The 70,962-nt window shown below is 39.9% G+C and overlaps 6 protein-coding genes across 10 annotated transcripts; 2 read left to right on the top strand and 4 right to left on the bottom strand.

Moving 5' to 3' along the window:
- Positions 1–13,712: 13,712 nt before the first annotated feature.
- On the bottom strand, positions 13,713–30,375 carry LOC109411747 (ATPase family gene 2 protein homolog A). The gene is made up of 2 exons (XM_029864344.2): positions 29,878–30,375; positions 13,713–15,744 (listed from the first exon to the last, which is right to left on the bottom strand). The coding sequence occupies exons 1-2, from the start codon at positions 30,269–30,271 to the stop codon at positions 13,799–13,801; spliced, it is 2,340 nt and encodes a 779-aa protein (XP_029720204.2). The 5' UTR covers positions 30,272–30,375; the 3' UTR covers positions 13,713–13,798.
- A 6,303-nt stretch (positions 30,376–36,678) lies between these two features.
- LOC109420444 (zinc finger protein 184) lies at positions 36,679–43,431 on the bottom strand. Its single transcript, XM_029864345.2, has 3 exons — positions 43,173–43,431; positions 38,338–38,456; positions 36,679–38,201 (listed from the first exon to the last, which is right to left on the bottom strand). Exons 1-3 carry the CDS (start codon positions 43,302–43,304, stop codon positions 36,722–36,724), a joined length of 1,731 nt encoding a protein of 576 aa, XP_029720205.2. The 5' UTR covers positions 43,305–43,431; the 3' UTR covers positions 36,679–36,721.
- A 646-nt stretch (positions 43,432–44,077) lies between these two features.
- On the top strand, positions 44,078–44,964 carry LOC109420448 (intraflagellar transport protein 43 homolog). The gene is made up of 4 exons (XM_019694793.3): positions 44,078–44,314; positions 44,383–44,415; positions 44,516–44,653; positions 44,717–44,964. The coding sequence occupies exons 1-4, from the start codon at positions 44,217–44,219 to the stop codon at positions 44,937–44,939; spliced, it is 492 nt and encodes a 163-aa protein (XP_019550338.1). The 5' UTR covers positions 44,078–44,216; the 3' UTR covers positions 44,940–44,964.
- LOC109420449 (endoplasmic reticulum lectin 1) lies at positions 44,952–51,177 on the bottom strand. 2 transcript variants are annotated; one of them, XM_019694795.3, is made up of 5 exons: positions 50,902–51,177; positions 50,143–50,829; positions 45,766–45,816; positions 45,479–45,676; positions 44,952–45,406 (listed from the first exon to the last, which is right to left on the bottom strand). In XM_019694795.3, exons 1-5 carry the CDS (start codon positions 51,055–51,057, stop codon positions 44,981–44,983), a joined length of 1,518 nt encoding a protein of 505 aa, XP_019550340.3. In that variant the 5' UTR covers positions 51,058–51,177; the 3' UTR covers positions 44,952–44,980. The 2 variants fall into 2 exon arrangements, with proteins under 2 accessions (XP_019550340.3, XP_029720207.2); XM_029864347.2 differs by lacking the exon at positions 45,766–45,816.
- A 596-nt stretch (positions 51,178–51,773) lies between these two features.
- Positions 51,774–53,278, top strand: LOC109411740 (beta-1,4-galactosyltransferase 7). The gene is made up of 3 exons (XM_019685343.3): positions 51,774–52,098; positions 52,159–52,741; positions 52,804–53,278. The coding sequence occupies exons 1-3, from the start codon at positions 52,002–52,004 to the stop codon at positions 53,063–53,065; spliced, it is 942 nt and encodes a 313-aa protein (XP_019540888.3). The 5' UTR covers positions 51,774–52,001; the 3' UTR covers positions 53,066–53,278.
- Positions 53,279–63,447: 10,169 nt separating this feature from the next.
- On the bottom strand, positions 63,448–67,374 carry LOC109411739 (nicotinamide/nicotinic acid mononucleotide adenylyltransferase 1). 4 transcript variants are annotated; one of them, XM_019685340.3, is made up of 6 exons: positions 67,103–67,374; positions 66,804–67,027; positions 66,463–66,735; positions 65,659–65,813; positions 64,757–65,491; positions 63,448–64,278 (listed from the first exon to the last, which is right to left on the bottom strand). In XM_019685340.3, the coding sequence occupies exons 1-5, from the start codon at positions 67,185–67,187 to the stop codon at positions 64,798–64,800; spliced, it is 1,431 nt and encodes a 476-aa protein (XP_019540885.3). In that variant the 5' UTR covers positions 67,188–67,374; the 3' UTR covers positions 63,448–64,278; positions 64,757–64,797. The 4 variants fall into 4 exon arrangements, with proteins under 4 accessions (XP_019540885.3, XP_019540886.3, XP_019540887.1 ...); XM_019685341.3 differs by having other exon boundaries at positions 63,453–64,278; positions 65,155–65,491; positions 67,103–67,370; XM_019685342.3 differs by lacking the exon at positions 64,757–65,491 and having other exon boundaries at positions 63,453–64,278; positions 67,103–67,363.
- Positions 67,375–70,962: the final 3,588 nt, after the last annotated feature.

Raw genomic sequence — 70,962 nt, forward strand, 5'->3', positions numbered from 1 at the left:
ACTCTCACTTGCAATAACTATCAACCCTTTCATAGAAAATTATATGTCAATTGGTTAGTGTACATCTTATCAATGCATTTTTCATGCATTACATCAACAATTTACAATACGACTAAGCACTAGAATGTTCGTGCTGTTTAATGTTAGCTAACTTAACGTAATGTCCTGTGTTGCAAGTTACCCCACAGATGGGGAAACTTGCAACAAGCATGTATTTCGCACCTCCTGATTAGGTGACAACATAGTTTGATAAATCAATTGCTGCATAGTATTCTACTCTGGGAAATTAGGGTACACGATGCTTTACAGGATGGTTCAAATGTTTAGATTTTCAATGATATTGCTTCAAAGTCGAGAAGTGTTTCAAGTTACTCCATTTGACGGTACCTAAAAATCCCAATTTCACTAAATAGTAAATCGTGAATAAAACCGAAGACGGCTAATAACAAGACAGACAGCTCCCACCCCGTAGCAGGCGACATGGTTGAAACGCCCTCAACGATTCACAGGAACATTAAAACATGATTGTGTGCGTGTGCATGCTAATACGTACATGGAAATTATAGCATCGCACGCACACTCATTCATGATGTTGTTCCCTGAAGTCGTTCGCGGCGCTAGTGTGCTTGTAGCTCCCAAAGTATAAGGACCAAGAAGGTAGATGTCTGTCTTGTTATTAGTCGTCTTCGATAAAACGGAGAGAAAAAACGCAATGCTGTCTTCGGCAAAGTTTTCCCTCATAAAATTTCCGATCTTTTTATGGAAATTGTTTTAAATTAGCATTAAGTTCAGATACTTTTTATGATTGGTAAAAGGCACAGTATATCATAAACACGATGTGTCTGGTAGAAAAAATTTATTACAAAAAAATAGGCATCGCTAATTTTTACGTTACGTGAAAGTTGACGCTACTAGCTTTCATTCAAGCCCAACATCGAAATATTCCATCGGGGGAACATTTTCATACAAAAATTGGGTATGTTTGTTAAGTAGAAATAGGGATTAATTTGGAACCGTTCATTTTGTATGGGGAAAAACAGTATTCTGAAAAAGTTGTTCGAGATCCCTCGGTGGATTTTTTTGAGGGACCGTGCAAATGAAAGCTGGAAGCCTCTATTTTGAATAGCGAAAAATTTGGCGATGCCCATTTTTTTGTTATAAACCTTTCCCATACACACGCCGTGTATAAAATGACAAATTTTAGTAAATTCAAAAATTCAGTATCAAAAAGTTACCCGCAAATCATGTCGTTAATTTTTTTTTCCAAGTAGTTTGGATCCATATCAAGCTGTAAAAAATATAAAATAGTGTGTATTGCCAATTTTTGTACGGTAAAAAATATTTGTATGAAATTTATTACGAAAAATGGCCATTTTTTCAAAAATCTCGCCGGGGCGACCTCTAAACGTCATTTCTGAAAGTTGATGTCATACAAAAGTTTGTTTCTTACGCTGCTAGTACACAGGGTCAAATATTTGTCCGAAAAGAAACCAATGCTCAAATATCTTGTTTGACTCGATCAAATTTTCATTAGTGTCAAACTGATGTTGTTTCTTGAGTTCTTTCCTTGTCAAATATTTGACCCTGTGTACTACTGGCCTTACACCCTCAGCTATCATTTGCAGAGTGAGCCGGTGAGCCCCCAAGCTTTTCGACCATGTGCATGTGCATGTGTGCATGTTGCGGTTTTACGTTAAAACTCCCCCAGAGCCAAAATACGTGGAACAAATTTTCAGTACAAAACGCTTTCTGACAAAAAAATTAAATAGTTTTCAAAGGTGGGGGTTTCTAGCTACGTCAATGTCTGTAATATAAATGATCATTTATACGTAGAAATAGGGTATGTGTTCCATCAGTAATCTCATGCTCCCATATTCATCCTATTCGAAAACAAGCGATTACGGCACCGATTCATTCCGTTCTTTTTGTTTTCATGCGTGCTCACTCCTAACAAAAAATACAAAAATAAGAAACAAAACAAACAACGCTGCAATCCTTTGATTTTCGTAGGATGAAAATGGGAGCCACATGCTTAATAAGGGAACCAGTACCCTAATTAATTATTGTTGCGCTCCTCGTTATTCACATCGACATCAGCGAATTACGGTTTGATTGGTGCACCAGATTGTCTTTTTGAAAAAAGCTCCGAAACACACGGATTAAATTATTCCGTTTAGCTCAAAGTGAACCTGTGGCCTTTCGGTACGTGTACGACAAAAGCGAAAAGAAAAAAAAAATAAAACAAATTATAAAAATATAAGCCCAAGAGCGGAACGTAAACCCCGTAAAGGGCAGGAAAAGTAAACAGCGCAAAAAAGGAAAGAATTCTCATCATAAGCTCAACCTTTCGCAGACAACGGGCACTCAACACAGCATCCAGTCGGGAGTGCATTGCTGACGAAGTCAACGCACGTTAAACGAGTGAACAACTTTCATTGTGCTTCTGTGCTCCATCTGCTATGGATCGTGGACCAACAGAAAAGGAATCAAAAGGAATGGAATATGATCATGAATGAATAAGAATGGAATGCAATGTTCGTGATGAGAATGGAAGGAAATTATCTAAATTACATTAAACATGAGTAACTTGACCCGGAACAAACATGTCTCGTTTCAATAATATGAAGCAGCCGCAGAAGTTTACATTCAAGGGTATTTAAAAACAGTTGTGAGCGTGTTTCTCTTACTTCTGGCGTTACAATCCCACTGGAACAGAGCCCACTTGTTGGCACTGTGAACCCTGGTACAATACAGTTATAACAACTGAAAGCTTTATTTGCCAACTAATCATATTTGCAATGGCAATCCTGTGGCATTGTCGACATTGAATAGGAAATACGACAAGTTTCCAACCCGAGAGAATCCTCCACTGAAATTTAAACAGTCCCATCCATCTAAGCATAGCAAAACAGTCAAATAACATAAATAACTTGGATGACTGGTCGATCCTAAATAAATGTCAGCACTTCAGACCTTGAAATTGCACCAGTGATCTAAATTTCTGCCAAAAATAACGGATTTATGAAACCGAATTAGTAGTTCAAAAGTTTAGCATTCATACATACACTCTATGTTAGAACATCGAGCACCATTTTCGAGATCAAACTAAAATTTATTCCCTAGGAGCAAAATCTTGGGTGCATGTACCATCAGCTAAAAAATCTTCTAATGGACTAATGCAATTCGATGCATGTTGGCATCGTAAACCCAATTACCGATACAGCATGCTTGTAATCATGATCAATAAGTCCGCAATTCACCACGAAATTCCAATCTCCCCATCATTGCCTGAAAGAGAATCATCGAGCACATTGTGTTAAATATGCGGCAACAACACCACGTCGCCAGACTGGACCATGCGATTTAATGCATTTGGTTCGTCGTAGAAAGAGGAACGGATTTCGCAATTGCTTACACTTCCCTCGTTCACTCTAGTTAAGCCGTTTAGAAGTAGCGATTCCGCCCGAATACATTTCCCTACGAATGTGAATGATATTAATACGACCATGGCGATGCGATGGCAATGCATGCATGTGGAGAGCGTAAACAACGGGCTCCATCCCTAACTTTGTGTAGCAATATGCAAAATAATCTCATATGCAATGTTATTCTTTTCTTATGTTTTATACTAGACATTCTTCCCCAACGAAGCAGAAGATTGTGATCTCAGTTTGAAGTTTGCCAAAAGGTTGTGATACTTTTATCGTTTGCCAATGTATGTGCAGTTTGCCAATTTCACGTAACTCGTCTTCGGTGTTTGGCAGCACCCTTTTAGAAACCAATAAAACTTTTTGGGTACCGTAAAACGGGGTATCGATCAGCGGGGTAACATTGATCGGTTTGATCCACCTCATGAAATGTTCAAAAGAATAATTTTCATTGAATTATTTTTATGCTCAGGAATGGCATTTCGTAATCTGTAATTTCTTAACTACTACATGTCATGAAATTCACGACAATAGAGTTTCATAAACATATAAATAAACCGATTTACCATAATTGTGTTTCTTAACGCTTTGAGATACATTCTGAAACATTCATGCTTGACATTAATACTAGATACAATTTGAGATTCGAAATCACTGTATTAACTCGATATGAGATCCCAGAGTAAGATTTCATAAATGAAACCTTTTTGAAAGTGCTCTCTTGCATTTTTTTTTGAAAGATTTATTAAAACTAGACTTTTAATTCCTTAAGCCATTGTCTACCTTTAGGCGTTATTCGCGGTTTAGATGATTTTATTCCTAAAATATCTCAAAAAGTACATAAATTGTAAGAATTTGGGCAACATATTCGAAATCAGGGACTCCCAATTTAGTAAGGGTATTTTCAACATAAACGAACATTGATTACTGACATGATCAATGTTACCCCACATCAACAAAATCAAAAATAAGCCTTTTTAAACATGTTTTAAAGTTGTACAATACTTTTCGAGTAATTTAACACATACTCAGAGGGCCAGTACTCGTTTTAAAAATATAAAACATGCAACGTTTTGCTTTTGCAACGGAATTATTCAAGATAAATCGAATTTTTTTAACAATGTTATCCCGGATTACGGTATGTATTTTAGAGCATTTTTTTCCAAAATTTATCTACACTAACTATTGAAACGGGGTAAAAATGTTATAATTTGTCTTTGAATCAATCATTTTCTTAGCGCAACGTCCCAACTTGGACAAAGGCTGCTGCTCAGCTTAATGTTTTATGAGCACTTACGTAATTCATGGACGGCCCCTAATGACCATTTTGTAAGTGCGATCGTGTGGCAGGCACGAAGATATTCGAGAAGTTCCTGGATATACCGGGATCGAACCCTTCACCTTCAGCAAGGTCATGCTGAATACCTACGCCACAGGCAAACAGACGTCTTACTCTACTCACTTCCCATTGTTTCCCCTTTTAACGGACTATTCAAATATTCCGTACTTCGCAAATCGCTCGCATCGTTTTTGCTTCTGTTTGACGTTTGCTCACTACCGCCATCTACTCAGTGGGTTTGCGTACCACAGCGTAATTTGCATTGGGTCTGTTTGCGTGACGATTTTTTATCGTATTTTATTCCAAGTGATACGTCTTTTTGTCTGTGCCTCCCCGAGTAGAAGTAAAAATCAAAACAATATCATCTTTTGATATTCCTCAGTGAAGTACTCAAGATCATAATAAGCTATTGGTTTGTTTGACATAAGAGATAAAAGATCAAAAATAAGTTTAAAAATTAGTATGGGGGAGAACATAATATCTCATTTTTATATTATAAGATCAGACTAATATCTGGGGAGATCTGGGCTGCAGCACATCAAACTAATATCATATAAAATGATCTGACAGATAGATTAGAGTAAAAAAAATAAAAATGGCCGTGACCAGAATCGAACTTATGGCCTTGTGATTTATGAGCAGTGACATTATCACTGCATTACGCCTCATATCTGAAAATGGGAGATAACAAGAGCATCAAGTTCTACGTTTTCCAAGGTATTTGCGACTCATGGTAGCTGTGTTGGTTTGGTCCTGCCAAGTTGTAGATGAGTGTGTGGAAGAACTAATTTTGATCTTTACTAGTAGTTTTCAGATCTTACCATTTTCGGATGTTATAGATGAATGTGTGAAAGAACTGATATTGATCTTGAGCAATAGTTTTCAAATCTTTCTATTTCTGGATGTTGCAGATGGAAATGTGAAGAGCTAATTTTGATCTTAGGCTGTATTTTTCAGATTTTCCAATAATAAATGTTCTATTGCAGAATATTAATACAGTTTCTACCCGAAATTTGCAAACTGAAGCGATAGTATGGAAAATAAAAATGAATTAAGGCTAAATTAGGAATTGCATATTTTCCTAAACTAAGAGAGCACATTTCTCTAGATGATTTCACATTTTATGCCTATTATCTGAATTGTTAACAAAGCTAGTGATCCAAACTTTTAAAACGACATGTGTAGAAACATGTTTGGATTATTTTGCGCCTAAAACAGGACGAATTTCCAACAATATCACGCAATTAATGAAGTACTAGATTGTTGTAATGAGCTGATTTTTTGTATGGTGAGAAGGTAAATGCTCCATTTCTGCAATGAAATGACGCAAAAAGCGTGGCTATCATGATTCCTTGCCTAATTTAATGCTGTTTGAGCAAAACTGTGTTATTGTTTTCTCCATTTTTTGCAACAAAGTTTTCCAAAATTTTGTTCCAACAACATTAAATAAGGCAAGAAATCATAACACTCACGCTTTTTGCTTAATTTCGTTGCAGAAACGGAGAATTTACCTTCTAGCCATCAAAAAATCAGCTAAACATCTAGTACTTCACTGAACGTTCCCTATTGTGAACTGTCGCCCAGAAAAGCTTTGGAAACATTCAGAAGATCGTAGTCGTCACGACTGTTGTCTGTTCGTATACCCGAGGCAGAATCACTACGCAATTTGTTGGTTGAAACTCAAAAAGCTGGTCGTTTGCAGCGGTATGTTTTGTTGAATCTAGAATCAAATGATTCGTTTTTCGAAATGGTCGTTTTTTGCTTAGCGGGTCGATAAAGCTCCCAAATTGTCAGGAATTCTGGGAGGAATCTCTAGCAAAAAATTTCTGAAGAAATCTCTTGAGGAGTTCCTAGAGGAAATTTTGGAGAAATTGGAGAAATCCCCGAAGGAATTGCTGGAGGATTTCCTGAAGCAATTCCTGAGAAAATCTCTAGAAAGAATCCTGGAGGAATGCCTGGAGAAACTTCTGAACAAATTCCTGGCGTAAATCCTGGAAAGACCCAGCAGACCCTTGGAAACATTCCTGGAAGAATTCCCGGAGAAATCTCCAGAGGAGTTCTGGGAGAAATTGCTAGAGAAGTTTCTGGAGGATTCCCTGGAGGAATCTCTGGGAATATATATCCCTGGAGAAAATCGAGGATTAATCCCTGGAGGAATCCCTGAAGCAATTTCTGAGCGAATCTCTGGAGGAATTCCTGGAGGAATGTCTGGAGGAATCCTTGAGAAATTCCTGGAGAATTTCCTGAAAGAATCTATGAAGAAATCCCTAGAGAATTTCCTGAAGAAATTCCTAGAGGAATTGCTAACATAGTTTCTGGAAGATGCCCATAAGCAATTCCTGGAAAAATTCCTAGACGAATTCCCGAAGAAGTTCTTGGGGTACTTCCTGGAAAAATTCCTGGAGAAATACCTGGATAAAATCCTGGAGGAATGTCTGGAAAAAATCCTAGTGGTATTCCTGTGGGAATTGCTGGAGGAATCTCTAGAGGAATTCTTGAAAGAATTACTAGAGGAATCTGCAGAGGAATTCTGAGAGATTTCTAATTCTATTTCTGTTATTTTTTCTATTTCTAAAAAAAATTCATAAGGAAATTCCTGGAGGAATTCCGGGAGAAATCATTGAAGGAATTCCTAAAAAATCCCTGGGGGAATTCTTGAAAAAATTTGTGTAGAAATTCCTGGATAAAATGCTGGAGGAATGACTGGTGGTATTCTTTGAGGTATTCCTGTGGGAATTGCTGGAGGAAGCCATGATGAAATTCCTGGAGGAATATCCAGAGAAATTCTTGAAAGAATTACTGAATACATTTTTAGAGAAATCTCTTCTAGAGGAATTCTAGGAGATTTTCAACATTTCAAAAGGGCGTACCTGCTTTTGCAAGCAATGCCTTCTCATAAAGCTGTGGACCGTATCTCATCCCTCCCGAGCAATCCATTAGCACAAATAGAAAGATAAAATCCTCTTTCGTTTAATGGATGTGAATTGCGTAAGATGAATGATATATGATGCACAGCTCTGTGAGAAGTAATTGGTTGTAAAAGCAGTTACGCCCTTTTGAAATGCTGATGCCGATTTCTATTATTTTTCTATTTCTGGAAAAATCCCTTGAAAAAGTCATGGAGGAATTTCTGTACGAATTTTTGGAAAAAATCCTCGCAGGAATTTCTGAAGGAATCTCTGGGGGAATCCTTGATGAAATTTGTGAAGAAATCTCTGGAGGAATCTTTAGAGGAATTCCTGGAGAAATACTGGAGGAATCCCTGAAAAATTCCTGAAGCTATTCCTGGAGATTTTCATGGAAAAATTTCTGAAGAAATTCCTAGAGGATTTACTGGAAGAATCCTAAGAGGAACTTCTGGAGGATTCCCTGGAGAAATTCGAGGATTAATCCCTGGAGGAATCCCTGAAGTAATTCATAAAGGAATCTCAGGAGAAATCCCTAGAGAAATGCTTAGAGGAATCTCTGAAAAATTCCTGAGGGTATTCCTAGAGAAACCAGTTCATGGAGAAATTCCTGGATAAAATCTTGGAGGAATGCCTGGAGGAATTTCTGGAGGTTTTCCTTTGGGAATTGCTGGAAGAATGCTTGATGGAATTGCTGGAGGAATTTCTAGGGAAACTTCAGGAGAAATTCCTAGAGAAATCCTCGAAGGAATTTCTGAAGAAATCCCTTGGTAAATCCTTGGAGAATTTTGTGGAGAAATCCTTGGGAATCCCTGAAGAAGTTTCTGGAGGATTTTTTTAGTAGAATTCCTAGGGGAATCCCTGCTGCAATTCCTGGAGGAAAATCTGGAAAAATGCTTGGAGGACTTCCTAAAAAAACTCTAAAACGTATTCCTAGAGAAAATCCTGGAAGAACTTTTTAATGATTTCCTGGAGAAACTCCTGGATGAATTGCTGACATAATTTATAATGGAATTCCTTGATTAATTCCTGGTGAAATTCCTGGAGGTATCCCTGAAGATATTCCGAGAGGAATTCCTCGAGGAGACCCTGGAGAAATTCCTGGATGAATTCCTGGAGGAATGCCTGCATGAATTTCTGGAGATATCCCAGGAAGAATGGATGAGTTCTTGAAGCAATTTCTGGAGGAACATCTGGTGGAATAGCTGAAAAAAATTCTGGAAAAAATCTCTGCAAGAATCCAAGGAGGAATCCATGAAAAAATACCTGGAAATAATCCTGGAAGAATGGCTAGGAGAATTCTTGGAGGATTCCCTGAAGTAATTCCTGGAGAAATCTTTGAAGAAATTCCTGTAGGAGCCTCTGCAAAAATTCACTTGAAGATTTCCTGGATAAATTTCTGTAGGAATTCTTGGTGAAATTCTTGGAAAAGTCCCGGAAGCAATTCCTGGAGGAATCTCTGGATGAAGTCCTGAAGGAATGGCGAAATTTCTAGAGAAATATTAGAAGGTAAATTCCTGGAGGAATATTAAGAAAAATCCCTGCGGAATGCCCAGAGGAATCTCTGGAAAAATTTCTGGAGGAATTCCTGAAGAAATTCGTGGATGAATCTTTTAAGAAATTTGTAGAGTAATACCAGGAATAATTCCTGAAGAAATTGCAGTTGAAATTATTGGAGAAATTCTAGAGGAATTCTTACAAGAGTTCCTGGAGAAACTCCAGAAGGAATTCCTAATGGAATCCCAAAACAGTTCCTGAAGGAAGCACTGAATTAAAGTAGTTCCTTAAAAATACAAGGAGAAATTTCTGAAGGAATCCTAAGAAAAGTTCCTCGGAGAATCTTTGGAGGATTTTTTTAAATCAGTTGTTCCAGGAAGAATCACAGAAGAAATTCCCGAGTTAAGCCCTGCAGAAATTCTTGGAGGAATCCCTGGATGATATCCCATAGAAATACCTGTATGGATTAACGTAGGAAACTTTAGAAATGCTCATGAAGGAATCTCTAGAAGAATTCCTGGAGGAATTTCTGGAGTAATCTGTAGAGGCTTTTAATAAGGAATCCCTGTATAAATTTTTAGGGGAATCCCTGCATAAATTCCCAGAGGAATCCCTGGAATAATTCCTGGAGTAATCTCTAAAGAATCATCTGCGGAGGAATCCCTTGAGAAATTCCTGGAGGAATCCCAGAAAGAATTCCTGAAGAAATTGCAGATGGAATCCTTTGAGAAATCCCGAAAAATCTGAGAAAAGTTCGTGGAGGATCTCCTTGAGGAATCCCTGAAGCAGTTCCTGAAGAATCACTGCAAGAGTTTCTGAAGAAAGGGGCCGTTCATAAACCACGTAGAATTTTGGGGGGGGGGGAGGGGCGGTTCTGGCCAAAGTCTACGCTCCATACAAATTTTAAAATTTTTGTATGGACGAAAGTCTACGAGGGGGGAGGGGGGGTCTGACACGGACAAAATTTGGTTTACGTGGTTTATGAACAGCCCCAAACACCAGGAGGAATCCCGGAAGCAATTCTTCGAGGCATTCCTGAGGGAATCCCTAAACAGTCCATGGAGAAAGTACTGGATTAATTCCTGGGAGAGTTCCTGAAAGAATTCCAAGAGGAATGCCTAAAGGAATTCTAAAAAGTGTTCCTGCGGGGATCCTTGGAGGATTTTTTAAAATAATCCCTGGAGTTTTTCCAGAAAAAACACAGAAGAAATTCCTGGGTGAAACCCTGGAGGAATTCTTGAAGGAAAACCTGGATCAATTCCTGAAAAAAATCCCATGAGGAATTCCTTAGGAAATCTCAGGAAAGCTTTCTTAACAAATTCCTGGAAGAATTTCGGTAGAAAAAAAACATGAAGAAATCCAGGTCTGCAATAATTTTTGGACGAATTATTGTTGGAATCTTTAGATGGGCTCACTCTGGAAAATTTGACATGCTGTTTTTGTATTTTCCATGAATAGACATCACAACATTGAATGGCTTAACCAAGCTTGTTATTTGGTAAAATTCTATGGTAAGATTGAACTGATTCTCTTGGAGAAATATTTGGCGAAATTACTTGTAGTTTTCTAGAAAAAAAAGTTTTGATAATTGTGGATATAAACCTTAATTACACATGTTTACAAAATAAAACGAAAGTCGTGAACTTCTGTCAACGACCAAAATTTTTGAAGCACAATTTAGTGCTGATTTCGAAACCGACCTTCAAAAAGTTTAATGTAGAACAGTTTTTAAGTTTTAGCTCAATATCGAGTTTTGTAACTTTTCACAATATGTAATTTACTAAAATTCAAATATATTGCGTTTTGTTCAACCAATTTTAAATTTTTTTCCATAAATTAAAAGCTGAATACAATACCATTCGATCATCTGAATACAGGATTTGCGTCAGTGTTGCGAATACTCACTTGCAAGTGTGATACTCACTTGCATCTATCTCAGTCCAGAAGCATGCTAGCAAAAAATGATGTTTAATGGGCTTTTGCATTGTTGTTTAATCTAAAAGTTTGCCGAGTTAAGTAAAGATCACAAACGCATACCAAAGTTGGGAGAGAGCTGTGAGTACGAGGTGAGTAAAATTCGTGTAATTTATACTCACCTAGTGCTCACAGCTCTCTCACAACTTTGATATGCGTTTGCGACCATTACTTTATTCAGCAAACTTTTAGATTAAACAACAATCCAAAAGCCCTTCAAACATCATTTTTTGATATCATGCTTCTGGACTGAGAAAGAAGCAAGTGAGTATAACTTTTCGCTAGTGAGTATTCCCAACACTGGCGTCAGATTGATGAAATTCAAGATATTGGCGAGTTTTAGGGACGATCTTCTTAAATTTTAGCAAAATTCCCAAAATTTTTTGAAGAAATGTATTTTTTTTAATAAGAAAAAAAAACAACTAAAAAATTCTTTCTCAACGTTTATTTGACATATCATATGTAGGCGAGTAACAGTAAAAATTTCAGCTCAATCGGAGCATTTATTACGGAGAATGAGATGTTTGAAGTGAGCGACTTTGCTTAAAAATAGAACAAAAATCGATTTCAAATCATCAACCTTGTATGGAAAGTCGAAAAAAATTCCCCTCTACTGTAATTTTTTTCCTTCGCGTTTTCGAACTCAGGGCATGATTCTACACCAAAAATTATCATCAGCTTACCGAGTTCAAAAATGCTGTAAACTAGTGTTATTAGGACAGTTTTTTTTCAGATATTTTTTTCTGGAACTCTGAGTTATTGATAATCTTTGAGTTAGTTCGATTTAAAAAAAAACAAAAAATCTGGTGGCTAGAGAGAGAGGGCACGGCACCCCCCACCCCTGACCCCCTCTGGCTACACCCATGCTAATATCTATCTTCATCTTTTAAAAACAATCGATAGTCTTTTCGATGGTTTGAACATTCTACTGTCTTTTCGTTCGAACGCGTGCACCAAATCTAATAAAAACAGAACTGCAATCTTAATTGTTCGACAATTGACAAATTATTCTACTTATACATTTTATTTGGTAGTTTATTGTTATGAAGAAAACGAAAACTTCTTGATATTAGTCATGACAGATTCCGACAGAAGTGGGAATCGAACTCAAACTCCGTGGCTTACGAATTACGATACGCCTAAACTGCCTATGATCGCATAATTGTCCCATATGAATAGGAAACCCAGCAAAGATATGACTGATATGCGATCATGGGTAGTAAACGGCTGGCGTACTGTGCTTATTTCACCTTGCATGTTAGAGCATCAAGTTTCCAAAATAGCCCCCTCTGCCCAAATGGTCCTTAACCCTATTACTGCGTTCACTGACATCCAGCAAATTCTCAATAACCCGTAGAAAGAGCATTTTAGTCACGGTCATGCTAATGGTTATTATTGTGTGCAGTTCAGTCATCATTCCGGAAATTCCAGTCGTCAATAAACAAGTTGTGGGGTTTGCCATAATAAACAATAATGCCGTTCAAACGAAGATTTTCTTCAATGCTTCTTTTTTTTCACGAACAGTAGAAAAGCAGGATGATGCGAAACAATTATTGTTAACCCTTTCTTTCACATGGGTTTCGTTTCGTTTTTCAAACGGTTGCACAAATCAAATACATACCTATATTGCTTTTTTTTATATTGACTTGATTATCAATCAAGTGAAACTTATCAAACAACTTCTGAAATTTCATTGGCTCATTCCGAGAATAATGAATACAATCAAAAATTGCCTCGTTTATACTATTTTAATAATTTATGTTTTAGTTATTGATCCGTATGCTTTGAACGAAAATTCATATAGGGGAAGGTTTATGCGACAGATTGGCTAATTTTTTTTGGATAAGGACTTAATATATTTACCGAAAGCGGCATTTAAAACATATACCTACACTTCAACATAGCTTTTTACTCATGCTTGATTGAAAATAGAATGAAGAAAACTGACGAAGTTTCCAGTTTCCCTGTTGTTTGGGCTACAACAAGATAAAAGGGGTGAATTCCAACCCGAGCAGAGGATACTATTTTGTATTTGCCTACTGTTCAAGATATGGAGCTGTCTATAGTATCGGTATCGCACGATATATCAGTTTTCATTCTTCTCGTTGGGATAAGCAGGTAAACAGCATGGAACAAAAGTGTTAAAAGCATCCGAATCGCCGTATCATTGAGCCTTTTCACACCTGCCCAGTATTCTCCTAAACTGAAGAGTAAACCTTTCTGATGTGTGGTCCAGATTATTTACAAAAGTTGATTGAGGATGCAACAGTTTTAGTTGTAGGTGATGTTAAGATAACCCGATCAGCGTTTGGGAACAATTAAATGAAATGGAATTTCACATTCAAATAGAACTTGCCTGACTTGAGTAATCCGGGCACAGATTGAAGGCAGAAAGAAATCAAAGGGTTGATAAATTGATCAAATCAGTCAAATGCGAAAATTGCTTAAACATTATTATTAAATCGAAAGAGTTAAAAATAATTTGACTTCCAATTTCTAATACATCTTTAATTTGATCACATATTGCTTTCATTCTGTGCTCGGGAAACCGAACAATACAAGGAGGAATGAATTAACACATCAGCCATATATTTCAATTTGTTGCCGCTTATGCTTTATTCACACATTATTTCTCAATTAATTGTCGTTGGTGGTCACTGTCTCTGCTGTTTCAAATATTCGTCATACAACTGCAATAATTCCCCACTTGTACGAGGCTTGACAACCGACAAAGCATGATCGAAGTATTTTCGCGATATTTCAGTGGCGTCGAATGATTCTTCTAAGGCTTTCAAAACTGCTTCCTGGCAAACTGCTTCGATTTCCGATCCGGAGTATCCATCTGTGCTGTCCACCAAAGCTCCGATTTCAACATCCGCGGCCACTGGAATCCTGGATAGTTTTATTCTGAATATTTCTTCACGGGTCTGCCGATCCGGAAGTCTAACGTAGATAATCCGATCGAGCCTTCCTGGTCGCATCAGAGCTTTGTCTATCAAATCTGGTCGGTTGGTAGCTGCAATGATTTTAACGTTTTTAAGCGCACTAACTCCATCAATTTCCGTCAAAATTTGAGCAAGAACTCTCTCCTTCACCGAGCTTCCGGATTCCGAAGACCTTTCGCCACCAATTGCGTCTATTTCGTCAAAAAATATTATAGATGGAGCCACTTGTCGCGCCTTCCGAAATAATTCCCGAACTGCTCGTTCGGATTCACCAACCCACATGGAGAATAATTCCGAGCCCTTGATGGACAAAAAGTTCAGTTTGCTCTCAGTAGCAATCGCTTTGGCAATCATCGTTTTGGAACAACCCGGTGGACCGAACATGAGCAATCCCCGTGGAGCGTTGATTCCGAGCCGGGCGAAGATCTCCGGTCGATGAATAGGCCAATCAATAATCTGACGTAACTGGAGTTTCAAATCGTGCTGTCCTCCGATATCGGTCCAGCGTACGTTGGGACTTTCAATCAAAATTTCACGCATTGCGCTTGGTTTGACATGTTGTAGTGCTTGTTCCAGGTGATTGTAAATTATCAGCGTTTCTGCTTCATGCATTGCTCGTCCCACCAAACTCACCAAGTCAGCACCAACATAGCCATGTGTTACGAGAGATATCTTTTTAACATCATTCAACTGTAGATTATGGTTGTGCAAGCTCACAATTTTCCATAATATCTCCTCTCGGGCACTTGCATCAGGAACGGGCAATTCAAATTCATAGTCTATGCGGCCACCTCTCCTCAATGATGGATGGAGGTTATCAGGATTGTCAGTGGTGCCTATAATGATCATCCTGGAGGCTTTCGAAGAGGTATGCAAACTATCCATCAGATTGACGAGGAACAGGGAAATACGTTTGATTATATCTGAGGATTCTGTTTTAGGACAAATGTTATGAATTTCTTCGATAACTACAATGGTTGGGTTGGGATAGTTGGTGAATGCCTTTTCAAATATCTTTTTCAAGTTGGCTTCAGTTTCTCCGTAAAATTTGCTGAATATTTCGGCGCAATCGACTTTAACTGCAAGACAGTTGAAATGGTTCGCTAGTGAATTGACGAGCATAGTTTTACCGGAACCAGACACACCGTACAACAAAATACCCCGGCTTGTGGGCGCTTGTAATGTGGATTTCCTTAGCCCTAACGCAATGCCAATGATTTCCATCATTTCTTTGATGATTTCTCCTAGCCCACCAACGTTATCAAGAACGAACTTTGTTATCTTTGTTCTATCGGACTCGTCGACATTTTTTCGGCTTATCACAATCTTGGAATTGCAATCAATTTTGAAATACCGCATTGCTAATGACATATTTTCTAATTTGTCAACCAGTTCCTGGTGGTCTTCTCGAAGCATTGCATCCACCACATTGAAAGTGTACAGTTTGTTGCAAAGTCTGAGGCGCATAAGATTGTTCGCCGAGAGAAAACGTCCCTGGTAATGCCTGTGAAGCAATTTCAGAAAACTGCGCTCGCTTTTGAGGATTTCCTCAGCGTTGATCATGTCGGTACTCAATGATAAAACTTCGACACTGGGAATCCGTTTCCGAAAAGGTTTAATGCAAACAGGCGTACCGGTATTGAAGGTGATTTCATCTGAAATATGTACGGACAGAAATGTTATAACACATTGATTAGAAATTGAAACCTTTATTGATGCACTAGTGGTTCAATCTTACATGTGTACTACCCTGTCTTTTCAAAATACACATGGGTGCCGCACTCGCATTTCAATTTATACGTTATCATTTAAATATAATATGAATATACAAAAATCTAGCCTTGTGTCTGAGCATATCCCAAAAAAAACAGCTAAACTATCATACCAGACTGAGACAATTATGCGCACACATGAAATGAGTGATTGCAAGAGAGACTAATGTCAAATCATGTTGGTGTCTTCAGCACATGTATTCCTTGCATTCCAACGAAAAATATTGCAGAAGACAGCTAGATGATCTGACGCTTTATTTTTTGTAAACTTTTGATTCTGAGAATGGGTACTTCAATACAACAGTGGAATTTGATGTTAAGATAACATTGTGATTGAACATGAACACCCGTATGTACCACTTACAATACATTGAAATTTTGTAATTATCAAAGTGTATATGATAGAATATACCTCCAGCAAGCTTTAGTACAAGCAGATGGAGGTGATCATTGTGATACACAAACGTGAGAGTGTTTTGAGTTATCACATAATATCAAATAATCCTTAATAATCTTCACAACATGTACATTTCTTTGCATTAGTCGACCAAACCTCATAAAAATTGTTCAAAAAAGTACATTAATGTATGTCTGCAAGCTGAATTATTGTTGTATATGTAGTAGATTAATAACCTGGGTCTCCAGTTAGCCTAGTGGTTAAGGCTATGGATCGCCAGTCCGGAGACGGCGGGTTCGACTCCCGTTCCGATCGGGAAAAATTTCTCGACTCCCTGGGCATACTGTATCATTGTGCTTGCCTCACAATATACAAAATCATGCAATGGCAGGCAAAGGAAGCCCTTCAATTAATATCTGTGGAAATGCTCAAAGAACACTAAGTTGAAGCGAGGCAGGCTCAAGTTTCAATGGGGACGTAGAGCCACAAAGAAGAAAGAAGAAGAAGTAGATTAATAGCGTTCATTCTTGCTTACAGATAGTTTCTGGAGTTTAGGGAAAGTTTTACCTATTACATTAACCATGAAAAATAAACTCACCCCATATCACCCTAAAATTGATAGAACTCATGTCAAAATAAATTTTATATATCGAAAACATCACAATAATATACACTAAGAAGCAAAACGTTTAAAAATTTGGTAAAATTTTAAAGTATTCATTAGAAATTAAAACCACTATATGGAGGATCTTTTTTGTGCCAGTCACTGCAGAACCGTTTTCGAGTTTTAGCTCAATATCCAGTTTTAACATTTTTTTAAATATGAAATTTTCTGAAAGTCAAATATGTATATGTTTTGTTCAACCAATTTCAAATAATATCTTAAGTCCTTTTATCTTCCAATCTGAAAATTATTTCTAGCTGACTATTGGTAGTGTCAATAATCGATGTTGGTCATTAATGGTCATTGGTTAATTTTCCTATCTTCTCTCTCTAACAATTTGCCTCGCCAATTTGAAGATGGTAATCTCGAATTCTCAGATCAACAGCCAGGCAGATCAACTACCAAGCGAGCTTCTAAAATACGGTGGAGAAGCACTGGTGAGAGTCATTACCAAGATTTGGGAGGAGGAAGTATTACCGGAGGAATGGATGGAAGGTATCGTGTGTCCCATCTACAAAAAGGGCGCCAAGTTGGATTGCGGGAACTACCGCGCGATCACACTACTGAGCGCTGCCTACAAGATACTCTCTCAAATTTTATGCCGCCGTCTATCACCGATTGAAAGAGAGTTCGTGGGGCAATATCAGGCTGGATTCATGGGTGAACGCGCTACAACGGATCAGATGTTCGCCATCCGCCAGGTGTTGCAGAAATGCCGCGAATACAACGTGCCCACACATCACTTGTTCATCGATTTCAAATCGGCGTATGATATAATCGATCGAGAACAGCTATGGCAGATTATGCACGAATACGGATTCCCGGATAAACTGATACGCTTCATCAAGGCGACGATGGATCGAGTGATGTGCGTAGTTCGAGTATCAGGGACACTCTCGAGTCCCTTCGAATCTCGCAGAGGGTTACGGCAAGGTGATGGTCTTTCGTGCTTGCTGTTCAACATTGCGTTAGAGGGTGTAATAAGGAGAGCGGGGATAAACACGAGTGTTGCGATTTTCACGAAGTCCGTTTAGGGGCTGTCCATTAATTACGTAAGGGTTTGTAGGGGGAGGGGGGTGTTTAAAAAATCTTACGAGCCATACAAAAAATTGTTTGGCTCTCATACAAAAAATCTTACAAGGGGGGGTGGGGGTGTCAAAAAATCGTAACAAATCCCTTATGTAATTAATGGACAGCCCCTTAGCTGCTTGGTTTTGCCGATGATATTGATATTATTGCTCGTAAATTTGAGACGATGGCGTAAACGTACATCCGACTAAAGAGTGAAGCCAGTCGAATCGGATTAGTCATTAATGTGTCGAAGACAAAGTACATGATGGCAAAGGGCTCCAGGGAGGAATCACCGCGCCCGCCTCCCCGAATTTATATCGACGGTGATAAATCGAGGCGGTTGAAGAATTCGTGTACTTGGGCTCACTGGTGACCGCCGACAACGACACCAGCAGAGAAATTCAGAGGCGCATTGTGGCAGGAAATCGTGCTTACTGTGGACTCCGCAAAACTCTACGATGGAATAAAGTTCGCCGTACACGAAGTAAACTATCTACAAAACGCTGATTAGACCGCGGGTCGTCCTCTATGGGCACGAAACATGGACCCTACGTGCAGAGGACCAACGCGCCCTTGGAGTTTTCGAACGGAAGGTGTTGCGTACCATCTACGGCGGAGTGCAGATGGAAGACGGGACTTGGAGAAGGCGAATGAACCACGAGCTGCATCAGCTGTTAAGAGAATCAACCATCGTCCATACCGCGAGAATCGGGAGGCTACGGTGGGCGGGTCACGTCATCAGGATGTCGGATAGCAACCCGACTAAAATGGTTCTCGAGAGTCATCCGACCGATACAAGAAGACGTGGAGCGCAGCGAGCTAGGTGGGTCGACCAAGTGGAGGACGATCTGCGGACCCTACGCAGAGTGCGGAACTGGAGACAAACTGCCATGGATCGAGTGGAATGGAGACGGCTACTATGTACAGCAGAGGCCACCCCGGCCCTAGCCTGATTGGTAAGGTATCGCACAGAAGAGGCTGACAAACAATCAGCATATGCACTGCATGTGAGAATACACAATGATAAGTTGTCATTCCGTAATATGAAGTAGAATCTTAGATTACCATCTCAGTAGCAACAGAGCAATGGCGGATATTTCCCCGACGAACGGAACGTCCTTAACTCGTCTACGTTCTACCGCAATTTTTTTTGCAGTTTTTGTCGTCCACTGTCTCCTAGATTCATAACGCTAATGATGAGTTTGGGTATGTGAGTGTACCACATACCCACACCCACTCTTGCGTTACATTTTTGGGTCTGTGCGAGCTGAACTATGTCTTGTCCAGGGGGAGCGACACTAGTCGAAAAAAAGACCAAAAAAGTCGCTAAAACCCGCAAAAGTTCTGCGCCCAAGTAACCACAAGCATTATATCAAATCATTAATTCAGTAACAAATTTTGAAAACGACGTATAATCAATGGTGTAGCATTGATTATACGTCGTTTTCAAAATTTGTTACTGAATTCAATCGTATTATAGTTTAGCTAAAGCAAGATAACTTTTATTCTACATCTGTCAAGTAATGAAGCGTTTAATCTACATTATGAAAGCATTGAAGCATACTGGGATTTTCACAATTCGGTATAGGGTATCGCGCCACTTGGGCGGTGGCTTCTATATTCGTCTGTTTTCCACTATAACTCAGTCAATTTTGAACCATTTGACTTGAAATGTTGTACATGGGTAGATACTATACCTATCTCATCACATTCCAAAAGTTGTGTCAATTGGTTTAAATTTGACTGAGTTATAGTGGAAAACAGACGAATATAGAAGCCACCGCCCAAGTGGCGCGATTCCCTATGTAGTTCTTGTCGAAATTTCGGCTTCCTGGTGCTGGATATCGCCAAGCAGTTTGCAGTCGAAGTGTGTTGCAGCCCCAGTGAGGAAACTCTCAAAACCTCACTGATGGCTTTTTCACTTCTGCTGCTGCTGCTGGCGCTCCATACTGCTGCTAACCGGGTCTCCGCTGCTGCAATTAACTTCGAAGCTGTGTCGTTTATGACATCCGTTTTCAGAATGAGCTTGGTACGGCAAAAACTCTGCTTTTATATCCTATGTGCTGAATGGAGGGGAAATAGATTCTCCTTAGATTGAAGTTCACATTTTAGTTTTGGAAGGAGTCGTTTTTTTCTCAGTGTTTTTCAAATCGTTATTATATTTTTTACACTACAATCTGATTTATTAAATCTGATTCATTTGAATTTTTTTTGGTTACATCTATATTACCTATATTCTAGAGTTCTATAGGGCCGTTGTTTGATGCTTCAATGTATTACCATGTTAAGCCTGGAACACATAGCGTCCGTTCCGTCGAGGTTTGCGTTTTTTTGACAGTTTTCCCATAGTGGTTTCGCAGCGCGGCGTCACGAACACTAATGCAAATCTACTGGTTGAAAATATGCCCATTTGATTTTGCCGGGAACAGCTGATTTTTGTTTACTATTTTCAACCAGTAACTCAGGTAGTGTTCGTGTAATGCAACGTGTACGTACACGCAACACCACTAAAAGCAGAAACCACTATGGGAAATGTGTCAAACTACTGTCACGCACACGCAAACGTATGCATTGTGTGGGGCACTTTATTGCATCTTGCTTTGCTTTTTAGATTACCGTGCAAATGTTCAATCGTCTAAAATATTTGTTCACACGTCAAACACCAAAGAAAGTAGCAAGTAAACAAACCGATTATTCCATGCACCACCCAAAAAGTGTAACCGACGCTTAAAATTTCTAGCAGCGAAACGAATCAATGTATGCTGAAACTGGTGGGAACTATAGATAGTAGAGTAAACATAGATCCGCGGACACCGCTGACTAAAATGTTTCAAGCGTGTAAGTAGTAATTTTCAAAAGTGCGACGATTGAATATGACGTCATGCGTTCCATTGATGTTGTCCAAATCGTGACGTCATGCTCGTTTGGATACAGATTTTGACAGTTCGTTTGGATACAACGGATTCATCTTAGCGGATCTATGTTTACTCTACTATCTATAGTGGGAACATATTGTGGTGTGACAAAAAATTTCTGCAGGGGGTCGAATACGGTGCAAAAAAAGCAATAAATGCTCTATGGCAATCAATAATGCAAGGATTTATTACTTTATATATGCCTTTACTAAAGCTTCCATTATTGTAAGTAGAAAAAAAAAATCTCAGTTCAAAAAAAAAACTGTTGAACATTTTTAGAAACAGAACCATTCAAAAGAAACAAACCCAACTTTTAATGGAATGCTGCGTAGGCGAAGCACTTAGATTATCATGCTGTTTGAAAACTTATCTTATGTATGATTGTGTTGGTTTCTGGTTGAATCAGATGCTGATGGAACATAAATTATGTGGGGTATTGGTTTTCTTAGTTTCCCTAGTGCCCTGATTTCATAAAAGAAAGGATTAAATGGCTGTTTTATTGTTTCTTATTTATTGTATATTTTTTTTGGTGAAAGTGAGCACATATGAAAACAAAAAGAATAGAATCAACACCGACGAATTTATCTTCGTTTGTAAAATCAATCGGTTTTGTAATCGCTTGTTTTCGAATGAATTTGGGAGAGTAAGATAACTGATGGCATTCAGACCCCAGTACAACTTTTAAGACCTACTGAAAACACAACTTAATAAGGCACAAGCTGAGTATACGTTGCTTTATGATGCACATTTTTCCAGGTGCAAAATATATGGTAATCGTAGCACAGAACGTTCGCATCCGAGTTTCACCGTGGTCCAGCTTCAGCAGTCTAGGTTCAATTCCCGAAATAGAATAGAAAACATCAGAGTGAGAGTATCGGAACAGGTGTTGAAAGATATCTATTTTTATCTTTTGTTGTCATGATGCCTTAATGCATTCCATACGATTTTATTGCATTAGCTATAGAGGTAATCACGTTCAAATGTATGCGTGCCTTTTTTGTAGATGTAGTTGTGAAACTGCGAGGAAAATATTTGCACTCTTGCCCCGGACGTTAGTTTTATCATTATTTACCCGTTTTACCAAATTCGATTGGGTAATATTTGCATATGCAATCTGAACAGCCTTTCAATCGGCGTGCACTTTTGTGTGAGGAAAAACGTGCGCTAGTGTTCGTGTGTTCAAATGTCACTTATCTCTATATGGTACAAGCATTTTATATGCTTTAGCAATCACCACAGTAAAGCTTGCTTTTAATCAACTTTTCGACTTTAAACCTAATTTAATGGTACCTGTATGACAAAACAACTATACCATCAGGGTACCAGATTCCGCTCATCTAAGGCCAGTTTCGCAGAAAAACATCATCTGTTAAATGACTGTTAAGCCAATTTGTAATGTTTTTCCATTTTCTGTTAGTTCAATCTAAGTGCAATCAGATATAAATCAAGATTTATGTAAAACTTTTCATAAAAGTATGATTTTATTACATTTGGTGTGAGACCAAAGTGGTCCTAATTCCGCTCACGAACAAATTAATGCCATCTTTTAAATAGAATTTTGCGGAAAAGTGCATTATTTTTGCAATTCTATGTTTTTACAATTATTTTTTCTTGTTCCGTAGGAGTGTATAACACTAGTTTACAGCATTTTTGAACTCGGTAAGCTGATGATCATTTTTGGTGTAGAATCATGCCCTTAGTTCGAAAACGCGAAAGAAAAAAATTAAAGTAGAGCGGAAATTTTCTCGACTTTCCATACAAGGTTGATGATTTGAAATCGATTTTTGTTCTATTTTTAAGCAAAGTCGTTCATTTAAAACATCTCATTCTCCATAATCAATGCTTCGATTGATCTGAAATTTTTACTGTTACTCGCCTACATATGATATGTCAACCAAACGTCGAGAAAGAATTTTTAAGTTGTTTTTTTCTTATTGAAAAAAATACATTTTTTCAAAAAATTTTGGGAGTTTGGCTGAAATTTAAGATTTTTTTTTTTTTTTTTTTTTTTTTAACATAAAATTTTGTTTATTGACGAAGAGTAATAAAAGTAATTACATAATAATTATTTACACTACATTGTCGATTTCAAACTCTAGTGTACCTACATCTATTACATTATTATTTTCCATAATAAAGATGACGTAATGCACAAACATTTTCAGTATTCTAATCTTCTTCTGTCTTGGAACATTTAGTAGTTGCGGTCTTAACAGATCGTCTATGGAAAAGCTGCGCCATCCTCGGAGCAGAGATGATATTTTCTGCTGTAGCAGCCTCCAGGCCGCCACTACTCGTACGCATGTGCTTAATTTATGTCTCGCAGGCCGCGTTGCAGTGTACGCAGTTTTCGCCGTCAGCTCTGTTCATTCTAAACATCAGCTTTCGATGCTCAAGCTTCGCGTTCACCAGCATGTATAGAATACTACGTTCATTTGAGTTCAGTTGCTTGGACGCAATATTTCGCCAGATTTGCTGCCAATTAGCAGCCGGATACTCCAGAGAAACTTTCGGTTCGTCGGTTTGGCTAATGTAGAATTTGTGAATAGTATCGGCGGAGAGGTTTTGCTGGATTTGAGGAGGGAGTAAGGGAACATTTGAAAGGATAAGCTTTAGGCAAGGACAATCTGCGGGTGGGTTGGGATTTACTTGGGAAATGAAGGATCTATAAAAAGGAATGGAATCGATTTCACGGATGCTACGGTTGATTAGCAAAGACTTGCATTTGAAAGTTGGCAACTGCAATTTCAAACCACCTGCTTCTTTATTTCGCGCCAGCTGAAGCATTGGTATCCTAGCCGGTACGCCTCTCCACATAAAGAAGATCGTCCCTAAAGCTCGCCAATATCTTGAATTTCATCAATCTGACGCAAAATATGTATTCAGATGATCGAATGGTATTGTATTCAGCTTTCTATTGATGAAAAAAGATTTAAAATTGGTTTAACAAAACGCAATATATTTGAATTTTAGTAAATTACATATTTTGAAAAGTTGTAAAACTCGATATTGAGCTAAAACTCAAAAACTGTTCTACTTAAAATTTTTTGAAGGTTGGTTTCGAAATCAGCACTAAATTGTGCTTCAAAAATTTTGATCGTTGACAGAAGTTCACGACTTTCGTTTTATTTTGTAAACTTGTGTAATAGGGATTAAACACACTGTGTACTAAAATCGGCAGATTTTACGATTTTGACGTATTTTTTTGCGTGAGCGGTTATCGGAATACATGAAATTAGCTACAACTTTTTTGGGCCCAATAGACGCTCAAAAAAATTCATTGTTTTGTTTTTAAAATTTATGTTATCCGGTAAATATTGCATAAAATGGCTTTGCTCTCGTCTAATTCATATTGTCCAATCTCTCTCTCTCTCTTCTTGGCGTTACGTCCTCATTGGGACAAAGCCTGCTTCTCAGCTTAGTGTTCTATGAGCACTTCCACAGTTATTAACTGAGAGCTTCCTCTGCCAAATGACCATTTTGCATGCGTATATCGTGTGGCAGGCACGAAGATACTCTATGCCCAAGGAAGTCAAGGAAATTTCCTTTACGAAAAGATCCTGGACCGTCCAGGAATCGAACCCGTCACCCTCAGCATGGTCATGCTGAATACCCGTGCGTTTACCGCCTCGGCTATATGGGCCCTTATTGTCCAAGAATATCAGCACCGAAAAGAGTGTATTTATGCGCATAAACTTGATTTTTGCAACAGTGAGCGGCTATTGGGTCATGAGCGGCTACTGGTACACTGACGGTATATTGCATGTCATATAATACACTATAAAGCGAAATGAATGCTCTATATTCAGCGTCATGATTACTTGGGGAGCATCCGCTGTGAGCATATCACCATTTTGTAAGACATGACCAGGGGGAGCGACACTAGTTTTGCCAAGCCAAAAAAAACCTCAAAAAAAAAGTCGAAAAAAGTCAAATACAACACACTGAAGACGACCTTTACAGTTGAGGTCGAAATACGTATCTGTCAAAGGATGCAAATTCTTAGTGGAATTTAAAGGAACAGTACTTAACACGATTTTATTTACTTACAGATATTCCCCTAACAAGCCCAGGTTAATCATCATATAAACAAATGTTCATACCGACCATGTTGTACGCTGTCCTAATTTGGTCGAGCTGTTGCAATACCAAAAAGAAGCAACTTTATAGAATTCGGAATAAAATTTTGGAAATGATTTTGAAGTTGCCTCCCTGTTATAATACTGTGGTGGTGTCAAACCATTGACACACCCCCCGTGTTCTAGAGCTGACCTTGTCAAAACGAGTCAGTTGTTGTCTAAACGAATGTGAGAAGAGCCGAGAAATAAAAGCAGAGTAAATCAGTGTTAATCCTCGCGTTTTATTGATCACGATCTTGGAAATCCCACATTGGTGACCCCGACGTGATCTCGGTATCGGTTTCCGAGTGTTCGCGAAAAAATCCGCGCGCGGATCGCAGTGCCAGTGATCAAAAATCGTAAACGTTTATTTTTCTACGACGCCATTTGCATTTTTCCACGAGCAAAAGGAACCGCGCAGTTATGCTCGGAAATGTAAATAATGCGACTTCGGCAGATGCAAGCGCTGCTGTTGCGACGGCGGCAGTGTCCGTCAAACTTCCAGAGTTCTGGAAAAATGACCCATCGATGTGGTTTGCGCAAGCGGAGGCACAATTTGCCCTCGCAGGAATCGTGAGAGACGACACCAAGTATTACCACATCATCAGCCGTATCGACCAAAGCATAATCTGCCACGTCTCCGATTTGATACAAAATCCTCCGGCTCAGCAGAAATACGACGCTGTCAAAACCCGTTTGATTTCGCGTTTTGAGTTGTCCTCGCAAGCAAAATTGGAACGGCTACTCAACGCTTGTGACCTCGGGGATATGCGGCCCACCCATTTGCTTGCTCGGATGCAAGAGTTGGGTGCTGGACTGAATATAAATGACGACGTGATGAAAGTGCTCTTTTTGCAAAGAATGCCAGAGAATATGAGGCCGATTCTCTCTATAAGTGACGGAACGCTCAGCAAGCTAGCTGAAATGGCAGACAAGATGGTCGAAACATCTGCCCCTCAAGTAGCTGCGACCACCTCCAAGGACAACGACCTGTCTTCTTTGTACGAGCAAATAGCAAACTTGACAGCGGAAGTGCGACGTCTCAAGACAACTGGTGCTCGAAGCCGGTCCTCTTCGAGAGCGCGGCGTGAACGTAATAGAGACACTGAAGAATCTGGAGTGTGCTGGTACCACCGGAAGTACGGTCGAAACGCTCGACAATGCCGCACACCGTGCGTGTTTGCAGATCAAAAAAACTAGATGGAGTTCCGCCTGATACGGCGAAGGTGGATGCTCCAGCTGAAAGTCGCCGTCTGCTCGTGTTCGACCGTCCCAGTAATTGCCGCTACCTCATTGACACCGGTTCGGATGTTTCCATTATACCAGCCTCACGAATCGACCGTTTGAAAGGACCCACTTCGTTTGTTTTACACGCAGCCAACGGAACAAAAATCAAAACATACGAATCCCGCTTCGTTTCTACGGATCTTGGTCTTCGTCGTCGATTTTGTTGGAATTTCCTGGTGGCGGATGTCGGTGTCGCTATAATTGGCGCCGATTTCTTGGCGTTCTTCGGCTTGATAGTAGACTTGCAAAATCGACGATTAATCGACGGTAAAACTCATCTGAAATCGATCGGTGGAATGGCAACAGCAGCGATTCACGGTGTTACAGCCATCGATTACGACCACCCTTTTAGAGACCTTCTGGTGGAATACCGGCAGATTACACTTCCTTCGACGATGCGGTTGGCAGTCTGTCACCGACAAGTAAAGCACCACATAGTAACAAAGGGCCCACCTGTTGCAGCGAAAGCCCGGAGGCTGGCTCCGGACAAACTGGAAGCAGCCAAAAAGGAATTTCAGGTAATGTCCGAATTGGGAATATGTCGCCCATCGAGCAGTTGCTGGGCTAGCCCTTTGCATTGCGTCCCAAAAAAGAATGGACAGTGGCGATTCGTTGAGGACTATCGCGCCCTAAATAAAGTGACAGTGCCCGATAGGTATCCAGTGCCCCACATTCACGATTTATTAAACGCTTTTCAGGGGAAAACCATATTTACAACAATCGACCTTGAGCGTGCTTACCACCAGATCCCGATGAACGAAGAGGACATAGCTAAAACGGCCGTCATCACACCGTTCGGATTGTTTGAGTTCGTCACGATGCAAAACGGTTTATGCAATGCAAGCCAAACGTTTCAACGCTATATGCATCGAATATTTGCTGACCTGGACTTCGTGGTTGTCTTCATTGATGATATCTGCATAGCTTCTGCAAATCCAGAAGAGCACCGGCGTCATGTCCAGATTGTGCTCGAGCGTCTACAGGAAAACGGTTTGGTAATCAATCTTGCGAAATGCAAATTCGCCCAGCAACAGGTCGAGTTCCTCGGCTATATTGTAAGCAAGGACGGGATTCTTCCTCTTCCGGACCGGGTCAAGGCCATACGTGAATATGAACTCCCAGCGACAGTGAAGCAGCTACGTCGTTTTCTTGCTTTGATAAACGGATACAAGCGCTTCATCCAGCAAGCCACTGATGAACAAGCAGAAATACGTAAGTTGATTCCTGGAAATAAGAAGAACGACAATCGCAAGCTGCAGTGGACCGATCGTTCGAAACGTGCTTTCGAGAAATGCAAATCTTCGCTGTCAAACGCAACGCTCCTTCATTATCCGGACTCGTCCAAGCCGATGGGATTGATGATCGACGCTTCTAGTACAGCTGCCGGGGCAGTTCTACAACAGCTAGTACACGGAGAATGGAAACCGCTGGGGTTTTACTCAGAGAAGTTCTCAGTAGCGCAACAGAAGTATTCCACCTTCGGCCGGGAACTAACGGCTATGAAAATGGCCGTGAAGTATTTCCGTCATATGGTCGAGGGACGCAAGTTTACAATATTCACGGATCACAACCCGTTGACAAATGCCCTGGCATCGAATTCATCGTCGAGGCTTCCACATGAGGACAGGTATCTCCAGTATATTTCGCAGTTTACAAACGATATACGGCACATTAGTGGAAAGGACAACTTCGTGGCGGACGCTCTTTCAAGGGTAGATACAATAACGTTGCCATCCAACATCAACTACCGTTCAATGGCTACAGATCAAGCTGATGATCCTGAACTGCAAAGATTGTTGAATTCGTCATCTCTGAGGCTACAAAAACAAGTACTTCATGATGGCACGTCACTGTATTGCGATACATCTGTTGAAGGTAAGCTTCGTCCATATGTTCCACCACAACATCGTCAAAATGTATTGCAAATCGTGCACGGATTATCACATCCAGGTGTCCGAGCGACAAGAAAGTTGGTAGCTGACCGGTTCGTTTGGAGTTCGATGAATAAAGACGTCGGCAATTTTGTGAAGCACTGTTTGTCCTGCCAACAGTCGAAAATTCAACGCCATGTGTCTGCTCCGCTGAGTACATTCCAGCTCCCTAAAAGTCGTTTCAAACAAGTTCATATGGATATCGTGGGTTCGCTACCTCCGAGCAACGGATACCGTTATTTACTCACGATGATCGACCGCTTCTCACGGTGGCCAGAGGCTGTTCCCATCTCCGACATTACAGCTGAAACTGTTGCTCGTACATTCTGCTCTGCGTGGATTTCAAGATTCGGTGTTCCAGAACAAATTACAACTGATCAGGGGAGACAGTTCGAATCGGAGATGTTCAGAGAACTGAATTCATTGCTTGGATCGGAGCATTTACGCACAACAGCTTACCACCCGCAGTCTAACGGACTTGTGGAACGGTTCCACAGATCTCTAAAAACCGCTGTAATGTGTGTTGGATCTACACGCTGGGTTGATAGACTACCCTTAGTTTTGCTTGGAATCCGCACCGCGTTGAAAGAGGATTTTAACTGTTCAGTTGCTGAACTCGTCTATGGGCAGCAGTTAAGAATCCCTGGTGAGTTTTTTGATGCTCCAGTGAAAGACTTCGATCGATCAGACTATTGTCGAGAACTGCACAAAATATTTGACGATCTCAAGTCAACAGAATCTACTCATCATGCGAAACCAAAAGTTTTTGTGCATAGGGAACTACGGAAGTGCAAATACGTCTTCATACGAGTGGATATGGTAAAAAAGTCCTTGCAGAGACCGTACGAAGGCCCGTATGAAGTCATCGAGCGGGGAGAAAAGTTCGTTAAAGTATTGATAAATGGAAAGCATCAACGAGTATCAATTGACCGCGTTAAGCCTGCATTTGTTCTACAAGACCTGCAATCAAACGCCGATGAGAATAAAACCGTAGTCACATCATCCGGCCATAGGATTAGATTCTTGATGTGACTGGAGGGGGACTACTGTGGTGGTGTCAAACCATTGACACACCCCCCGTGTTCTAGAGCTGACCTTGTCAAAACGAGTCAGTTGTTGTCTAAACGAATGTGAGAAGAGCCGAGAAATAAAAGCAGAGTAAATCAGTGTTAATCCTCGCGTTTTATTGATCACGATCTTGGAAATCCCACAATACTAATGAGTTGCAACAAATTTCCGTTATTGAAACATTGTAACAAATGCCAATGAAAATCATTGCAAATTTACGTCAAAATCGTTGCAATCTTCTATTGCTACGATTAGCACTTTATATGATTAGTTTCAGTTATCAATGGCAATGTGGCCTTCATTTAGGGGCGTCAGTCGTGTGATCGTTTCGTAAACCTGTGTGGGTTCAATTTCCACTCCAGTCAGCGAAAACTCTTCGTCAAACGGAAAATTCTCCACTGGACCACTGGGTGTTTCGTGTGTTGTCCGTTGTATCATGTTTGGTCCTTGGCTTAATGTCAATGTAGGTAATTGACAGATTTACGTTTATTATTCAATTACAAAACATATATTTTTTATCACGCTACGTACAAGATTGAGACAGTAAACATCGAAAGAAACTTACCGAGAGAAGCGCATAAAACACGTGAACCTTTTTCGTCGTTCGGCCAAACACTTCTGATAAATGATGATGTTTCCAAGTGGTCAGTTGTTCTAAGACCAACTTCCACCAGATCTCCCAACACCAGTTCTAGTTTATTCATCACAGAACTTCCCAGTAGAATCAGGCCGCCTAACTGAGCATCACCTAAATCCTTAAGCTCTTCGTTTGCCGACAACTTGCCACACTCAAGCCGGCTGCTGTGAAACTCGTTCCTTTCTGTTATGAATCCACTTAGAATGGACAGATTATTGCAATCGGCCTGATGCTTTGCCAGTTCCGCCGTAAGCACTGTGGTCCGACATTGTTCGCACTTCCACCAGATTGGCTTTTCTTTTTTCAAAGTTTTGGGAGGCATTTCACACTTGAAATCGAACAGACTAAACGACTAACAAACGTAAAATCATTTCACATGTGAAAATTTGTTTTGGAGTTCGTGGGTGACCAACAAAATAAACAATTATTTTTTGTTTGATGATGTAAATGTCAAAACAATTTGCTACACGAAAAATAAAAATCACCCATCGGTGATAAATATAACACATTAATTTATAATTTATTTACACACCCTCAGCAGGGGGAGGAACAAGGGGAGGATCTCTATACCACAGACAAACAGACGTCTCTCTCGCGATTGAAACCCGAAGTTTGCCCAAACGAGACAATCGATGTTTTTCCAAATCCATACGTGAAACCTACACTCAGCCAAATGAACTTAAGATTTTCATAAAGCCCAACTTATGAAACGGCCATTAACCCTTTCTTTCCCATGGTAGCACAGGTGATCCACTACTTTGCACTGTTCATACAAATACTAGATAAGTTAGATCATTCCCATTTTTTCGTCAGATGTTTGTATATGTTTAATGAACTATTTTGCCAAGTTTGGTCAAAATTTCTCTGCTCATTTTTGTTCTGGAGCTAAATGATTAGGCGAAAGTCGGTATTTTTTATATTTTAATTCAAACAATATTTGAATATTCAATATTCCGAAAAATGAACATTATTTTCAACGGAAAAAAATACTAGCATGCCCTACAGTATGTATATTAGCACAATAAAATACCGTTTCACAAACAAGTTGACGATAAAACACTAATTTTATGAACAAACATGTGGATCATCAGTGATCCATTGGGAACATAACGACATTTTTAACCTTCTTGATCTAACCTGTTCGTTGTTAGCATGTTTGTTTACATTCAAGATATTTTCCATTATTAATAGGGTTTCATGTAAAAATGTCATTATTTCATATAATGTAATCTATTTAGCGCCGGCAAAAAGTCGTAGATGAATCCAGGAGGGTTTATATGGTACGAGGAGAGAATCCATAGATTTGAAGCGAATCATGTCCGAATAACTACTTATGATAACTGCAAGAAGTCCGACAAGTTTCATTAAGTTTTACAGAAGGGCTAGATAAGAATCTCGAGATAAATTAAAGATGTAATAGACGATTTATAAATATATAGTTAAAAAAAAAAACAATATACAAATAAAAAACAAAATTTATATATGTGAATTCAGTGCAACCATCTTCCCAATGGATCACAGGTGATCCACCCAAAAAATCAAATTTTTCATTTCTAACGATATTTTGGAGTAAAACTATACATCTTTTGTTCTGGTGATTTTTTCAGAAACCATTTTATCTATTTTTAAATGTCAAAAAACCTTGTGGGAAAGAAAGGGTTAAACAATTCATAATTTTTCGAATTAATTTCATAAGGTCGTTCTATGACGTAAAATCGTCTCACAGCTTGGCTTTTATACAAGTTTAACAACATATGGTATTTTGTATTTTGCCATATAGGATAGTGGACGTGTTTTGGCCCGAGGCAGGTATTTTGGCTCACCTTGGGAATTTTATTACATTTATCATATAACACTAGTTTATAGCATTTTTGAACTCGGTAAGCTGATGATCATTTTTTGTGTAGAATCATGCCCTGAGTTCTAAAACGTGAAGGAAAAAAAATACAGTATACCGCATTTAGTTCACCACTGGACTACGCACTCAGTCTTTATTAGTGCGAAAACGTAAATAAAAGTGCGCGATTGCATCAAATCAAGTTGATGTATTCGGCGCACTATTTCTTCAGGCTATGCTGAATAAGTGCTCTGAAGTCACCGAGTTGATTTGATGCAATCGCGCACTTTTATTTGCGTATTCACACTCGTGAAAACTAGTGCGATAGTCCAGTGGTGAACTAAATGCGCTATATAGAGCGGAATTTTTTTTCGACTTTCCATACAAGGCTGTTGATTTGAAATCGATTTTTGTTCCATTTTTAAGCAAAGTTGCTCCCACCCTACATTTTCGTAACCAATGCTCCGATTGAGCTGAAATTTTTACTGTAACTGACTAACATCCTCCTCTCCTCTTCTTGGCGTAACGTCCTCACTGGGACAAAGCCTGCTTCTCAGCTTAGTGTTCAATGAGCACTTCCACAGTTTTTAACTGAGAGCTTCCTCTGCCAATGACCATTTTGCATGTGTATATCATGTGGCAGGCACGAAGATACTCTATGCCCAAGGAAGTCAAGGAAATTTCCTTTTACGAAAAGATCCTGGACCGACCGGGAATCGAACCCGTCACCCTCAGCATGGTCATGCTGAATACCCGTGCGTTTACCGCCTCGGCTATATGGGCCCTTAACTGACTAACATCTAATGTTTTAAATGTACGTTGGTAAAGATTTTTTATTTGATTTTTTCTTACCGAAAAAAAATAGAAATCTTCATTATTTTTTTTTTGGAAGTTTTACTCAAATTTAAGAAGATTGGTCTATATAATCAGCAATATCTCGAATCCTACAAATTTTGATGCAAACATTATGTTCAGATTAATCATCATGTTCAGATGTTTTTCATTTTCATTTTCATTTTGCAGCATTTGGTGGGGCAATGAGAGCGCAAGTCAGTCCAAAGCCGATGATAAGGAGGGGTAATGGCTGAATAGTCTTTGCTGACCACATAAACGCCATGGGATAGGAAAAGGGTATTTTGGTGTGGGATTAGGGTGTTGGTACAGACTTTACAATATCAATGCTATTCAGATGCAAAATAATTTTAAAGCTCAATAGTGAATCGCATACCTTCCAAAACCAAAAAACAATAATCCACAAAATGCCTTACAAGTCATAGAAAGAAAAAGCGCCCGATTGTTTATTTTGTTCAACAAACGGAAACTTCTACACTCTCCGACTCGCCAGTCACCCCGGAAAAAATGTCCCTTCAGTTCTGGAAAATATATTATTCCCAATTAAGCCTTTAATCGAATTGTCCGCGTGGTCTTGTAGTACCCCTACTAGGTAAGAACCAGTCATCGCCATACATATTAAATGCTAGACATGACCCCATGGATAGCATTTGCATATGTAAAAGCTTTGCTGATGTGACTTTCCTATTAGGCAATTCTCTCATCTCATGCTTGTCTTCAAAACCTTATTGTCAGGCATGGAAAATTGAAGTTGATAAGCAATACATCATAAGGTTCGAATTCCCATAGAATGAGATCATTTATTCGCACTACAACACCATAGAAGATAATATCACATTGGCTGATTACAGTACAAATGCAAAAAATCTCCCTTTTCCTCCTATCCGCAACCCGGAGACGCGCCCTGTTGGATTTCGAAAGCCTCGGAGAATATTACAAACCTTCAATGGCATTCCCATACACTAACCCACATTGCCCATTCAGGGGTCTGACTGGGCCTATTATCCTCCCTCAGTTTGTAATATTCTCACCAACTTGGAATTATATTTTCCCGGCACATAAATGACTTCGACAAATGTTCGATGTACTATGCAGCAGCATGATCAGTATAACTATATCAGATGAATTGAAGATCTGATTTTTACAGAATTGTTTGCCATTGATTATACATTCAGCTATTCCAATCATTACTGCAAAGCACATCGGCCACATGCCTGAATTCAAAGCTTCCTGGAAGATATAATCCAAGCCCAGGGCAAACATTATGTTCAGATGTTTTTTTTTTTTTTTTGCTAGGTTTCTAGCTGCACTCTGAATAGAGTTGAAACCTCTACACTAGACCCGAAGATAGAAAAGAGTACGTAATCTTTCAGAAGCAGTTTGCCAGCCGTACGCGGAAAATGATATCCATTAAGACACTGTTGCCTACTGACTCAGAAAGTTACGGTAGAAGGTTGGAAAGTTTTCAATTGGTCAGTCAGTCAGGATTTGCCTATGTAGTGTTATGGTCACACGGTTTGTGTTTGTCGTCTTGTTCGATTTTGTGGTATGGTTCAATATGTTTTTCTTCTCGTTAAGTCAGTGGTCATATGTTTGTTTTTTTCATCGAATCAATCAAACCCTGTATGTTAAAATATAGTCGATCCTGTATCAAATTGTTTTCTTGATTTCGCTAATCGTTTTCTACTTCTCTGTGTTCATCTCTTGTGTCCTTAAATTGTCATCGGTCCAAAACCCACAGAAACATGCAACTGAACTTCTGATATTTTTCTGTTGGTTCAAAATACCATCTAAGAGATAAACAAAAATACGTCAAGTTGGTCAGTTGATTGCAATAAAATTTTAAAATAATAAAGATTGTTTGTCAACTATTATGTATTCGTTCCCCTACAAATACTATGAAAAATATTCAAATTCGTTCAATTGTCCTATCGGTCCTACCTAGATAAACCATGTCATTTTCTCAAGCGTAGCCTAGAAATGTCAACCTAGTCATACACAAGTAACGTTGTTCAGTTAATAAAAAGCAGTCAGTTTTTGTCCAAAATGTCACGTCGAACGCATTGACGTCAACAATGCGTTTAAGTGTTCGCACGTTAGCTTCGAATCTATCAGCACAATTAAGTGCTGCAAATCTCCTTCCCACTATTAATTCTGCGGTCGATTTTAATTGCTTTATTTAAAAAAAAAATATGACCAACTAACATTCTAAAAATTCGAAAACGCGACTATGACATTAATAAATTACTAATCAAAATCAACCGAGAAACGTGGGAAATAGAGCCCAAACAACATTTTGAAGTCAGCTGGCTGTAAAAGGTTCCAAAACCTGTCACAAATCCTACAATACTTTTATTAGGATTTGTAACGATCATCAAAACCTTCTTAAATCTAACCGACTTGGAACTATTGCTTGGGAATAGACTCTAATGAGCCCTGGCGGATCCTCCATGTTTATCGAGCATGTCTGATGCATATGATCAGCCATACTCCATCTGCAGCAGCCGGTTCGTAATGAACCGTTGGAGGCGCATTAAAGTGTTAAAAAGGTGATATGTTTCACTAAAGAACACTACATTACAATAATCAAAATGAAACTCCTTCACTTTAATACCGTCAACCCCTGCGAACTTGGCCAGGGCAAACATTATGTTCAGATGTTAGATACATATTATGTTCAGCTTTCTATTTTTGCAAAAAAGATTGACAATTCGTAGACTGCAACGTAAAATATTTAAATACTTTTTAAAACCGTAGAGCTAGATTTTCAGGAAAAACTTAAACACTGTTCTATTTAAAAATTTTTGAAGCACGATCTTTACAGTTGTAACAAGAACATAATTATTAGCGTGGTTCAAAAAGTCGTTTTTGCTCCACACCGCTTATTCGATTCGTAACCAGATTTCAAGCCTACTCCCAAAATTTGAGCTGATCTGGTTGAAAAATGAGAGTGTACAAGCCCTTCAAAGTTTGTATGGAAATTACTATGGGAAAGAGACGTTTTCCATTCAATTGACCGTAGCATTTCCCCAAGCGCCCTAGCTAGGGTGTTAGTTGACCCTTTGTACTTTGAGGCTACTCTATCAGCTACAACTTTGCTGAATACCACATTCAAATCGGACGCCTCATTAATTAGTTATTGATTTTTATCCAGAATGAAAATCTTTGATCATGATAGTTACAAATTAGTCTATGGTTACACTATTCGATGGGCATCACTGCAGTTTGCCTTGAAACATAGTAGTCATGATTTCTGTGTGCTATCTTTGGCGCCATGTGCAGCAATGTTGCCTGCTGGGAAGCTGAACGATCATTGATAAAGTTTCTCCAGTTGGAAAAAAAAATCGATAACTAATTAAAGAGACGCCTGTTTTGAATGTGGTCTTTGGCAAAGTTGTAGCTCATAAAGTAGCCTAAGAGTACTAAGAGTCAACTAACACTCTGGGGCACTTGGAGAAATGCTACGGACAATTGAATGGAAAACGTCGTTTTCCCATATTAGTTCCCATACAAACTTTGAAGGGCTTGTGCAATCTCAATTTTCAACCAATTTAGCTCAAAATTTGGGAGTAGGCATAACGATTTTTTAAACCACCTTAATAATTATGTATCATAAATTTTGGTCATTGATAGAAGTTCATGACTTTCTTTTTTTTTTTGTAAACTATTATTGGAACTTCAAATAATAAATTGCCAAGATTTTGTAGTGATTATACAATAAATGTAATAAAATTTCTAAGGTGGGCCAAAACACCTGTCCAGGGCCAAAATACGTCCGCTTCCCTGAACCGTGTCCCAGGCTAATAGGTATACCTTTAGGTAATAAAATTATATGGAAATTCGATTTTGGCCAGAACAAATCACGTATGTACTACGTCGGCACACTTTTAATTTGTTCATATACAATTAAAAAAAAAAGTGTTCTTATTACTAGTTATATTTTATTCAACTATCTAGATAGTACAACGGTTCTAATATAAAATAAAAATCGAATTTAGATGATGGAAATAGCCGACGTGGAGTAATCAAAAATCAGTGTGTTCTCTATTAAATTCAACACGTTTATTGAAAGCTGATTCATTCTTACTTCAGGTGCACTTTCATATGCGCATTCAACGATGTCAACTGTCCAAACGACGAATCACATTTGTCACACTTATACGGCCGGGATTTAAGGTGAACCGTCAGCAAATGCAGTCGCAAAGTTCTGTTGGTTGAGAATGATTTCCCACATTCTTTACAAACGATGCTGAAGTGGGTCTGACGGTGGTGATGGTACGTAGTACTGGTGAAGAAGACTTTCCCACAATCCTCGCAAACACGTTCCTTCTCCGGCGCGGCTTTGATTTTTTCGTGATTTTCAACATGTTGGTCCCTTTCTTTTTCGGTTAGGAAAAATAGATTTTTGTTTGCTGCCTTGCATATGTCACAGGGAATCATTGGCACCGTTTCTAGAGGATGCTTTTCTAGGATATGTCGACACAGGAAAACTTCCTTACGGTACACTGCTGGACAGAAGCTGCACTTCAATTCCGGTATATGAACTTTTATATCTACTCCCAGAGTTTGAAAACCGCGGCCCCTGCCTATTACATTTGTGCCCGATTTCTCGTGCGCCTTCATGTGACTTTGAAGAATGTATTTTGTTTTAAACCGTTTCGATGTTCCGCATATTTCACAACTGAATGGTCTTTCTTCAGAATGTCTTGTGAATTTATGGGATTGAAGTCCATTGGATTGGTTGAAGGATGCGTCGCATTCGTCACATTTAAATGGCCTTTCCGCTGTGTGCACACGTAGATGCCTTATCAGTCCAGATCTCGTCGTTGCAGCAAATGGACATTGCTTGCATTTATGTAAAATTGCTTTCGTGTGAGTATTCTCGTGCAATCTAAGATACGTTCCCCTGTTGAAAGCTTTCCCACAATAAGTACAAACGTGCTTTTTCTCTTGAACTTCAACGATTCCTTCGTGGAAAGACTTGATGTGGGCTTGCAGCTTAAACTTTGACGAAAACTCTCGCGTCTTATTGTCTTTTTTGCATTCTTCACACGGAATTCGTTTTCCCTTCCGGAAGTGAATTGTTCTCAAGTGCATATTCAAATGACGCACTGTCGTAACAGGATAATCGCAAAAGCTACATGCTTGCGAGCCAGTTCCAACGTGGTTATCAAGATGACTGTCAAGCAGTTCAAAGGATTCAAACTCTGTAGAGCAAATGTAGCAATTATGATTAACTGTCTTGCGAACATTAGGATCACGGGGCGGACGTTTTCTTATGCGTCGAACTGGGGCTGTCCTAGTTTTACGTTTAGTTTCGCTAGGGCTATCAGTAATTTCTTCGATGGTCGGTTTTTCATATTCAATAAGTGGTTCGACTTCAATCAACTCGTACGTTTTGGTGTCGTCGTCGACATGCGCTGAATTTTCTTCCTCGAAGCTAGTTAAATCCGGTTTATCATCTTGCTCGTCACTATCCATCTCCAGCTGTTCAATCTGTTCATATTCGTCGGTTTCGTCTGGGTCTATTTCAAATCCAGCTTCATCCTTTATCGCAAGTGACCTACAAAAACAATTCTCTGTTGGATGCGGCATTACTATTCTGGGGTGACCCAACCTCTTAAGGCTGAATAACACTGGATGGGCCATTCTAATGTATGAAAATTAAATAACATGCTGAAATGTAGTATTAGACTTACGCATAATACTGTTTGATCTCGAAATCCGCTTTTCTTATCCGCTTCCGAATCTTGCTAACTAGACGTGTTTCGTCAATACATCTAGGACAAACCTTGGACACAATTTCTCCATCGGAAACCTTGAAAACAATTAAACATTAGTGAGACCATAACGAAAAGCTAGTATGTAGTCGAACTATGATGGATATTCTTGCATACTTTTATAAGGTATCTTAATCTGTCCATAACTAAAGAAGTGTAGAATTAGCATTAGGGGAGCTATACTGCCGTAATTCTGCAAAGTGACGTAAGCGACATTGACAGTTTTGGCCCATTTTTTGGTTATTATGCATAAAACTCTTGCTCATCCTCAAAGTTTCTTTCCATAGATGATAGATTACGACTAGATCTTGCATTCTAATACAACAGGCATACCACAGTGTTATTATTACACCAGATATTACATATAATATACCAAAAAATATCGACATTTTGAATGGCGCTTACGTCACTTTGCAGAATTACGGCAGTATAGGGAACGATGTTTGCACATTGTGCGCAGGTTGGAAAGGGGGTATATCCGGGGTGGGAGTGTTAAGTTTAGGGGTATTACACAAATTACAGGGCTGTTACAAAATTTTCAAAATATCATCCGCGAAATTCGCGACTACTCAAATAAAATTCGCGACTCGGAAAATAAATCCGCGACAAGAACAAAAATATTCAAATTTTATATTGAACTACATTTTGAGCAAAATTAAGACAAGTTTTTGAATATTATTTTCGTGAACGTTTTCAAAGATACACATCAATGTAAAGTGTGAAAACCTATACGACATTTCAAACTATGTACTAACAATTTTAAACACTGTGTTTCGACAACTATTTATTATACTGGCCTAAATCTTCGTCGACTGATTGATCAAAGAAAACCCATTGCACCAAGGGCCAGAATCGCGATCTAGCGGGACAGAATTAATAACTCCGAAACTAAGCATTTCCGATACATGGTGTCTTCGAGAAAGCTTCTTGCACTGATCAGGGGCATTAATGGCCAAGAATGTAGTTCGCAACTTATCCGCATATGTGGTATCTCTTTAGTTTTACCTTCGTTGGGGGTGACAATAGGTCAGAGGGACGAGATTGGCTCAAAGCATTATCTGAAATATCTCATCAAATATTGTGAATATTGAATCAAAAATATTATGGTGTCATCCTCGTGGTTACCAGTAGCTCTTGTTTCTAGCTTTCTAGCGCAATTAGTTATTTTTTGATGAATCATCGAAAAAAGCTTGTAAATAAGGCATTTTTAAAATGCCACTTTTAAGTAATCTTCCTCAGTGTCAGTTAACCACAAAATAGGGCAGAACTAATAGGTACAAAACTGATTACACACATTCGAAGAGGGTATTCTGCTTAAAGGGTTCGAAAAGTCGCTACGCGATCGTTGTCGATATCAGTTTTTTAGCTAATTTTGACATTTTACTAGAAACCATGAATTCACAATGTTTTGCACAGAAGTTGGCTTTGGAAACATTTAAAATTAAAAAAAAATCGAAGACACATCAGTTTTTCAATTTTAGTATCTAGCAAAGCGCAAAAAAAATTGCATTTTTCAATTTTCAGCCACTACAAAGCAATACTAGACAAACATGCTGTTAAAGTTTTGAAAGGTATATTATGGAATTTTTGATGTATTTGATCTTTTGTTACAGTGATAGTAAAAGTTGGAGCCAGCGTCTAGCCTTTAACCGTGAAGCTCTAGAGAGTTAGTTTCTTAGAAAAAGTTGTTCGTCTGCATTCCACGGCATATTGATTTCGGGTTATCATAAAAAGAACATTGCAAATGGTTTTTATGGAATATATGTTCAGATTAAACTATATTCGTCAATAACATGGAAATGGTAGCCCATGGAATTTTGACGACTAAGAAAGAGTTGTTAATTTTGTCAATATAAACAACTTTTTCGAATAAATTAACTTTTTTCTAAGTCGTATCTCTACTGTAATTTGTTGATTCGGGGTAATGGCTTCCAGTCTGTTGGATAGGATTGGAAAGCAATACGGATGTTTATGGTTTCATCCAATGTTTTGGACACATTATTTATGAATGTCAAATGTCAATTTCTTAATTTTGCTTTGGCTTACCAAACCAAGTGGAAATTAAAATGTTGAAAATGCTTCAACATCCATGTGCACAACAGAAAAATGTGCTCGTTAAACAAATTGAGATTAGAATTATGAAAAGAAATCCACGTACTCCGGCGGGAATCGAACTCACGACTCCCAATTAACTAGACGGCGCTTCTATTCCATCAAGCTTGACACGGAGTCACTTGACTATATTCGTCGCCAGTTGGCGTAGAACTGAACTCGTCGTATTTATTGTGCATTCTTCTTAGGAATGTAATGAAGAAATTAACTCCCTAGTGTCATTGTAAAAAGTTAAAAGTTGGCACCACCTTTATTATAGCTGTTACAAAAGATCAAATTTCTCAAAAACCAAAATATACCGCTTCAAATTGTTAACCCTCGAGTAGTCGCGTCTTCGACCACCTTCATTAACACCACGCTCATGCTGTGTATCACAAGCCTCAGGGTGCGTGTACCTCAGTACACGACGCGACCGCTCCCGGGTTAACAGTAGTTCGCTTAGAATTGGTTTGCATTTGCTGAAAATTTGAAGTTACGATTTTCTGCGCCTTAGGAGATATTTAAACTGAAAAAATTAAATTATTATTTTATGGCTTTTTTTTTCATTTTTGATGTAATATTCTTCCAATTTCTGTACACATTTTTTTTTTTGACAAGTCTGCATCAGGAAACGTTTTGAACGCAAATGGCTTCTAGTGGGTTTTCGTTCGAAGTCATACGATCGTTTCAATAGAATTGCGAGACATTTTCTTCGCAAAAATTTTTGATATCTGCTATTATTCAATTGAGAAAGCTTTTGACCTTTTGGAGATATTCGCATTAAGTTGCAACTTTCAATTTATTTTGTTGTTTTAAAGTTATTCAGTTTCAAAATTTCTTCAAAGTAATTACAACTATATTTGTTGGAACGCAACTGCGATGCGGTTATAAACTATTGAGCGTCATACAGATAGGCATAAGCAAAATTCACGACTCAATTCAGACAAATCCGCGAAAATCGCGATCAAATTGGGAGGACCCGCGAAATCCGCGTCTTGGCATATAAAACCGCGACAAATCCGCGAAAATCGCGATTTTCGCGAAAACCGCGAAATCCGCGACTGTTGTAACAGCCCTGAAATTATGTCACGTGAAAATCAACTTTTTCCAACCCCCCTTCCTTCTATGTCACAATTTTGTATGGGACCTCCCGACCCCCATCCCCCTAAAAGCGTGACGTAATTTGTGTACGGCCCCTTAGGAGTGGATAACTGACACTGAGGAAGATTACAAGTGGTAGGCAAGGATGGGAACACTCACTTGCAAAAAGTTACACTCACTTGCAGTTTTCTCAGCTCAGAAGCGTGTAATCAAAAAACGAAGTATGGACGATTTTTGCCTTAAAATTTTGTCTAAAAGTTTGCCGAATAGAGTAGGGGTCGCACATGCATACCGAATTCGTGAGTAAGCTGCGAAGGGAACTCTCCACAAGGTGAATGTAATTTACACTCACCTTGTGGAGAGTCGCTTTCACAGCTCTGTCATGACTTTGGGATTCGTGAGTGACCCCTGCTCTATTCGACAAAGTTTGAGACAAAACCACAAGGCAAAAGTCGTCCATAAATCGTTTCTTGATTGCACGCTTCTGAGCTGAGAAAATAGCAAGTACGTGTAATTCTTTGCAAGTGAGTGTTCCCATCCCTGGTGGTAGGGGTAGTCGGGGTAATTTGGCCAATGGGGCAATTTGAGCACCTCTGGGAAATTACCTAAAATCTAGTAATTCTTACAAATTCACCTTACTACTCAAATACTAATCTGATATTGGAGCGATTAAAAAATTAGAGCGAAGTTAATTGATCCCATAGTAAATTAGAAAAATAAAATTTAAAATCAGGCCAAACATTTCAATAGGTCCTATCTGCATTTGAGAGGCTCTCTTTGTTCACTTTCTCTTTCAATTATTGCAATGTAATGGTACACTTTTCAACTACGACAAGACGATTGTTTTGATCATCGTTCAATGCAAGGAGACAATCATAATAGAAATAAACAGATGAGATATTAACGAAAGAGAGGGAAACCAAAGAGAGCCTTTTTTCTGCAGATAGGACCTTTAGACATGTTTGGCCTTATTCATTATTGTTGGCCAAATTACCCCGACGACGGCTGAACAAGAACACCACATAAGTCTTCTATTGTTTAAATACCTTATAGAACACTTTCAAATTAGTTTGTTTTCCATATACTTCAAATTGATACTATATAATTCAATATCAAGCGAACCAAATTAAGTTTGTATTACGTTAGGTGATACAAATTCTTTTTTGAAAATAGGGTGCTCATACTACCCCGACGGTTCAAAATCGACGCAAAAACAAAACTTTTATCAAAAATCATTTTTTGGCATATAAACACGATTGGACTATGAAATTTGTGTGCAACTAGTGTTGTATTATCAGAATCATTCTGGTCATACGATGTGAGAGAGATTCAACGTTGTTTTTTGCATCTTCATTCGACTTTTGCTTAAGGTGACCAAATTACTACCCTAGTCGAAATACGCGTATCTGTCAAAGGATAAGCAAAATAGGGCGGAATGGGCGGAATTAAAAGGAACAAAACTGATTACACTCATTCGAAAAGGGTATTCTGCTTAGAGGGTTCGAAAAGTCGATACAAGATATTTCAACTATTACTAATAATACTTGATATATAAAATTTACCTCAATCTGGAAACACTCCGAAACTAGCTGCTGCAGGCGTCCATTCTTGGCAAGGGAGAAATGTTCACCTTCCTCGGATGTATCGTCGGTAAGATATCTCAAACATAATCTGCAACAGTTCTCCAAACTCATGGTTGCAGCAGCTTTAGCAACAGTAGAATATTTCCGAACTGAAACTTGTGTAAAATCGTTAAATCCGAACTTTTTAGCAACTGCTCATAAAAATCAACACCATTTATTTTTGTTTAGATCTGGTTTGTCACAATACACTCTAAAAGCAATCGTCTTAAAATGAGTTGGTTTATACACTCTCAGGTTTACGCACACAATAGTGTGTAAAAAGGAGCCACGGGAGATTCCGGCGATTCCTTGAAAGTATTCATGCAAGAATCTCCTCGGGAGGGATCCCGAGAATCAATGAAGGAATCTCGGGAGTTTTATTTCGCTGGAAAAGGCTCCTCAAAAATTACGGAACGCTACAGGAGAGGAATGAAGTCCACCAATGAAGTTGGAAGACCGCCGGCGAAGACTGAACGAAGTCGGTGTTCCAAGTCGTCTTCGCAGAAATTTGGAATGGGCCAAAGAGCTATTTAAAGCGATGTTCATTTTTTTTTTTTTAATAAAATAATTCATTGAAATCCATTTTAATTCGTCAAATGATTGTAATCAGTTATTGTAAATAATACGAACAATCCAAGATAGTCATTTTCCTGTCCGTTTCTCTTGCAGTAGCATTATTTATCTTTATTAAATAAATTTTATGTAGCATGATGCCGCCCTCGCACCATAGACTAATCGCACCGTGCCCAGGGTAGTTATTTTCCATAATGGGTAATTACTACTCATTTTTGAATGGATACAACAACAAACAACGTTTGTGAAAATACGGCAACACTGCTACATATTAATTATTGCTTGGACGTAGCCAAAACAAGCTGATCTTGCTCGTAACTAGGACTTTTTTTATATTGAACAACAGTTTTACAATATTTAATCAATTTATATCCGAATAATTGTATTTCATTTGCTAAATACTGGTGCATCATGAGCTCGTCTAGCACAACTGCAACAACTCCCAACAAGCAAGTAAAAACCGACAGCTGGATGGACGATGTTCTACGCCCGAACAATAGTTCAAACAAGTAAAACCCTAGTTTCAAACATATATATACTCCAATGTTCAATAACCAATACGATTGTTTTGTTTTAGGAACTCCAAAAATTATTCAAACTTATTGGAAATGTGAGTATATTTATGATACTTGAAGCCCTAGGCCAGCCCATCTCGGGATTGTGTAACCATATTGTTATGAAGATTTGTTAAAATACCCGTATCCTTGCAGGGAGAGATTTGGAAATACCGATTACTCATTAGAAGACTCGAACACGATTGAGTTCAATGCAGATGATATCCCCATGCTACCGGACGCAGATGAGCTACAAGAAAGCCTCCTTTACAATGAATCACCCAACTTACCCTCGTAAGAAGTGAACCACGATACGGTTAGACATCCATGGCTAATATACCGACATTATATTTTCAGAGTTACAACATACAAGCAACTTGGCACTGATATATTTCCCAACAGCAAATCTGCCCTCGGCAACTTGGATGAGATTGATATTTCGATTCTCACAGAGTGCTTGGAAAACGAAGATTACATCGAAGAGCCCGATGAACCGTGGATCTGGGATCAACTGTTTGCTCAGCTGGCGGTGAAAATTAGCACCGAAGCAAAGTCTACCCCAGTTGAATATAAAAATTAAACACATGCTTAGTTCGAATTGTGAATTTGAATTGTATTTATTTAATTATTAACATTACTGCTATCGACAATGTACAGTGTTTCTCCTTCCAGTTCCGTCAGAATCATGTTATCCCCGGCGTACGGAAGAATATCGCAAATCTGCGAGGATTCAACATTCAGAATGTATTCACAGGGCCGAGGCTCAAGCAAATACAGCGAAATTGCATTCGAACTGGACGAATGTTCGGTGCACTTCAGTTTCACTTCAACCTGCCTCGGTTGCTGGGTTTTGTCACAGATGTCTCCTCCGCCATAGAAATTGCTCAGCTGATTTTCATTCTTGCGTTTATTTCTGATGGAGGGATTTTTATCCAACCATTCCAGGTGTTTTTCCTTGTCGAAGTATCCGAGAAAAATCGAAGTATCATCGTGGTACTGTCGCACGTGTTTTCCATAGCACAGTTCAAACTTCCACCAGCCTGAACCCTAAAATACGCATGAAGTGATTGGTTATTGGAAAATGCAGTGACATTTTGGGACACCCTAATGGTCACTTACCCCGGTCAAACAGTACGCGCCCGCCAAAAATTCTACGAACGGTTTAAGTTCCTTGGCCTTTCTCGCTTTTTTCGCAAAACTATCCATTGGGCTGGTGTTGTCCTCTTCGCCAATTTCGCTTTCGGTCGGGCCTTTTTGTCCCACGCCGTCTACGACGGGGATGTCGTTGGAAAATAGCTCCACTTTGATGGGGCCATCCTATGGTAAGGAAGTTGTTAATGGTTAGATTGGTGAAACTACAAATTAATGATCAAACTAAACTGAAAGGAAAATCAAACATAACGAACCTCATCAAAATTAATGACAGCAATAGCGTCTTTAATGTTTTTATGCACGTCCTAATGCAGAAGAAAGAAGAAGTAAACTAAATATAATACAGAACACTAACTACAGATAATACAAAAAGAACCCATAATACCAAGCACGTACAAAACAAAACCATAAAAGCAAGCATTACACGTGAGAGAGAGAGCCTAAATTTCAATACAGATTCTTAAATCTCCGCAAAAATCGACTAGGTATTAGTAATGTTTTACATTGAAATTTACAAAACACGATGTCATACACTCCGGATCAAAAGTCTTGAATCACCCCTTCGAAAACATGGTACCGTCAGTGGGGGTGTCATTGGGCCAAAATTGCATAGTCCTTCTCTTTGTAGGTCGTTACAACAATATTTTAGCTCTAAATCAATGTTGAATTCGGTACACACGTTCATTTCTATATTGTTTAAAGTATAAATGCTCCAACTTTAATTTTGTCAATAATATAGCATAATTGTAATTGGACCAATTTTGCCCCTTCTTGTGAACCCGGTGTTTGCTACTTTCAGTAAAAATGAAATGGCAAACTCGCGGGTCATGCCTCGAGCCTGTGTGCTTGTCAACAACGCAATAGTTGCTACACTCAGCTCTGTACTAACCACCAGAGATGTATGTGCTATCACAATTGATGTGTCTGTTGGAAACCTCAACAGGAAATACGTCTTTTGTTCGGTGTATTTACCGCATGATATACCATCCCCTACGGATGCTTTCAAAGAAGTCATCGCATACTGCACATCAAAAGGCCTTCCGCTAATTATTGGCAGTGATGCACATGCTCACCATATCATCTGGGGCAGTTCAGACATTAACTTGAGAAACTCCAATTTGATGGAGTACTCAAGTGGATCTTGCAGTACTTAAAATAGGCAACCGCCCAACCTTCATGGTATCTGCTAGAGACTAAGTAACGCTTTGCTCTAGTAGAATTAGTCACGAGTTGATCAATTGGCATGTGCAGATGAAGAATCTTTATCTGACCATCGCTACATCTTTTTGGACATTTAAATGTTACTTCGCAAACATTGCGTTTCAGTAATCCTCGGTGAACAAACTGGGATCTTTTTACTGATTTGGTTGCGGCCAAATATCATGGATACTCACCATCCATTGACACTCCAAGTGATTTAGATGATGCCGTTGATACTACAGCGACCTTCATCATGGAAGCTTTTGAAGAAGCATGTCCTCTACGGCCTGTGAAGATCACAAGAGGAACCCCTTGTTGGAACTCTGATCTGGCAAAACTCAGGAAACAATGTAGAAAGAGTTGGAACAGACGACGTTCGGCTGATTCGGAGGCTTTCAGGTTGGCTCGCAAGGCCTACATGAAAGCTCTCCGGTCTGCTGAACGATCCGGCTGGAAAAACCTTTGTACAAATGTTTCCAGTTTAAGTGAAGTCAGTCGGTTAAACAAAATTCTTGCGAAATCTAAGGATTTTCGAGTGAACGAACTTCGTTTGCCAAATGGTGCTGACTACCTCTGATGAGGAAATTCTGGAATGCTTCTTCAGCACACACTTCCCTGGATGTGTGGATATTACATCTTCGGATGAACCTGATGTCTTTTCTTGTAGTTATGATTCCCTGACTTCGGCTCGGAGTATTGTAGCTATAGAATCGATTGAGTGGGCACTTAATAGCTTTGCTCCCTTCAAATCTCCTGCGGCAGATGGGATTTATCCTATTTTGCTGCAGAAGGGATTTGATTATTTCAAACATGTTTTGAAAAAAAAAATACTTGTTTGCAGTTTTTCTACCGGGTATATTCCCAAATCTTGGCGGGATATTACTGTGAAGTTCATTCGTGCGTCGTATGAAGAAGCAAAGAGTTCCAGACCTATCAGTTTGACCTCTTTTCTTCTGAAATGCTTAGAACGCATTGTGGATCATCACATCCGTGTTGTTCATCTGGCCAACGTGCCTCTTCATGTGAACCAACATGCCTACCAATCTGGTGTGCCAAAAGTCCACTGTGACTCTTTTACACAAGGTTGTTTACGGTATCGAGCCGCACGGAGTCATGGTATATCTCCAATGATTTCCAATTGGATGCATCAAATGCTCAAAAACCGATATCTCTTCTCGACATTGCGTCTAGCAGGGATTAGGAAATTGAGGGTTTGTGGATGCCCCCAAGGGGGAGTCTTATCACCGCTTTTGTGAAATCTCGTAGCAGATGCGCTATTGAGGCAACTCAATAATAGCGGTTTTCCTACTTATGGTTTTACCGACGACTACCTAGCATTGTTCATTGGTATGTGTATCACTACCCTCTTCGACCTGATGAAAAGCGCCCTTCAGGTAGTTGAGGGTTGCTGTCGCCAATATGGCCTTTCGGTTAATCCGAGTAAAGCATCTATTGCTCTTTTTACGGAAGGGCGAAACCGTAATGGCGTTCCACCTTTGCGTCTCTTTGATTCTGAAATCGATGTGACTAAACGAACAGGTAAAGTACGTCAAAGTCATTCTTGATTCCAAGCTTTCCTGGACACCTCATATTGAGTTCAGAATCAAGAAAGCCTGCATGGCCTTCGGGCAATGCCGGCGAAACTTTGATACAACTTGGGGTCTAAACCCCAAGTATATCAAATGGATTTACACAACTGTTGTTCGGCCAATATTGGCCTATGGATGTTTTGTGTGGGGGTGAGAACGATACATCAAAGTTAGCCCATCTCTAAAGGATGTGCTCAATGGCGATGTCTGGAGCGTTCTCTTCAACTCCTACGGCAGCGCTCGAAATTCTCTTTGACGTTGCTCCACTACACATTCATCTCAAACAAGAAGCACTTTCTTGCACTTACCGTCTACGGGTACTCGGTCACACACACCTCGTTGTTTCCACTTTTGGTGAATTTATTGGGACAACATTGTCTTTGCTCCAAGTGATCTTACAATTGCTTGTAATTTCCCATATAGGTCATTTTCTACTAAATTCCTTTCCCGGGAAGAGTGGACATCTGGATATCTGTAAAGAAGTATTTCAGGCGGCATCGTATGTTACACTGATGGCTCCCTTCTCGAAGGTCGAGCAGGTGCTGGTGTTTATTCTCGTGAGCTAAGGCTGTATCAGTCTTACTCACTCGGTAGACACTGCACCGTTTTTCAGGCCGAAATCTTTGCTCTTTTGGCGCGGCTTTCTGAGCTGGCGACCAGCGGTCCGCCGCAGTCATCTTACAAATCTGTCAAAGCAGAATTGCAGCATCCTGGTCAAAGCATTGACTGGCCACTGCCGACTCAGCTATCACATGGCGAATATTCAGCAAGCACTCGCAAAATGTGAGTTCTTTCTTCGGAAGGGAAGTAAAGCGTGGGTCCCGAGATGAACTAGCCTAGGGCTAAAAATCTCGTTAATACAGATAAAAAAAAATCAGCAAGCTGATTCATTTGCATGTGATAGCTGTGAATCTGATTATGAAACTTCGTATCATTTGCGGTGGCACAAATGTCCCAAATAGAGGATAACGTGCCTTAGGAGCCGGTCTGCTGATAGCACCCCTTCGAAAACATTGTATTTGGTAAAAGCCCATATCTTTACCAATTTGCGTCCGATTTCGAAAGTCTAGATCACATTCAAGGGAAAATACGTCAAAGAAACACTAAACATAACTTGCCTGAATTTTTGCCAAAAAAAAAAATGTAAAATATGTATAAACTTAGACCAAATTTAAATTAACATTTACAGTAAAACTTAAGGTAGTGTCGCTGGCTGGTTCGATACAGTAGCGAGTTAAGGAGATATTCTTGTTAACCGTAACACAGCGCAATATACATGATTGTCGCTTATTTTTTAAAATGTGAACACGCGAGAAAGGCACCATCACCGCTAGAAGGATTAATTAGGGTTTTTCTTCCACATGATCTCATTGGTTCCAGTGATTTTAATCACTCAAACCGAGGTCAACCGAGTTAGATAAGTAGTGTTAAATGATACAAACACCTGCCAAGAGAATTCATGATTAAATTGATAAAATTGACGCATCCAATGCAAATCTATATATATAAAAATGCAGTGGCATACGTGGGACCGCGCATAACTTGCGAACGGGTGGTCCGATTTGGGTCGTCTAAGTTTTGTTCTGTTAGTTTTCACCCAAGGAAGGTTTATGAAGCCTAAAACATGGGAAAATTGAGAGTTTTTGAAAATCGGGTTTTCATACATTTTGAACGGGGACTTGGGCGCTTGGCTAGGGACTCGAAACGTCAAAAAACGCAGTAGGCAAGACAAAGTTTGCCGGGTACAGCTAGTTTAAAGTAAATGCAGTTATTTGAATTTAAGAGTGCTCTCTCACTCACATGTTATACCCATTAAAAAAAGAAAAAGTAATCCGTACATACCGTTAGCTTTTGATACTTTATCTTCATGCTTTCGATTTCCATCATGAGTAAATTTTTCGGCTTCTTGGGTGAATTGCCCAGCGGATAACAGTTGACCTTGTTCTCTTCGTTGTCCTGCGGTTTGTACTTCGGGTGACCGCACAGCATCGGAGTAAGGATGATGATCTCGTAGTTGCACGTCGACGTTTCCTTCAGAGAGTACACCTCGTTTTTGCCATGAAGATAGCACACGTAGAGCACTTTCGTAACTCGAGGTTCGCCGTTCAAGTCGCAAACCGTGCCGGAGTCCATCTCCAGTTCCAGATACGGCAAATTTAGCCCATCAATTTTTTTGTACTTCATTTTTTCTCCTTCCGCTTCCGATTTCTCATATTGAGCCTTGAGGTTGGCCGTTTTCTGCTTGTCCCATTTGCCGAGATAGTATTCTTGCAATTTGCTCGTTTTTTCGTGACGTTCTTCATGGTACTGCTTGATGTAATTACCATGGCATACCTCGTAGGTCCAGTAGCTTTCGATCCTATACGAACAGGAATGGGTGAACAGAGGAACCAGCAGGTCAATCGGACTTGGACCACTGTATTGGATTTCTCCGTCCAGCTCCTTGGGGGCAATGGAAGGAATGATGCATTTATATTTCTCCTTGTTCGATGTCGATACAACAATCTCTTCATCCTCCAAAGCGTTGGTCTGAAATGTTAAAAGAATATTAATTTATTATCATTTTTTTCTAAGGATTGTAACATCAATGACGAAACCTACCAGCAGATCATCTTTACCGTGCCAGGCTATTGTATGAAGGACGGTGTCGTCGAAGCCTTTCGGGTCATGAGCTCTAGCTGTGTCGCCCAGCAATGCGAGCAAAGTTATCACTAGAATTTTGTTGTTAAGCTTAAATTCCACTAGTGAGAACACCATCTTCCTGCTTTTTCATAGACCTAAATAATTAACTTTTGAAATGACTGACTTTTTCTCTTCTGGATCTGGATTAAAAGAAATACGTGTTTTGTTGTGCACTTCAACACGATGACAAACTAATGGAGTGCGTTCACAGATGAAGGGGAAAATTACTACACGCCCATTGCAAATGCGTGTAAGTGGGCTAAGTAACCATTTATGCATTGGTATATCAAACAGCCGAAAAATGGGTAGCTTTTGAACATTTTGATGAGAACCATGAAAACAGCTGCTTATGCAGCATCGTGATATAAAGAATTTCACATTGCTCATTTGTGATTTAATTAAGGCTCGTGGAACGGATCTGGTGTGATGGTTAGAACACTTGACTATCACGCCGAGGACCTGGGATCGAATCCCACTCCCGACAAAACTCACAAAATGTGGGGTTTTCCTTCGGAAGGGAAGTAAAGCGTGGGTCCCGAGATGAACTAGCCTAGGGCTGAAAATCTCGTTAATACAGATAAACAAAAAAAAAAAATTAAGGCTCAAGAAATCACAATTCAATCATGTAACAGCTCTTGAAAAGCAGTATTTCCGCTCAAAATCACAATGCTGTGTTTGAAAATGATTTAACTGATTTGCTGTTTTTGAGTAGTTCCTGTACTTCATCTCAAGACTTGAATCAAGGAACCTAAAAATGGGTAGATTTACAGCTTCGTGTATACGTGACAGTTGGTGCGCAATGTTTACAGTCGGCTTCGCGAGATTTTTATTTCGGTGAATCGAAATCAGGCAGGACTGCAAAAATTTGCAAATTTTATCATGCGTAGATAGTAGTTTAATTTGAAATATGGGCCTCCTCCTGTTTTGAGAAAATAATGTAGCGCAGCATCGTATATATAAGTGATGACCAAGGTTTTAGATAAGTATCAAGTAAATAGCTATCAATTAGAAGAGCAGCAATGAACATACACAATTCGATGTATGTGCGCTTCATAGGCATTATCGTGTTGGCTGCTGTAGGAGTCATATTCCTGATCTCAAGTCTTCCCATTTCCGGTAAGTTATTGCACATTGATAAGGCCCACGTTACGAAACGTAAATTTCTACTACTTGTAGATACATGTAAATGCGAGAATCCAGTCGAACGGGATATACAACATGAACAGTTCCATCGCAGCTTCAAGGAGCTATCCCCATCGGATAAACACAAACTAGCGATTCTGGTTCCGTTCCGGGACAGGTTCGATGAGCTCTTGCGATTTGCACCACACATATCAAGGTTTTTGAATCGTCAACGTGTACCGTTTCACATTTTTGTACTGAATCAGAACGATCGCTATCGCTTCAATCGAGCATCGCTGATCAACGCCGGGTTTCTTTTGGTGAAGGATCAATACGATTACATTGCTATGCACGACGTCGACTTACTTCCGTTGAACGATAATCTCAAGTACGAGTACCCTAAAAATGGACCACTGCACATCTCCGGTCCAGAATTTCACCCGAAATATCACTACGCCACGTTCATAGGAGGAATCTTGCTTCTAAAAATCGAACACTATCAATTGCTCAATGGAATGTCCAACAAGTACTGGGGATGGGGTCTGGAGGACGACGAATTCTACGTGCGCATTAAAGAGGCAGGCCTGGAGGTGCACCGACCGAGGAACATTACAAGTGGACCGGATGATACGTTCTTGTAAGTAAATCTTCCGATGCTAAATAGCCGCCGACAACTGATTCTTGTTCTTTTTCCTTCAGGCATATTCATGACCGTTTGCACCGCAGGAGGGACACGGCCAAATGTTTTAATCAAAGGGAAGTGACACGACGAAGAGATCGTGAAACGGGACTCAATACCCTTCGGTACAGTCTAGATAGTCGACGGGAGCTGACGATTGACGATGTGCCCGTGACCGTATTGAACTTAAACCTAGAGTGTGATAAATCTCAAACTCCCTGGTGCGAATGTGATAGCAAAGGGGATGCAAAATCTCGACTCGAAACGAAATCAAAATCTTGAATTTGATCGTCCGTAATGGAGTACTTTCAGTTATCGCATTTGTGTTCCTCGAAATCTGGTTTGCTAAAATTTCATTTACTCTTCGTTGTTCCTCAGGGGTTGCGAATTACCTACGTTCGGAATATGATAAAGGCCGTGAAGAAGGTCATCATACTGATATACTCATTGATGTCATGCACCTGTTATTTTCAATAAATCCAATTAAGTTTTGAACCGGTTGTCTATCAACAAGTGTGAACTGCCCTGATGGATATGAAAACCCGTCCTTCGAACGATGTCCACTCTTCCCGGGAAGGGAATTTCGTAGAAAATGTCCCATATGGGAAATTACAAGCAATTGTAAGATCACTTGGAGCAAAGATAATTTTGTCCCAATTCACCAAAAGTGGAAACAACGAGGTGTGTGTTGATGTGCGGTTCACAGGAGTTTCCTCTAGTAGACCGAGTACCCGTAGACGGTAAGTGCAAGAAAGGGCTTCTTGTTTGAGATGAATGTGTAGTGGAGCAACGTCAAAGAGAACTTCGAGCGCTGCCGTGGGAGTTGAAGAGAACGTTCCAGACATCGCCATTAAGCACATCCTTTGCAGATGACCCAACTTTGATTGGATCGTTCTTATTGCACACTTTTGCCACCACACAAGACATCCATAGGCCAATATTGGCCGAACAACAGTTGTGTCGATCCATTTGATATACTTGGGTTTTAGACTCCATTGCAGGCATTGCCCGAAGGCCATACAAGCTTTCTTGATTCTGAACTCAACATGAGGTGTCCAGGAAAGCTTGGAATCAAGAATGACTCCAACGTACTTTACCTGTTCAGTCACATTGATTTCAGAATCAAAGAGACGTAAAGTTCGGTTTCGCTTTTCCGTGAAAAGAACAATAGATGTTTTACTCGGATTAACCGAAAGGCCATATTGGCGACACCAACCCTCAACTACCTGAAGGGCACTTTGCATCAGGTTGAAAAGGGTGCTGATACACATACCAACTAACAATGCTAGGTAGTCGTCGGCAAAACCATAAGTAGGAGAACCGCTATTATTGAGTTGCCTCAACAGCGTATCTGCTACGAGATTCCACAAAAGCGGTGATAAGACTCCCCCTTGGGGGCATACACAAACACTCAATTTCCTAATCCCTGCTAGACGCAATGTCAAGAAGAAATATCGGTTTTTGGGCATTTGATGAATCCAATTGGAAATCATTGGAGATATACCATGACTCCGTGCAGCTTCCAATGTGGCATCGAAAGGCACATTGTCAAAGGCACCCTCGATATCTAAGAGAACACCCAAACAAGATTGCTTTTAAGCGAATGCTTTCTCGATATCGTTAACAACCTTGTGTAAAAGAGTCACAGTGGACTTACATCTGGTAGCCATGTTGGTTCACATGAAGAGGCACGGTGGCCAGATGAACATCACGGATGTGAGGATCCACAATGCGTTCTAAGCATTTCAGAAGAAAAGAGGTCAAACTGATAGGTCTAAAACTCTTTGCTTCTTCATACGACTCACGACCCACTTTCGGAATAAACTTCACAGTAATATCCCGCCAGGATTTGGGAATACACCCTGTAGCAAAACTGCAAACAAATATTTTTTTTCAAAACATGTTTGAAACAATCAAATCCCTTTTGAAGCAAACTAGGATAAATCCCATCTGTTCCAGGAGATTTGAAAGGAGCAAAGCTATTAAGTGCCCACTCGCCCCGATTCTATAGTTACAATACTCCGAGCCGAAGCCAGGGAATCATAACTACAAGAAAAGCCATCAGGTTCATCCGAAGATGTAATATCTACACATCCAGGGAAGTGTGTGCTGAATAAGCATTCCAGAACTTCCTCATCAGAGGAAGTCAGATCGCCATTTGGCAAACAGAGTTCGTTCACTCGGAAATCCTTAGATTTCGCAAGAATTTTGTTTAACCGACTGACTTCACTCAAGCTGGAAACATTTGTACAAAGGTTTTTCCAGCCGGATCGTTCAGCAGACCGGAGAGCTTTCCTGTATGCCTTGCGAGCCGATCTGAAAGCCTCCGAACCAGCCGAACGTCGTCTGTTCCAACTCTTTCTACATTGTTTTCTGATTTTCACCAGATCAAAATTCCACCAAGGGGTTCCTTTTGTGATCTTCACAGACATGCTTCTTCAAAAGCTTCCATGATGAAGGTCGTTGTAGTATCAACGGCATCATCTAAATCACTTGGAGTATCCATGAAATTTGGCCGCAACCAAATCAGTAAAAAGATCTCGAGGATTTCTGAAACGCAATGTTTGCGAAGTAACATTTAAATGTTCAAACAAGATGTAGCGATGGTCAGATAAAGATTCATCATCTGACACATGCCAATTGGTCAGCTCGTGACTAATTCTACTAGAGCAAAGCGTTATGTCTAACACTTCCTCTCTAGCAGATACCATGAAGGTTGGGCGGTTGCCTATGTTAAGTAATGCAAGATCTTCAGTACTCCATCAAACTGGAACCTCTCAAGTTAATGTCTGAGCTGCCCCAGATGATATGGTGAGCATTTGCATCACTGGCAACAATTAGCGGAATGCCTTTTGAAGTGCAGTATGCGATGACTTGTTTGAAAGCATCCGTAGGGGATGGTTCATCATGTGGTACATACACCGAACAAAAGACGTATAGCACCGACATCTCTGGTGGTTTGTTCAGAGATGAGTGTAGCAACTATTGCGTTGTTGACAAGCACACAGGCTCGAGGCATGGCACGCGAGTTTGCCATTTCACGTTTACTGAAAGTAGCAAACACCGGGTTCACAAGGTTTCCTAGATAGAAAGTCCCCTTACGAAAGTAAGGTCCTTGTACCAAGGCCATTTGGCTGTACCATTTTGCATAAGTCTGCAAAGATTGATCGTTGCTGTTCTTTTATGCTGAAGATTGATCTGAGCTATCCTAACCGTAGCCACTACCCAAACTAGGTAAGAATAAACTCTTCGCAATAACAGCACAACAAAGAACAACAGCAATAAAACCAGATCGGTATCGATTGGAAAACGCCAAAGGCGAGGATACACAGAATACACTGTGCGAAACCATGTAGGTTAATCAATTAACAACATCTTCATAATCCCGCCCTTATTTAGCCTCAAGTGAGACTAAAGAAGGGCAGCTGATTGTCTCGGAGAAACACAAGGTCTACTGCACCATTGCTCCGGTTAGCGCAGTAAGGGTAATATACTGTGGAGGGCGCCCTGGCACACACTAGCGCCACGAACGACTCCAGGGAACAACATTATGAATAAGTGGGCGTGAGATGCTAAAGCTTCCGTGTACGTACTTGCATGTACACGCCCCCAATGATGTTTTAATGTTTCTGTGAATCGTTGGGGGCGTTTCAACCATGTCGCCTGCGACAGGGTGGGAGCTGTCTGTCTTGTTATTAGCCGTCTTCGGTTTTAGGCAGGTGTGGTGATCTATATTATGAATGATACCATGTGGTATATGTGTTGAACTAGTGTGGGTGGCTGCACTAGCGAACGAACGATCCAACCACGAATAGCCGGCACCACTCGTCATTCTATCGTGCAGGCCTGACTAGATCGGACGACATCACACGTGGCGACGAGATAAATTGGAGAAACGCGTTGAATTCTTTTCAAAGTAAATTAAGTGGTCAAGTTTGTATTAACAGCAGGTAATGAATTGAAAATTAAATCCGCGATGAGAAATATCATTCAAAATTAGAAAACAAATCGCGCCGTAGTCTGCCATTGATAAATTTGAAGCGTGACGCGAGTGAAAGGGTGCTCTACAAATGAAAAATGTGCAACCCACGCCGATGGGGGTAGAAAAGAATTTTGGATGGTGAACAGTGAAATTATGGGAAGGTTAATGTGATCACAGAAATTGGTGGAGGAAACTAGTGATGGATGAAAGAGGAAATATGCCCTGGCAGAAAAGTGCACGGTGATGGGGATGAAAATTTTGAGAATGTGCATACGACGCGCGGCAGCCATTTTTTCATCATGCTGGGGGGACGCGCCCGCGGATGAAGAAAAAAACGAGCATCGAACGGGGCGAACAGTGATAGTGAAAGAAAACCGAATATTCTGGTGTGGGTGATGAATGAAGCGCCGCATAGCATGCGGCGAATGGTGGTGGTGTGAATGGAAGAAATGATGATGGATGGTATGATCATTAGATCATTAACGGCCAAGTGGTTTGCATTCAAAGTGTGGGGAAAAAAAGAGGCTGTTATCGTGTGTGGCAAGAACGAGATTTAGTGTTAGTGAGATTATGATGATTGAAAATCATGTGTGACAGCGCGGCACACGATCGGCTGTCGAGCTGATAAAGGTCATAATCATCGCACCGGATTCCTTGCTTCATGTTGGGGCCCAAATTATGGTAATTTGTCTATGATTGGGGGCAGCAAAGGTATGTTATTATATTATATATTCAAAACAGTAAAAGCTAGCACTCTAATGGTTGCAAAGTGCTGTGTACATCCAACCATTAATCCTATTTACCAAAGAAAATGGAAAAGAGAACCACCCTGTATTTTCCTATTTGAATCCATCAGTTATGTTCTCGCATGTCCGGAGCTCAATGATCATTTGAACTTGTATTGGTGGGCTGATCAACTTTCTTTTTATTTTGGTGTGATAGTAACTAATTTTTCTACTGGTGTGATTGGTCATTCATGCACGTATTATGAGTTTTCGGGTAGTGTGCTAATCTGAGTAATAAATTAGCAGCAGACGACTTATCGAGAATGCCGCTGGCACTGTGATTAAATTCATTGAGAGTGCGTAATGCACTGTGATTAAATTCACTGAGAGCGTATGATACGCTGTGATTAAATTCACTAATGCCGTTGGCACTGTGATTAAATTCACTGAGAGCGTTTAAAACGCTGTGATTAAATTCACTGAGAGTGCGCAATGCACTGTGATTAAATTCACTAAGAGCGTGTGATACGCTGTGTTAAATCCACCATAATGAAAGTGTATATTGTTAGAGTAAGTTGGTTGAAAATGTTTGTAGCAATATTAAATAACCACGTGTCAAGGCAGACTACAGCGCGATTAATATGAAACAATAGCCAATTTTAGTGCACATGAGATAAAAGTTGAAATGGGAAAGATGATCACACATTTATTTCTAACAGGCAATCATGGCAAACGAAGAAGTGGTTTTTCAAACCATGTCCTTCTTCAGCCCAGCGTCGTATAATTTACCTATGTTCAAGTTCTCGCACTTACCCGCAACGGAGGTAAGAACCGCTTGGACATCGTGGATAAGATGGTTTGACAACGTTATGTTAGCGACCAACATTTTGGAAAGCCACAGCCGTAAAGCGCAGATGCTTGCTATGGGAGGCATGGAGTTGCAATCTGTCTTCTATGGCATTCCGGGGGCTGATATTGACGGATCAGATGGAAGGGACCCCTATATTGTGGCCAAGGAAAAACTGACGGCACATTTTGCTCCAAAACAACACTCCAGTTTTGAGAGATTTCAATTCTGGACTATGACGCAAGACAATGATGAGCCGATTGAGAAATTTCTTCTCAGGGTTCAGCAAAAGGCGGATAAATGCTCATTTGGACAAACTGAGCTTGAATGTCGTCAAACGGCCATCATCGATAAAATAATCCAGAACGCGCCGGACGATCTGCGTCGTAAGTTATTGGAACAAGAAGTATTGACGTTGGATACTTGTACCAAAATCGTTAATGCGCATCAATCTGTCAGTTACCAAGCCGCCCAAATGAACTCTAAACCAAAGCCAATCGCGGATGTTCACCGTTTAATTGCGCATACACAAAGGACACCATATTACAAGAACTCAGGGATCCCAGCCTATAAAGAAAAATGCTCTCGATGCGGTCGTTTCCGACATCGGACATCTGAAAAATGCCCAGCAGCGGATAAAAAGTGCCACGGTTGCGGAAATACGGGTCATTTCCAATCGATGTGTAAGACACCAGGACGAAATGTAAGGAACTAAAATAAGTTTTTTTTAATGGTAAAAAAAATATATAAGTGTATAATTGGGGGTTGTTTTTTCCTTTCTTTAATTTGTTAATGTTCAGTCATTGAAACGAAAACGTTCACCGCAACGATACCAACAAATACCACAGCATAAAAGGTTCAGAAGCGTTAGGAATGTTGAGTTGACCGATGAAAGAGAGGATACGGAAGAATTTTCAGTCTACAAAATCAACAACGAAAACGATGAGCTACTGAAGTGTCGCGTTGGGGGAGTCACTATTGAAATGTTAATTGATTCAGGATCTGCGTACAACCTAATAGACGATCAAACGTGGGAATATATGAAGCTGAACAAGGCAGTCTATTTCTCGGAAAGAAGTGACAGGTCTAAGAAGTTCATGGCTTATGGGCGAATACCGTTGGAGTTGGTAACCGTGTTTGACGCAGTTATCGAAGTACACGATGAGGATGATATCATATCAGCCAGAACAACATTCTACGTGATCCGAGGCGGGCAACAAGCCTTGTTGGGAAAAATCACGGCTCGTGAACTTGGTCTGTTACGAGTCGGACTACCTAGCTCCTTCAAAGAAAACGTATGCCAAGTCAAACAAACAGAAGCATTCCCCAAAATCAAAGATTTCCAGCTGGTCCTTCCAATCGATAAAAACGTGACCCCAGTAATTCAGCCATTACGACGCTGTCCGGTACCTTTGCTGGAGCAAGTGAAAAGAAAGCTGGATGATCTGCTAGCGATGGGTATAATCGAACGAGTGGAAAAACCGTCATCTTGGGTGTCACCATTAGTGCCCATTCTTAAAGACAATGGTGAACTACGTCTTTGCATAGATATGCGACGCGCCAATCAAGCAATTCAGCGTTTAAATCATCCACTGCCAATCTTTGAGAACATACTCCCGATGTTCAATGGAGCGAAATTCTTCACTACGTTGGACATCAAGCAAGCATTCCACCAAGTAGAACTGGCGGAAGAAAGTCGTGAAATCACGACGTTTGTCACCAATTGGGGCCTTTATCGTTACACCAGATTACTTTTCGGTGTTAACTACGCCCCCGAATTCTTCCAGAACCTCATGGAGAGTATTTTGTCGGAATGTCCTAACACCGTTGTTTTCATTGACGATATCATGATCTGGGGAGCGACAGAGAAAGAACATGACGAAGCAGTAAGAAAAACATTGGCCGTTCTGAAGAGTTTTGGAATCATGTTAAACATGCAGAAGTGTAAGTTCAAACAAGAAGAAACAACATTTCTTGGACACAAGTTCTCTGAAAAGGGAGTTCTTCCGGCTGACTCAAAAGTTCGATCCATCATGCAGTTCAGAGCACCTCAGAGCAAGGAAGAATTGAGAAGTTTTCTGGGACTTGTAACTTACGTTGCAAAATTTATTCCAAACCTGGCAACTGAAAACCACTCCCTAAGAGAACTACTCAAGGACGCGACACCATTTGAATGGCGATCTACCCATCAACGATCATTCGAAACACTGAAACAACACATGAGCAACCTACAAAATTTGGGCTATTTCGATCCTAAGGATGAGACATTGCTTGTTACTGATGCATCTGGCGTTGGGCTTGGGGCGGTGCTGATACAGGTAAAAAGTGATCAGCCACGTGTAATAAGTTACGCATCAAGAAGTCTCTCTGAAACAGAGAAGCGATACCCACCAATTGAAAAAGAAGCGTTGGGTATAGTGTGGGCAGTTGAGAGGTTTAAGGATTACCTTCTCGGAATCTCTTTCACTGTTGAAACTGACCACCGCCCACTGGAAGTTCTTTTTACTACAAAATCACGCCCAACAGCTCGCATAGAAAGGTGGATGCTGCGCTTGCAGTCGTTCAACTTCGCGGTCGTGTACAGGAAAGGCTCTACAAACATTGCCGACCCTCTGTCTCGAATGGCATCACATGTGGAAGACAACTGGCAGGAGGAATCGGAAGTCTACATCCGCCGTTTAGCATCTACTACCTTAGCTATGCTTGTGGATGATTCGTGGAGCGAAAACTTTGACGATGAAACGGAAATCTCGATCAGGACAATTCAAGAAACAGCTGCTGTCGATATCTCGGAAGTTGTTGGAGCTACGGAAAAGGACGAAGAAATGCAAGCTATCAAACTGGCAGTAATGGAAGAGAATTGGACGTCAGAACTCGTGAAACCCTATGCAGCATTTCGACACGAATTATCATTCGTCAATGGACTCATAATGCGAGGAACAAAACTTGTGATTCCGTCTGCTTTACGAAGTAGGATGTTAGTACTTGCTCACGAAGGACATCCTGGCCAGACGATCATGAAGCGTAGGTTGAGAGATCGCTGCTGGTGGCCTAAGATGGACGCCTGTGTATCAAAAACATGTGACAGTTGTGAAGGTTGTCGCTTGGTACAAATGGCTGATCCGCCGGAGCCAATGCAACGAAGGGCGTTGCCGGACAAGCCTTGGGTAGACATCGCCATAGATTTTCTGGGTCCTTTGCCAACAGGAGAGTATATATTGGTGGTAATCGATTACTTCAGCAGGTATCTTTCGTTATTCTTACTTATTAATAATATTTTGCCTTTATTGAGAAATCTTGTTTGTTTATAGGTATTTATGTTTGGAGATTATGGCTAGTATTACAGCGAAGGAAACCATAAAGCGGCTGATGAAAATATTCAGCATCTGGGGAGTGCCACGTACTTTGACACTCGATAATGCCAAGCAATTTGTATCCACAGAATTTCAAGAATTCTGTAGCACAAAAGGAATCCATCTGAATCACACTTCTCCTTATTGGCCGCAAGCTAATGGAGAAGTGGAGAGACAAAATCGGTCACTTCTCAAGCGTTTGAAGATTGCTAATGCTCTCTATGGTGACTGGAAAGTGGAAATGAACCAGTATCTTGAAATGTACAACAACACTTCACATTCAACAACCGGGAAAGCTCCAAGCGAGCTTTTACAAAATCGAAAGCTGCGCTTCAAGTTCCCGGATCCAGATGACCTAGGTACCGCTGTAACATCAACTGACTATGCAGACCAAGATGCAACTCAAAAACTGAAAGGAAAGATAGGAGAAGACAGGAGAAGGAAAGCTAAATCGAGTGACATCATCTCAGGAGATATGGTTCTAATGAAGAACCTCCATCCATCAAACAAACTCTCTACCAATTTCCTAGCGGAGAAATTCGTAGTAGAGAATCGCAATGGGTCAAAGGTTCGGGTTCGATCAACGGATACTGGAAAGAGCTACGACAGGAACGTGGCTCACTTGAAAAAGGTTTCCGCTCAGTCTGAAAATGATGAGTCTGACGAAACCCAGGGTCATCAGGCTCAGCCCATCGGGGAACGTCGATATTCTGAGCGTATCCGCAAACCGCGTGTAAGATTTGAGGCTTAGGTAAGGTATTTGCAGCTGACATTTATGTACCAGTTACTTAAGGTAAGAGATATATACCATAATTAAATAACAATTAAATAACAATCTAATGTCTATGAAATTATCTTATAATGGAAAGGGGATGTGGTGATCTATATTATGAATGATACCATGTGGTATATGTGTTGAACTAGTGTGGGTGGCTGCACTAGCGAACGAACGATCCAACCACGAATAGCCGGCACCACTCGTCATTCTATCGTGCAGGCCTGACTAGATCGGACGACATCACAGCAGGGATTGATTTCTTTCACAATGAAGGCCCAGATCGCTTGATATATTTTGCCTATTTATTATGAACATTTGTTCACCTAATGTACATAATCGGATGAAAGTAGGTTGTTGTGATAGTAGTTCTCACTTCAGGCGTGAAACACTTTTGCGACTGAAACTACATTTTAGTTCAGGTGGTTTTGAAAAAAACTCGAAAATAAGTGATTGAACCAGAATTTTCCCAAATTAAGCAATCCTCAGAAAATTATTCAACATTTTCTAATTCGTGCTTTTAAATCACTTCTGATCAAACAACAAAATTGGCATGCTCTTTTTCACTTGATGAAACAGTTAAAACCTGGTATATCTTAAGGTAACGCTTGCGCTAAGTCGGCTTGCTGAATTTGTAAATTGCCGACAAACCATTCAACAGCTGAGATATAGTTATACTGAAACTCTGCGCTGAAACGTTGTCAAAGGGACGATCGATAAAATCCTTCTACTTATATTTTATGCGTAAAGGGCTGTTTGCAGTTCAGAAGGAATTTTTCGGCCTATCTTGATGCATGGGAAATTCCTTGCCTGAATCGCCCAAGAAACCGTTTTTCTTCCATCGCAGTACACAGTTGCGAAGTAATGACAATTCAAATGGCCGTCACCGTAGAAAGTTTCTGCCAGGAATCGCTCAAGAAGTTTCTTGAGCGATTCCTTTTGAACTCGAAACTGCGCTTAAAGGGCCGTTTACAATTCTGAAGGAATTTCTCGGCCTATCTTGATGCACCAAGAAACCATTTTTCTTTTATCGCAGTACGCAGTTGGAAAGAAATGATTACTGAAATGACATTCATCGTAGTTTCTGCCAGGAATCGGTCAAGAAATTTCTCGAGCGATTCTTTTTGACCGCGAAACTGGGATTAACGCTTCAACGAATCAATAAAACTCAACATAACATCATTTCAGATACGATGCTCGATTGTTATTGTTCATTTAGAAAAAAAACTTGCCGTATTACCTACGGTACTACGAAAAGCTGCGGCAACTGTCAGATTACTCGGACTAATGATTTTCACTGAGGTATCATCGATCCATCCAAGCACTGCAGTTAGAAAAAGTTGTTTCACGAAATTTTCCAGACTTTGAATTGACGCTAAGGTGTAGAATTAGCTCTTGAGTTAGAATAAATGTTAATAAAAATATTGAAAAAAGGACGTGGACGTGAATAACTAAAAAAAGAACATGTTCGTCAAATACGCCAAAGTGATCGAGTGCTTTACTCGCTAAAAGTGAATGAAGGTCTAATTAGTTAAATACTAAAGCTAAATCTAAATAATAGTCAAATACTTTAACACTAGTTAAACAAATAGTATACATAACCATTTAACAGATATAGATTAAATTGAGTTAATATCGAGACGAGATTAAAAGTTTGTCTATGCATGAAACTGCTATTGCCTTAAAATTTCAATCTATTGACACCGACACCATGCTTTGGTTCATCTATTGTGTTATTATCTGCTGGCTACACCAGGTGCGCATAAGCCGGTTAGACCTGCACCGCAGAAAGTTTCAGCTTCTTGGGAACGACCTATTGGGAATGAGATAGAACAGGACTATGTTAGAAAACAAATCTGCAATGATCTAACTTGAAGGTAGGTAGTTGAGAAGCATGCGCAACGTGCAAAAGCATAACCAAATGAACCTATATAACAAAAACAACGACAGTGGAGAAACTTAGTGGACTAAAGATTGTTCTAGAAATCAATGTTTGAAAGATTAAGAACAGGAACCCTCCATTGAAAGAATGAAAAATTATGGGCACATAAAAATGTTGTATACGTTCCAAAACCTCATCTAGCAGTAATTGTTGGCATGCAGATGCTTTCTGCGTTAAAGAATTTTATCATTCAAATAAAACGGAGAAGTTCTATCGACAAATCATGAAACGCATCTTGCAAATGTATGTTTTTTTTGTAGATTTTAAAACTAAATTTCCATTAGATAAACACAGGGCATGCAAACAAAAACTAGTTGATGCTGAAAAAAAAATCGCTATCAGTAGTTACCAAAAAGACTGTACGTTATAATTGAATGGCAAAATGCCTGTCTAAACTACATATTCGCGATCGCTGATCACTTTTATGCCGTGTTCCGTGAAGACAAACTTTATCATGTCATCGTAGCTTTTCGAAGGGCTGATGCGACCAGCAGATGAACTTGCTGCTGTGGTTTGACTGCTTGCCTTATTGACTGTAGCAGGAGTGCTTTGAACTGAACGGGACTTTGCTAGTTCAGCAACCGAGAGTTGTAAATCCTTTGTATTTTTCGGTTCTCTTTGTGTGGCTTTGGCTGTGCTATTGGGTGAATTTTGTTGCCGTTGCGTATCAAGTGCCGTTGTGCTCGTTTTGGTGCTTGGTTCAGAGTTGTTTGTGCGGTTTTGTGCTGAACTTGTAGTGTTACCCACCTTGTCGTCTACTATATGCTGAGAGATGGAAACTATTCCCGAGTCTGTTCCACTTGAACTGCTAGAAGTAATGGTAGAGGTTGTTATTTTAACAGCGCTCCCAGGGTGGGTCAGAAATCCCCTTGTGCCCTTCGATGACGATTTTGATTCGTTTTCGGTGCCGCAACAAAACACTCGATTTAAAGTATTGCGAGGAAAGTCCGTTTCGTCCATTGATTCCAGCGTGTTCAGAGTATTCAACTCATTTCGACACTCGACGTAGTCGTCATCAATTATGGGAGAAACGGGAGAAATGCTCATCATTTCCCCACTCGTACTGGCGGGCATAATGTACTTACTGATGAAGGTAATCCACAAACAATGCACAGACATGTGAAACGAATGAGTTTATGACATTAGTACTGCGTTTGAAATGGAAATTAGGTCGTCACTGCATGATAAAATGGAAATGTTATGCAAAAATCACACCAAAGTAGAATGTTTAGGAAATATAAAGAAACTTACGTGTTGCTGGTACCGTAGAGAGCATGCTTTTTAATATATTCTATCAAATAATCATCCAGCAAATATTTCACTGACATTCCTCGGTTAAGAAGGCGACGTACGAGCGTGGAACTGACATCATTCGTTATCCAGTTGGTGACAATTGTAATGTTTCTCTGTTTGTGAAATAAGTAAGTAATGAAACTTCACTTAGTTAAAGAACTTCAGCTTTTTGAAGAAATTTGCATTTTTTTTTCTGCAAGTTTTAATAGTAGCTCTATGTTTGTGAACACTGACATTTTTTTGGAAGCTGCTTGTTTTTTTTTTCTAAGAGTTACGCAAGAAGCTCAAGGATTCTACATCATTCCCCAGAAAAATGTGTGTGAAGAAGGATGCATTAATTTCCTTCTAACCCTTCAGGACGCGCGCTGTTGTAAAAAGTAAAACACTGCCAAAAAACCTCGCTCGTCGTACACAGCGCGAGCGCGGTGCAGTTTTGATTGCTTGATGGCGCGCGTCCTGAAAGGTTAACTAGAATTCTGGGAACTGGTGTTCAGGAGAATGTTATAAAATCTTCTATAGTTGTTCTGCTAGAAGTTTTTCAGAACTTCAGAACAAAGTGCTGCTCTGGAAGAAACACCAGAATATACTTCCAAAAATTGTGCTGTTGCTTATGCTTTTAGCAAGCTATACACAATATATGCGTTGTTTAACATCCAAAAATACTTGAGTAATACCTGAAAAGTACCTCCACTAAAACTTCCTCATAAAAATTCGACAGAATTCGCTTCGAGTTTTGTTCCGAACGAACACATGAACACTTACCCTATAGCGGCTCAGCAGGTCCGAGTTGAAGATAAACTGTTCGGCATTTGATCCGGCACGGGAAATTACCACAATCCCATGCTGCCCGACGATGGCTTCGATGTCCTCGTCTTTCCACAGTCCCGGCGTTGCAAAAGACTCGAGCAGGTCTGCGCCGCAAAGCAGCTTCAGCTGAACCTGGCTGGCGGTCTTTTTCAACCCTTCCGGAATCCACGACGGAATGTGCTGATCGTTTGTGCTATTCGCGTCCTTCAGGAAGGAATTAATGCAGTTCTGTAACATAAAGGCTATAAGTCAGCATGATCACCGGTACATTCTGTGAAAACGGCAGTAATGCAAACCTGATGGTATTGGAGTGTGAGTCGTGTCCTCGTCCATTCTTCTTGCTGTGTCTCCCACTCCGAAAGCCGAATCCAGTCCGAAGATTGCAGCCCAATTTTGATCATATTACACCGGTGTGTGGCAGAAACTAAACCATTCTTGCCGTATGAATCGTGCACCGGTGAGATTATTCCTCCAACTACACTGGCTGATCCAATCTGTTCAAAATAATCTCGTGCAATTTCTGTTTGGAAAGGATGAAAAAAAAATCTACAATATTTACGTCTTATCACCGATGATGCATCATTGCACAACTTACCAAACATTCGAAAGTGCATTGGGGTTGGGGGACTGAATGAGCCGCATGCTATAAGCATGATTTTAGACGGTGATGTCATCCTCATTTGCGCCAAATTTTAGTTTCCCTTGATGCTCACTGAAAAGTAGTATTCCTGAGCACTTAATATACTGGAATTTACACAATTTCTGCCACAATTTAGAACTTTTTCTGAACCACTAGTCCATTACTCACGAAGTGCAGAAAAATTTTCGCGACATCGATAAAAAAAATGTTTTGACAGTCAAACTAACAAGCCGCTGTTTACTGTGCGGTGATTTACATTTTCAATGGGCGGCGAACGTGCTCGACGCGGCTGGGCGGCTGAATAACGCATAACGCGCGCCTAACGCTCACACGCTAACCTGAAATAACATGGCAGTGTTTGCCCAGTGAATCAAAATTTAATCTTGAAGCCAACTTTTCCGCTATTCACCACATCAAACCAAAAGCGCCACCGTAATATGGATTGTAACACAGTGATGGAAGACGAGTTACGTCAAACGCGCTATCTGTTTAGTTATATTGGCCGTTTTAGTTAAACATGCTGTTGCACTATGGGTCAACATGGAGAAAAGATGAACAAAAAAGTAAAATTCGTATATATAAGGACAAGGTATTTGGGGTACATAGCTCAAATTTTCTAGAGCACCGTTTTTTAGAACCGGTGAACGAATATGGATGTAAATGCATCATGCTGATTGTTCAGTGGCTGTCATGATGAATTCATGAAGGAACTCCTTCGGAAAAATTCCTGGAGGATTTCCTTCGCAAAATTCCTGGAGGATTTCCTTCGGAAATTCATGGAGGGATTCCGTCGAAAATTTTCTGGAGGAATTCCTTTGGAAAATTCCTGGAGGAATTCATGGAGGAATTCATTCGGACATTCATGGAGGAATTCCTTCGGAAATTCCAGGAGGACATCCTTCAAAAATTCCAAGAGGAATTCCTTTAAAAATTCCTCGAGGAATTTCTTCGGAAATTCGTAGAGGAATTCCGTCGGAAAATTTCTGGAGGAATTCCTTCGGAAATTCATGGAGGCATTCCTTCGAAAATTCATGGAGTGCAATTACATCGGAATGGTGGAATTACATCGGAAATTCATGGAGAAATTCCTTTGGAAATTTTCAAAGAATTTCTCCAGGAATTTCCGACAAAATTTCTCCTGGAATTTCTGAAGAAATTCTTACTGGAATTTCCAAAAAAAAAAAAATCCTTCAGGGATTTCCAAAAGAGTTTCTCCAGGAATTTTCGAAGGAATTTCCAAAGGAATTCCTCCAGGAATTTCCAATGGAATTCCTCCGGGAATTTTTAAAGAAATTCCTCCAAGAATTTCCTAAGGAATTCCTCCAGGAATTTCCGAAATAATTGCTCCACGAATTGCAGAAGGAATGCATCCAAGAGATTCCGGAGGGATTTCTCCAGGAATTTCCGAAGAAATTCCCCTAAAAATTTACGAAAGAATTCTTGCAGGAATTTCCAAAGGAATTCCTCCATGAATCTTTAAACGAATTCGTCCAGCAATTTCCGAAGGAATTTCTTCCGGAATTTCTGAAGGAATTCCTCCAGGAATTTTGCGAAGGAAATCCTAAAGCATTTTCCGAAAGAATACCTCCAGTAATTTCCGAAGAAATTATTCCAGCAATTTCCGAAGGAATTCCTCCTGGAATTTCCAAAGGAATTCGTCCAGTAATTTCCGAAGGAATTCCTCCAGGAATCATAAAAAGCATTCCTCTAAGAAGTTTAGAATGATTGTTTTCCAGGAATGTCCTAAGGAATTCATCCAAGGATTTTCTCAGGAATTTCTCTATAGATTTCTGAAAGAATTCCTCCAGAAAATTTCGGAGGTATTCATCCTTGGGGAACTCCCCAAGGAATTTCCGAAGGAGTTCCTCCAGAAATTTCCGAAGGAATTCTTGCAGGATTTTGCGAAGGGATTCCTTCAAGAATTTTGGAAGGAATTCCTCCAGGAATTTCCAATGGAATTAGTCCAGCAATTTTCCGATGGAATTCCTTCAGGAATTTTCGAAAGAATTCCTCCAGGAATTTTTTGAAGGAACTCCTAATGGAATTTCCGAAGGAATTCCTCCCGGAATTTTCGAAAGAATTCCTTCAGGATTTTCCGAAGAATTCGTCCAGCAATTTCCGAAGGAATTCCTCCTGGAATTTCCGAAGGAATTCCTCCAGGAATTTTCAATGACATTCTTCCAGCAACTTCCGAAGGAATTCCTCCAGAAATTTCCAAAAGCATTCCTCCACGAAGTTTGGAATTATTTTATCCAGGAATTTCGTAAGGAATTCACCTAAGGATTTCCTCACGAATTTCTCTATGGATTTCTGAAAGAATTCCTCCAGGAATCTCCGAAGGTATTCATCCAAGATTTTCCCAAGGAACTGCCCAAGGAATTTTCGCAGGAATGAATTAACTACATCGGCTGTTTTCCTACTCTCCGCATCGACCAATGTGGCGCTAGCTTCTATGCGCGAAACATCGCTAAAAGTAAATCGCAAAAATATTGTATGGCGAATAGCATCTAAAGGCAAATTTATCGAAGTGGAATACATTATTCGAAAAAATATTTGGTAGTGGTTGTGCACAATGGTGACTACTATTGAGCCTACCAAATATTTTTTCGGGAAAAGCTTTGTATTTCAAGTAATTCAAGTTTAGATGCATTTCGCCATACAAAATTAAATTGATTTACTCCTGCTGATCAACTGTGGCTGCGCGCAAAGCGGGTAGTCCATTCCTCCAGGAATTTCCGAAGGAATTGCTCCAGGAATTTCTCGAAGAAATTTCTTCAGGAATTTCCGAAGGATTTCCTTCAGGAATTTCCGATGGAATTCTTCCAGGAATTTGCGAAGGTATTCCTCCAGGAATTTTGGATGGAATTCCTTCAGGAATTTCCAAAGGAATTCCTCCAGGTATTTCCGAAGGAATACCCTCAGGAATAGATTGATTGCTGTGTACATTTTTATTGATTGCTATCAGTTGGCGCCAGCAGTGAAAATTGCACTTTTATAGCATCTAGTTTCCAGCGCTGACAGCCCGGCGGCGACACCATCGCTTGTATTCAATGCATCGTCTGTGCTACTCTCGGTTGTCAACTTTCTAAAATTTTCACCTCAAGCTCACGGAAACATGGTAGTCAAGAACTGTCAAATCGTATGAAAAAATCGCGAAAAACGTTAATTGTTAGAAAACGGGATAGTTTTGTGAAAAGTTAGTGAATAGAAATCAAGAATGGTTTGAAAAGGCACAAAAAAGAGCCATCTGTGATATCCCAAGTAACAATTCAGAACCACTAATAAGCATGCCAGTTTAATAAACATTCTACAAAAGCGCCGACAGTTGAACAAGAGCATGCGTTGATCAAAGTGACGAACAAACATTACAAACGGTTAAAGTAGAACTTTTGTTCATCATATAGATGTTAATTTAATAACTAGTCGAACAAAAGTTTAAAGAAAGTTGTTTAGAAATTACCGTCAATAGCATAATAATGTTGTAACAATGTTAGAAGAGAAGCTGCTTCTAACTCATTAGATGTCGTTGTTCCACATATGATTCTCAGTGGAACAAGTAGCTTAAGTATAGTTTAATAATACTTGCTTAGTTATTTTATTCAGTTGCTGATTAGTAGTGTAATAGTATCACTTCATAGTCATTGTTCGCCATGCTCACATTTGTAAACATGATCGCTGTTTTTTTGCCTGCACTGGATTAAACATCAATCAAGAGTATTGCAGCAGCAAATAATTATATACCTAACACTCTTAAAACATCACAACTTACCTTCAATACTACACTGATTAACGATGGCTAAACCACTGTTCTTCAA

Source organism: Aedes albopictus, chromosome 2 (assembly GCF_035046485.1).
Source record: "Aedes albopictus strain Foshan chromosome 2, AalbF5, whole genome shotgun sequence".
Lineage (NCBI taxonomy): Eukaryota > Metazoa > Arthropoda > Insecta > Diptera > Culicidae > Aedes > Aedes albopictus.

Coding starts and splice junctions, on each gene's coding strand:
- LOC109411747 (XM_029864344.2), bottom strand. CDS start 30,271: ATGCCTCCCAAAACTTTGAAAAAAGAAAAGCCAATCTGGTGGAAGTGC. Junction 15,745..29,877: donor TGTTTTATGCGCTTCTCTCG/GTAAGTTTCTTT, acceptor TACATATTTCAG/ATGAAATCACCTTCAATACC.
- LOC109420444 (XM_029864345.2), bottom strand. CDS start 43,304: ATGAGTTTGGAGAACTGTTGCAGATTATGTTTGAGATATCTTACCGAC. Junction 38,457..43,172: donor CGGAGTGTTTCCAGATTGAG/GTAAATTTTATA, acceptor ATTGTTTTCAAG/GTTTCCGATGGAGAAATTGT. Junction 38,202..38,337: donor GAGATCAAACAGTATTATGC/GTAAGTCTAATA, acceptor TTGTTTTTGTAG/GTCACTTGCGATAAAGGATG.
- LOC109420448 (XM_019694793.3), top strand. CDS start 44,217: ATGAGCTCGTCTAGCACAACTGCAACAACTCCCAACAAGCAAGTAAAA. Junction 44,315..44,382: donor CCGAACAATAGTTCAAACAA/GTAAAACCCTAG, acceptor GTTTTGTTTTAG/GAACTCCAAAAATTATTCAA. Junction 44,654..44,716: donor GAATCACCCAACTTACCCTC/GTAAGAAGTGAA, acceptor TTATATTTTCAG/AGTTACAACATACAAGCAAC.
- LOC109420449 (XM_019694795.3), bottom strand. CDS start 51,057: ATGGTGTTCTCACTAGTGGAATTTAAGCTTAACAACAAAATTCTAGTG. Junction 50,830..50,901: donor ACGGTAAAGATGATCTGCTG/GTAGGTTTCGTC, acceptor TTAACATTTCAG/ACCAACGCTTTGGAGGATGA. Junction 45,817..50,142: donor TAAAGTATCAAAAGCTAACG/GTATGTACGGAT, acceptor CTTCTGCATTAG/GACGTGCATAAAAACATTAA.
- LOC109411740 (XM_019685343.3), top strand. CDS start 52,002: ATGAACATACACAATTCGATGTATGTGCGCTTCATAGGCATTATCGTG. Junction 52,099..52,158: donor CTCAAGTCTTCCCATTTCCG/GTAAGTTATTGC, acceptor TACTACTTGTAG/ATACATGTAAATGCGAGAAT. Junction 52,742..52,803: donor GGACCGGATGATACGTTCTT/GTAAGTAAATCT, acceptor TTTTTCCTTCAG/GCATATTCATGACCGTTTGC.
- LOC109411739 (XM_019685340.3), bottom strand. CDS start 67,187: ATGAGGATGACATCACCGTCTAAAATCATGCTTATAGCATGCGGCTCA. Junction 65,814..66,462: donor ACCTGCTGAGCCGCTATAGG/GTAAGTGTTCAT, acceptor TTTCACAAACAG/AGAAACATTACAATTGTCAC. Junction 65,492..65,658: donor CTCTACGGTACCAGCAACAC/GTAAGTTTCTTT, acceptor TACCTTCATCAG/TAAGTACATTATGCCCGCCA.